Here is a 72,089-nt window from a genome sequence, read left to right on the forward strand (position 1 = left end):
AAACTGACACAGTGTGATATTACACATGTTTAAATCTGTCTTTACTGATGATGTTGAAGCTGCTGAAGGCTCAGTGAAGTTTTGTCTTTCTGCAGGTTAACAAGTGAAATCTGAAAGTGATGCACAACACAAGAGGGCGCCTTCATCCTGCTAACAGGGATGTAGAGGAGGTTAAAGCACCTCAGCTCAATTTGTCCACATGTTTTACATTCTGCCATGTTTTTAGGCTGAATAAAGACTTTATCATAAAGTGCATTGTTTCATAGATCCTGGTAAACTGGATCAAAGCATCATTAGTTAGTCACTTATTTAGTTTGGACTGAAATTACCACTCAAGTATTTCATCAGCAGCTCATCAGCTTTGTATAATGTAGTGTTTATGGGCTACATTTAAACCACAGTACCAAACTCCCTTTTATTTCCAAAATATTGGAAAAGACAACTTCAGGCCTTTTTAGATGCAAATGGTATTAATAAATAGTTTCAGTCTGGTTTTAAACCTCGCCACAGCACAGAGACAGCCTTACTTAGAGTTTTTAATGATCTTCTTTTATCCGTTGACTCTGGCTATTCGGTGGTTTTAGTTTTACTTGATGGAGCTAAGATGGAGCTGAACTGATCAGATTTTTTACTGGTTAGCAAATGTTCACAGATGAACCTGAGTGGCTGCGAGATTTTTAATTGGAGTGAAAAAAATGTTACAGTTTCTGGAAACTTGACTTTGACATCTGAAGTGGCGCTGAGCTACAGCTGCTTTTTGTGAGAGGGAAAAACAAGTTGTTGTTTTTTATTTAAAACAGGTTTTTCCTGATGCTGTGTGATGGCTGTGACCGACTGTGGGGATGGAAATAAACAGAAACACTGAGAGAGTTTCTTGGTCAGTATATAAACAAACATATAGCAGATAAGACTGCTACATACATTTTTAATATGTGTTGTAATTTTTCAGTTGTGTTGTCCATTGTGATGACAATCTCACACAGGTTTAGAGAACAGATGTTGCTGCATTGTGGCAGAGTTTTGCAGATGTGTTCTCCCCCTGCCTGACCGTACAGCTCTCACAGAGCACCATTTTATAACCCGCCCTGGTGTGACGCTGCGTTCACGGCCCTACTGATTACCTGTACATAAAAGACAAATTATTTAGAGAGAATTGGCTGAAATACTGATGCTGGGAGTAATACAACAGCCGCACAGCACGTTGTGTAGCCCCATAGTTCTTGTAAGTGAAGACAGATGGGTCTATTTGTTTCTGTCAACTACCACAAGGTGAATGAGTGTGTCTCAGTTTGATGCTTACCCAATACCCCTGAAGAAACTCCTGGAACGGTTAGGCACTGCTCGCTTTCTCAAGACACTGGATTTAACCGAAGGCTACTGACAGATACCCTTGTCTCCAGAGTCCAAGGAAAAAAGATCTTTCTCCACTCCGTATGGTTTGTATCAATTTATCACACTTTCATTTGGGTTGTTGGGAGCCTAAGCCACTATCCAATGCCTCATGGACTGGGTGCTGCCTCCACACATGGATTATGTCATCAGCCATAGTGACACTTGAGCAGAGCATGTGCAGAGATGTGCACTCCAAATGCCAGTTTGGAGTGCAAGAAATTGTGTTTCTGGGAGACAAGCTCTCAGCAGAAGGTGTTCAGCTGGACCAAGATAAAGTCAAGGCAATACTGGACATGCCAAGGCCCACTGATAGGACAGGAGTGCTACGCGTAATGAGAGTGGTGAACTTCATCTGTAAATTCATTCCCAACCTGGCTGCAAACACATCCTGTATTCGTGAGCTCCTTCATAAAGAGCATGAGTTCAAGTGGACAGCTAAGCATGAAAGTGAGTGGGAACATCTCAAAAGAACAACAACACTGACTATGACTCATCAAAGAGGCTCAAACTGTCAACTGGAAGGGTGCTGCTCTTGTGGTTGTTTCTGCCTGTCAGTGTTTTAACTTACTTTTATTCTTTATTGAGTTATGTTTTTTATTTTATTTTGAGCCTGAGGAAATCCTAAAGCATTGGCTTGTGCTTTGTGGAACTTTCTCTTTTAACAAAGATGGGGTTTTTATTTTGCATGGTTTTATTGGCAATCCTGATGGTTGTTTGGTGTCATTGCCACTCACAAACAATTACATACGGGAGTTTCTTTTGGATCTTCGGTGGAACTGCCCGTCTCTGGATTCTTTTCATCCTTCAGTGTTTTCCAGCCCTGGATTATCCTCTAATCACAGGAACACTTTTGATTTTAATAGAGTCAAAACAAGGAAGTGGGGTAAGAAGGGAGGTCTACGTCAGCGTTTGAGGAAGCAAATATGATACAATCGTATTCCTTTGCCATCAATAATCCCGGCTAATGTGCAGTCTCTGAGGAGTAAATTGGATGAACTGCATTTGAATGTCGCACATTTACGTGACTACAGAGATACATGTCTTATGGCATTCACAGAGACTTGGCTCAGGGATTCTGATCCTAATTCTTCTCTGGAACTAAATGGCTTTGGGTTCCCCATACATTTGGATCGAGACCCCGGAGTTACCCAGAAATCTCACGGAGGAGAAGTGCGTTTGTATATTAATCAGAAATGGTGTACAAACGTTACCGTCTGTAAACAGGTGTGTCTTGAGCTCCTCTCTGTGTCTATGAGGCTGTTTTACCTGCCAAGGGAATTCCCGCAGATCAACGTCACCGTCATTTACATCCATCCTAATGCAAATCCAAAGAATGCGACTGACTCCATCTCCAACGTTATCCACTCACTCCAATCTTTCTCTCCTGAGGCCCCGAATATTGTTCTGGGGGACGTTAATCGCTGTAACTTGAAGAAAACATTGGGCAGTTTTTATAAGTATGTGAACTGTCCCACACGCTTCAACAAGACTCTGAATCTATGTTATGGTTCCATAAAAGCTGCATATACGTCTGTGGCAGGCCCGCCCTCAGATCCTCGGACCACAACACGGTGCATCTCCTGCCAGTTTATAAGACTGTGCTGAGGAGAGAGAAGGTGAGGAAACACCACATAAAGGTTTGGAGTGACGATGCCTCTTTAGCCCTGCAGGGCTGCTTTGACTGTACAGACTGGTCGGTGTTTACAGAATCATCCAGAGACATTAATGAACTGACTGATGTTGTCTGCAGCTTTATCTCCTTTTGCAGAGATATGATTATTCCTTCAAAAGTTGTGCTTTTTTTCCCCTAACAACAAACCTTGGTCTTTAAAAGCTCTTATGAGGCTGATTCATGAAAGGAAAAAACCTTTTATTGAAGGGAATATCTCTAAGGTAAGAGAAATTAGGAAGGAGATCAGATCTGAAATTTAAAAAAAAAAAAAAAGCCAAAATAAAATACAAGGATAAGGTAGAGGCTGAGATGGGTAGCAATAACTTAAGGGTTGCCTGGGCAGGTATGAAACCCATGACTGGTCGCTGTTACAGTGACTGTAATAAGATAAGTCTCCCTGGTTTTAGTTCAGACTCTCAGTTTGCCAATGAGCTGAACAGATTTTATTTGAGATTTAATGATAATTATAATTTTAGCAACACATTAGATTTGTTAAAAGAGTGTACCAGAGCTCCCCCAGCTTTGTTCTTTGATGAAAGAAGGGTGGAAAATCTTTTTAAAACGACTAAGACTAATAAAAGTCCAGGCCCTGATAGTATATGTGGCCAGGTGCTTAAAACATGTGTTGAGCAATTATGCAGTATTATTTTTTTATATCTTTGTTTTATCACTTCAGCAACAGAAGGATCCAGAGGTATGAAAAAAAATCAATTATTTCTCCAGTCACTAAGACCACAAAACCTACATCATTAAATGATTTTAGGCCTGTCGCTTTAACATCTTTAGTAATGAAGTCCTTTGAAAACTTATCAGGAAGGATTTCCTGCAGCAGAAGCTTATCGTTCCACTACAGTTTGCATACAGGCTTTTGTAGATGTGTTGATGATGCAGTGGTCACTCTGTTAACGGGTTTCCTATATTGCCATCTTGATGCCACCAAAGCTCATGCTCGGCTCTTATTTATAGATTTTTCTTCAACTTTTAATACTATCCAGCCACATCTTTTAGCTGATAAACTTCTCAACCAGTTTAAACTTGATTTTTTATCTGATTGGTTGGATTTTACACTTTTTAACTGACAGATCTCAGAGTAAATGGCTATTTTTCCAAACAGCTTAATTCTTCTACTGGTTTACCACAGGGTTGTTGTCTCTTTCCTCTACTACTTTTGTACTCTAACGACTGTCGCAGTACACAGGCCAACAGGCATTTCATTAAATATGCAGGTGACACAGTCATTGTAAGCATCCTTCATGGTGAAGACCTTGAGCTGACCTTGAGTCAGCCCTCAGCCGACTCTGGACCCCTGGAGGCTAAGAAGCCAGCTGAGGACTGCACCCGGCTGTTGCTGCCTGAGCAGGGTCAGTGCTCTGCGCAGCTGCAGTCTGATCCATGTGTGCCAGAGGCCCACGTGCCTGCTGGTTTTGTTTCGTGTGAACCAGAGGTCTCTGTGCCTGCTGGTTCTGTGACTGTTTTCGCTGGGGGGTCCGAGGAGCCTGTCCGCCCATCACCGTTGTCTGCACTTTCCGCTGGGGGGCCCGAGGAGCCTGTCCGCCCATCACCACCACCTGCAGCTTCCACGGTGTCGCCTGCAGCTCCATCACCTACGGTTTCCTCATTCTCGCCTGCAGCATCATGCTCATCTGATCCATCCTCATCCTCGTCTGGTCAAGCCTCAGCATCAGCCTCGCCTGGTACTGCGGGTGTCACACCACCATCTGGTCCACATCTGCCGCCTCAACATCATCGGCCAACTTCCAGGCCGCTTGTGGGGCATCATCGCCATCATGGACGTCCTCTGGAACAGTGTCGCCGCTGCTGACTTCCGGGCGGTCGGTCTCCGGATTTGCTCTGGCCATGTCACCGCCGTCTTCCACGCAGCCGGCCTCCGAGAGGGCTTGGCGACAAACTTTTGTGCTATTAGCCCACGGGCAGGCCCCCTGAACTATGTTTTGGACTCCTGGGGGCTCTTGCTTTGCTCTGTTCCACTCTCATCACAGCCGCTGTCTGCTACTTGGATCCTCCTTCTCATCTCCACACGACTGATGCCCCAGCCGTGACAATATGATAAGAAGGTACACAATAAACAGACAAAAAAAATCTATGGTTGTTGATGAAACACCAACAGCGCCAGTAGGGATGAATTTGTTTCATGTTAAATAAACTAAATTTACAATATTTACAATGAACTTTTGAATTACTCAAAATTTAAAAAAAAGACTATAAATGAACTTCCTGGGAATGACTAAACACCAAGTGCAGCTATCAAACTTTAACTAGGTTGCAGTTTTTACTGGAAGCAGTAAATCAAGGATAACACACCCTGGCAATAAGCATTTTATGACTCGTTAGTGCCTCCCTTCACAGATGTGTCTGTATCAGGATGGGTCTAAACAACATGGTGTAAATGCAGTTGCTGGTGAGCCTCATTTCCTGTAGGAGGTGAACAAGAGCAGAGATCTGTTTCCCTTCAGAGCACAGAGGTTGTTTCTGTTCAGAGAAAGTGAAACTGTCTGACAGTCACTGAGAGACGGTGAAACGGCACAGCACATGAATCAAATGGACCAAACAAAATTCTGCTGTTCAGTCTGTTTGGATCTACTGAAGGATCCGGTGACTATTCCCTGTGGACACAGCTACTGCATGAACTGTATTAAAAGCTTCTGGGATGAAGAGGAAAAGAAGAAAATCTACAGCTGCCCTCAGTGCAGACAGACTTTCACACTGAGGCCTGTCCTGGTGAAAAACACCATGTTAGCAGATTTACTGGAGGAGCTGAAGAAGACTGGACTCCAAGCTGCTCCTGCTGATCACTGCTATGCTGGACCTGAAGATGTGGCCTGTGATGTCTGCAATGGAAGAAAAATGAAAGCCTTCAAGTCCTGTTTATTCTGTCTGGCATCTTACTGTGAGAAACACCTTCAGACTCATTATGATTCACCTACATTCAAGAAACACAAGCTGGTGGAGCCCTCCAAGAAGCTCCAGGAGAACATCTGCTCTCGTCATGATGAGGTGATGAAGATGTTCTGCCGTACTGATCAGCAGAGTATCTGTTATCTCTGCTGTGTGGATGACCATAAAGGCCACGACACAGTCTCAGCTGCAGCAGAAAGGACTGAGAGGCAGAGAGAGCTGGAGGTGAGTCGACAAAACATCCAGCAGAGAATCCAGGACAGAGAGAAAGATGTGAAGCTGCTTCAACAGGAGGTGGAGGCCATCAATCAGTCTGCTGATCAAACAGTGGAGCACAGTGAGAAGATCTTCACTGAGCTGATCCATCTCATGCAGAAAAGAAGCTCTGATGTGAAGCAGCAGATCAGATCCCAGCAGGAAACTGAAGTGAGTCGAGTCAAAGAGCTTGAGGAGAAGCTGGAGCAGGAGATCACTGAGCTGAAGAGGAAAGATGCTGAGCTGAAGCAGCTCTCACACACAGAGGATCACATCCAGTTTCTACACAACTACCCCTCACTGTCAGCACTCAGTGAGTCTACAGACTCATCCAGCATCAATATCCGTCCTCTGAGCTACTTTGAGGATGTGACAGCAGCTGTGTCAGAGGTCAGAGATAAACTACAGGACATTCTGAGAGAGGAATGGACAAACATCTCACTGACAGCCACTGAAGTGGAGCCAGAGCCAAAGACCAGAGCTGAATTCTTAAAATATTCATGTGAAATCACACTGGATCCAAACACAGTGAACACATATCTGTTATTATCAGAAGCTAACAGAAAAGCAACAGTCATGAAACAACAGTCTTATTCTGATCATCCAGACAGATTCACTAACTGGCGTCAGGTCCTGAGTAGAGAGAGTCTGACTGGACGTTGTTACTGGGAGGTGGAGTGGAGAGGGGGAGGAGTTTATGTAGCAGTCGCATACAAGAATATCAGCAGAAAAGGACGGGGTAGTGGTGAAAGTTTATTTGGATGTAATGACAAATCTTGGTCATTAGATTGTAACAACAACAGTTATACATTTCGGTACAACAACATTGAAACTCCTGTCTCAGGTCCTCGTTCCTCCAGAGTAGGAGTGTACCTGGATCACAGAGCAGGTATTTTGTCCTTCTACAGCGTCTCTGAAACCATGACTCTCCTCCACAGAGTCCAGACCACATTCACTCAGCCGCTCTATGCTGGACTGTGGCTTTACTCTGATTATGGAACCACTGCTGCGTTCAAGAAACTGAAATAGACTGAAGTCTTTCATATTGTGAGTTTAAATCTGTATTTTAGTTTCATTTTATTTTCTCTCCATCATTTCTGCACCGAGATCAGCTGTCAGTCAAACATTATGGGTGGTACCTCCACATCTTCTAGTTGTTCTCTTGATGTTTCTGAGTTTTTAAAGGAGATCTTTCCTGTGACTGTTTATGGAGGCTATCACTGCTCATCATCATTTTGATTTACTCAAATATTTCTCCACATGAAAATGTAAACTTCTCTATCCTCTAAATGTTTCTGGAATATTTGTATTGAAAAATGTCGACATTTCTCTTTATGAGTATGGCAGACCATGTGTGTGTGTTTGTGTTTGTTTTTGTCAAAATCATCAAACAAATGAGGAAAAACTGTGATTTTAATGAATGAATTCATATATTGTGTTGATGTTTTATTGTGTGAATAAACTGGAAGGTTTGACTATAAATCAAACTTTGAACAAAGTCTTTTCTTCTGTCTTCATTCCAGGATCTCACTCAAATCTGATGCAGAAAATATGAAACTAATCTGAGAGAATAACTGAAGCAGTTTTCCTCCTGAAGCATCACAAAGTTCAGAGTTCATGTTTAGAGCAGAAGATTCAGCAGTCGCTCTGTGACCTTTCAACTTTCTTCACTAAAACAGCTTCATTACAAAGAAACAAGTCACATTTTCTTCATGTTCTTAAGTCCTTTCAGATGTTTGTAATGGTCCTTGAATGCAACATCAGTGTCGCAGGTTTAAAAGGTCACTTTCTGTTGTGTTCAAAGATTTCCTTCAGATATGGTCTTTAATCAGTAAAGCCAGTGATACAGCAGTGTCATTAGCTGTGTTATTGGCACCAGGCTGTGTTTATGTATGTATTTAATTCTGTCTGAGGATGTCTTCAGCATGAAATGATCATTTGCTCAGCTGCTGTGTCTCATCTCTTATCAGACATTGGTTGGAACAGAGTTTTGTTGCTGATCATCTGACAAGAGGCTGAAGAAAAGCTTCAGGCTTCATTTGGACACTACGTTGGACAGAAGTCTCCACAAAAATGACTCAGAAACACAAATATTATTAATGAAAGTCCAAATTTCCAAAAGGGGTCATACATGATCCTGAGAAATGTCCTTGAACATTTGAACATGAGTCAGAGGGTTGTCAGGTTTCTACACTGCATCGTGGCATCAAGCCTGAGATGTCTGTGTGAACAAGTATGGAGGACACAAATGCACAGACGGAGTCGAGCTGTTTACTGCTGATGAGGAAGGAAAATAGTCTGTTGGATATTAAAGCAGCATTTATTAGAGTAAGAACAGATACTTGTGTCCTTCATTTGATCCCCGTCAATTTACAGAAGACTTAAGGACCCTTTGACTTCTAACATACAGCTGCATGTTTACAATTTTATTATTTATTTATTTCTAGCAAAGCGAGACTTTACTGATTAAAGGCATATAATCAGACATATTACTGTTACTCTCTGAAAAAGACTCACATAAAGCAGATTTATCACAAGCAAACATCAAGACACATCCTTCATGGCTTAAAGTTGCAGTGGGACTCTTTCGCCATCTGGTGGTTGTAACAGTTATGACAACTGTTCCTGCATATATGTCCCTCCTCAGTGTGAAGAAGACTGGACTCCAAGCTGCTCCTGCTGATCACTGCGTGTTCCTCCTGTGTCTAAAATCTATTTCCATTATGAATCAGGAAACTGTTTGCACCAATCATAAAGGCAATAAAATACGTCACACACTAAGAAATAACAAAAAGGAATTGTGGATTTCAAGGAGATTTTTCCCTCGTTTTTTGAAATCATAAGAATACAAACTAATGCAAGACTGTCATGTTTTCATAAGTTTGTAGAGACACTGTTCTGTTGTATTCTAGGACATCAGTCACTTTTTAAATGCATGCTACTCCTCCTCATTATCATCATCATCATCAGCACCCATGACCTCCTTTTAGTCTTTGTTTTGTTATTTTTCAGAGTTCAGGAGACGTTCTTATGGGATTTCCACAGTGTACAAGTACTGTTTAGACCCTTTACATTAAAAAGAAAAGAGTAAAGTACAAAGTAGATTTATTTCCTATGGGAAAGGAAATAAAACCATTGTTCCAGACCTGCAGCTAAGATACTCGAGTATCTTAAAATATGAAGCTGAGTATTACTTCCATACTTTCCTCCACTGCTGATGACCTTGTTACCTGCTGCTCCCTGTTAATGATCAGCCTCAGTTCTGATAGTAAACTGTTGGCTCTCGTTCTGTCAGGTTGTTGCTCAGTGACGTCTTGTTTTCATTTTCCTTCTTCTTCAAATGTGTCTTCCTTTAACTCTTTGCTTTTGTTTCTGCTTCAAACACCAAATGATACACGTGCTGCACCTCTGATGGTTTGTCAGAGAGCAGAACAATTTACATTACAGAGAATATTTTACAGTTGAACAGAAACTTTAAATGCATCATGTGTTTCTCATCACTGGCTGACTTGTCTGTGTTTGACAATAAAACTTAATCTGAAGGTTTTGCCACAGTTTCAGCTACAAGAAGTGCAACACAGCACATGAGCAGAAATAATAATTTTGGAGTAAAGTCCCTGAAAGTTTAAAGGACATTTTTAATTGTACTTGAATACTTTCATCTATTGTGCATGACTGCTTTTCTCTGTTAATGAAACAATTTCTGAGTTTCGGATTGAAACTGTATGTTGTATATTCATCACAAATGTACTTAGAGGGTTTAGAATCTGAACTCTTCAAATATACATAAACAACAAAGTTGTTTAAGCACATGCACACACACACCTTATGAAGAGATATTTGTTGGGAAATGATGGGAATAATGTCAAAGTCCAAGAAAATTCTCAGTTGAAAATGTTTTTAGTCAAATAAATTCTACAAAATATACAGTTTGAAATTATTATCTGACCTAACCAATACTGTTAAGATCTTCATTTCTGTTCAAACACTTTCCCTCTGTCTGCTTTCTGTACTGTTTCCTACAGCTTGGCACAGAGTTAGACGAAACAGGTGCAACAGAGGAGTGAAATGAGGATCAGTCTACTGTGGGAATTGAAGCAGATGTCCTTAGTTCTTCAAACACCACTAGCCCAGTCTCAGTGAGCCAGGAAAAGGAAAACAATCCATCGGCCACACAGTCCACAGGTCGGCCTGTTAAAAGACCTAGAGTGCAAAAACCTACACCAAAATCAGCAGAGCACAGCATTGAGATGGCCAAACTGCTTCAGCAGGTCCAGAACACACTTTCAGGATCTAATGCAGATTCTGAGGAGCTGTTTGGCCAACAAGTAGCCTCAGAGTTGAGAAACATAAAGGACAGAGCTCTACGGTTGCGGCTCAGGAGAAACATAATGAACACGATTTATGACACACAGGAGGCAGAGCAGGGCAGCCATTCTCAGTTTGCAGGTTTGCAGGTTAAGCTACCTTGGTATCCCATCACCCTCATCAGGTCCAGCCACCCCCCAGGACTGCCAGCTCCATCAACCCAGCCAATGTCCTAAAAATGTTTTACTTCTGGGTTCTTCTTACAGCTCCGGGAACAAGAACATAACGTGTTGTGTATGTGCGCACAGTGTGAGCACTCAGGTGGCATCAGAGCATCAGAATAGACAAACACTCCCACATCAGACACCCTACCCTGTGTCCCTGCGCATGCATATAAGAACTTGTAATTGGTGTCAACTACAACCATAAGGATGATGGAAAACCTGGACTTCTAGTTAACATACATGCTGCCACTCTTGGGAGGGGGTTGGATGAAGATGCATTTCCCATTTATAGCCGCCTGGCAGGGTGGAAACTGCCACTTATTTGCAAAGTCTCTGGCAATGGCCTTCCACGCAGACTCAGTTGATGGTGTCTGTGAAACACAAGCAAAAAAATCAAATCACTTTTATTGTCACATCACATGTGCAGGTACACTGGTACAGAACATGTGAGTGAAATTCTTGTGTGCGAGCTTCACAAGCAACAGAGGTGTGCAAAGTACAATAACATAAGAACAAGCAAATATAAGAATGGCTAAATCTGAGAATTATATGAATAAATATATGTACAATATAAGAGTGTATGCATATTACTGAATGTGTATACTAAATATGTATGTCTACGTGTGTGTGTGTGTGTGTGTGTGTGTGTGTGTGTGTGTGTGTGTGTGTGTGTGTGTGTGTGTGTGTGTGTGTATACATGTTTTACAAATTAAATAGAGTCAAAATAAAATAAAGATATAAAATATACAGAGGTTGGTAGTTGGATATTGTGCAAAACAAGTGGCATTTACATACAGATTTTATATAAATGATGCTTCATATGAATCTCTTTCTTAACCATATATTCAAATCACTGTTAGACTCAGAGTTCACTTTGCTTCTTAAATACACATTTAACAAAGACTGAACAAATACAAATTAAAATTGCCCCCACAAGTCCTCATATGTACAGCCTATCAAATTACCAATCCCCATGAATTGTGTCCTATAAATACGCTCACCTTGCCTTGTCTGCCAGTCACTGAATTGTTGTGTTCAGCTAAAAAAATGTTCATGTGTGTTGCACAGGGAGTGTTGCGGGTGCAGCACACTGTGTGGATTCGTCCCTCTGTTGATGGAGAGGTGATCCAAATGACTCACTGTGGTAAATAACTGTGAATAATTCATGGATCCTGAGCACTTGCTGCACATGCAGCTGAACTCTTTCTCTAACATCTGTTTCAGTTCCACTGACACAAGGACAGAAAATCTTTATCTCATCGTCACAATACTTGGGTTTATTTTAGACTTCAGCTCCTTGTTGTATCATATTAGGTTTTGATATTTCAACTCTTCAGTTTTTTGTAGTTTCTGTATGGTGAGTCTATACTGGCATTCAGAACTGTTCCACTGTTCAAAAGATAATTTGGAATTACCTTCATTGTTCATTTGTATTCATAATCATGTCAAAATATAGTTTAAGCTACAGTAATTTAACTGAAAGGATGAGACCACAGATACAATTGGCAGCAATGAGCTTCTTCTTAAGGTTGTCTGAAGCGTCCAACCAGCACATCAGTCTGGCCCATTAATCACTTCATCCTGTGTCTACCCTGCAAAAGATCAGAAACTACAGAAAAAGGTCAAAACAAAAACCAAAAGTGAAACAAACCACCCGCCCCAGGATGACGGATCACTTTGTTCTGTTCTTCAGTGTCACTCTACACCGAGCTCACCGAGGCTGCAGAGCACAACAAGGACTGCCAGCTGTAGCTCACAATGTTGGTGTCCACAGGATGAGAGACAGCTGATTGTTGTTGTCATTTATTGTTGAAAAGTATGTGAAGCATGATGCATTATTGACACCTTTTTGTGTACACGCTCGCATGTACGTGTGGTCCCTGACCCTGCTGTTGCCACTGATACAGTTTAATCCTGTGTGAAATGCGACCATTGTTGTTAGGAAGAAGTTATAAAGAGTCTGTTAATGACTATGTGAATGCAAAACTTATATTTTAAATAACTGTTAACATTTTTAAAGAAATGGATTTGAACAACACAGAAACTTTAAAATGTTTCCTTTACATAATCACTTACTAGATATGATGAATATCAAGTGTTTTTCTTCCAAATATTGCAGTTTCATTAAATAAATTACTGTATAAATACAACGTTATTGTACAAGTTACTGTGAAACTTACAGCATCACTGAGTATGTGCTGTTGAAATTACACTTCTGTAAAAAACTGTTAAAAGTACAGAAAATTAATGAATTATAAAGTTAAGTGTGTAAGCAGAGATCCAAATTTACAGCCAATCAGGTGCCTGTGTTGATTTCAAAGGTTGTATGTAGCATGTAAGGCCGTAATGCAAAAGTACATAAATCAGGTGTATTACTGTATAAAACATGTGTACCTATTATTATTATTAGAACTTGACTGCCTATGCATGAAATCTCAGCTTGGTCAGTTTCACCACTGTAATGAAGAAAGGTGTTGTTCTTCAGTTACTGTAAACATATGTTTGGATCATGACAGGAAAAATGATCTCCACAGTTTCAACCAGTGAATTCATGTCAGTTAAACACACTGTAGGAAAATCAAGGGCGTAGATTTGGTTTTGGCATTGGTGGGGACGGATGATTCAACCACTGAACCCCGCCCTGTTTCTTTTTTTTCCTTTTAGACTTTGCTCCTTGATACAAAAAGGAGAAATATATTTGCCTACATATGCTATTCTACCTGCTTTTAAACCAACATTTTAACGTTATACATATAATTTTAACAGCCTCTGTAAACTAATATCCTGGCTGCTCGAGGCTCCGTTTTCTCTGTCAGTTTCAATCAAAATTAGAAATGTTGCTCTGAGACTGAGATAACTAATAGTGCTGCCTGCTGTGCAGTTAGTTTCCAAAACACGTTATTCATGGTTACATACAATTTTAGACTGATGTGGGCCAAAGCCTAGCATAGCCTGTAACGTTATTATGACGCACACATTTCATGAGTGAACTTGACTTTAAGTGACTTACAGGTTTCTTTGAAATGCTTTCTTCTATCCAGGTTCTTCCTTTTTGCTGCCATCCTCCTCGCCTCCTCGCAGCGCAGGTTTGCCGCTGCTAAAACTAAACAGAGCTCCCTGAAAGGCACAGCCAGACACATTGGCCATATTTGTCACATGAGGTAGGACTCCAGTAGAGAACGTCTTTCTGCACCGCTGGGTGACTGAGACGTTGAAAGATCGTTTTTCTTTTCTTTCTATCAGTTTTGTTCTTCTTTACTCGAAGAGATCAAATTATTTGTGGGGACAATTCAATAATCACTGGATATTGGTGGGGACATTACCCTTCCGTCCATGCCAAATCTACGCCCTTGAGGAAAATTATGATATATAGAACAAATATGAAAAGATTTCAAGAGTCGAGAGTAGTTTTTAATCATCATGATGTTAGGATATAATTTATGAAATTACATTAAGTACCAAAGTCACAACAACAAAGATGTGTTGGGATCTCAGAGTAGTTAGAAACCTTTAAAAAAGAATTTTAAGAAAGGATTTTAGAAGTTGTTTCGGAATTTCATCAAAATCTGTAAAGCGTATACAGGTCTAATTGTGGGAATTTTTTTTTGGACAGATTTTCAGTGAATTTTTTTAGTTTTACTATTTCATGGAGGTTGGAGTTCAGACTGGTTCGTGATGTCGTCAGAAAGCGCAAAAGTGAAAAGAAAGAAAAAAAACTGTGTGTGACGAGAGAGTCGGTTCTTGAGGGTTTGCTGTGCTGCATGTAAACTCCAAAGCTGAACTGAGGAAAATAAAGTTGCCAAAAGGAGAATGGAGTCATGTCTCTCTGAAGGTGCAACACATGCAAAAGCCTCGTGACACAATCAACAGCTAAGTTGAGTTTCAGCTGCTGACAGCTTCTGTCTGTAGGTGACGTCATGGGCAGTGTGACGCAGTCAAAGTACATTAATCGTACATATCAGTAAGAAACACACTCGTCTCTACTGACATCACAGTGAGTGACACCAAATCTTATTACCAACACAACCTCAAATAACTGCAAACTGATGTGAGTGTAAGTTTAAAGAATAACTGAGACGTCTTAAAGGTTGAAAGTCTGGTGAATCTGCATTCCTATCTTCAGTGCAGCTGAATAAACATGCTGATTTTCTCTTTATGACACAGAATCTGTCACCATGTTTGATTCTTATGGGCAGAGGTGGGAAGTAACAAAGTACAAATACTTTGTTAGTGTACTTAAGTACAGTTTTAGGTGTCTGTACTTTACTTGGGTATTTTTTATGAAAACTTTTTACTTTTACTTCCTACAGATGAGATGTGTAACAGTCATTAGAATAAGAATTTAGATTTAATTAATACTTGTATTCTCATATTCTAATATTGTTTATTATTATAACACAATGTTCAGTTCCCTTTGAGTAAAAATAGATGATAGAATTGAATTTTTACTTTTTAACTTCATTGTTAGTTAAATAGTTGACATGTTTTTCCCTGTAAAAAAGTAATAACTCTTCAAGTGATCATGAGTGAACTCAGATGCAGACACGATGCAAAGCACTTTCTTGAAAACGCAGGAAAGTGCAAACTTTGTAGCTGCGTCCTGAGAGAGAGGTGACTGAGAACTTTGGAGTGAGCAGAGCGTTAAACCCTCTACAAAATGCCTCGTTTAGAAGAGTCAGTGAAAAAAAACGACTACCCGTCTTATCCTGTCTTGTGATACAAAATGCATCCTCTTTAATACAAACAGATGTAACTATTGTTATCCTTCCATCTGTGCCTTGTCACCAGGGGCGGATCTAGAGAAATTTTCTTAGGGTGGCATGAGGGTGGCAAAGAAATCAAATGGGGTGGCAAAATCAAAGCCTTTTTTTCCCCCCCAAACACATATGCAGGTGGTTACATATGGTTAAAATGATTCAAATGCAGTAAGTATGCATGTTTTTCATACAGTCTATAACTTAATTATTGTATGTAGCCCACATAATTACACACTTTAGTTACATAAAACATGTGAGTTTTTATCTTATGTACTGTATACCCTGTATGATAAATAAATATGTAGCCCAATAAGTATAAAATCCAGAAAGCTACACAACATGGGGCGGTTCATTTACAAATACAAGTCTAACTTAAGTTTCACACTGTTTTTTGTTAGAACCAAATCAAATTGTTACAGCTTAAACTACACAAAATGTCAGAAATCTGCACTGTCATGAACAAAAATTTAAACCTGATTTTTCATGATTTGTTGGATTAACCCACTCAGGTCTGAAATACAACCGGCCATTTTTGACTCCTTTTGAGTTTACATTTGTATTTCACCCTCAGATTGTTTCATTTTATTTTTTTCCCCTTGCCTTGTTTGGTATCATTCTTTTCAGCTCAACTGAATTTAGTTGTTTTTTTCACTGACATACTGCATTAGTACTACTATTACTATTAATAGTACTATTACTGATCTGAAATCAAACAAAGAACTTAAAATCCTATTAGTATTTTTTACTGTAAAAAAAAAACACAGACATGATGAGTAAATTTTGATAACTTGAAATGCAAATATAAATTGTACATTTTGTAAACATATACAGCTATTTATCTAAAAATGCAGCCAATACACCTCCTGTTTTTTTCATTTTGTACAACCATTTAAAAATATTACTAAAACTAAAACGAGAGAGCAATCAGGTGTCGCAATAAGATGCCCAACAAATGATGTGTGCCAGTAAAAAAAAACAAGTTTGTCCACCAAAAGACAGAGGAGAACAGCACAGGGATAAACCCGCAGGCCTGACAACAGCAGGTGTATCACTCCGCTGGTTTTCTACTTAGTGACAGTGTTTACATTGCAAATGTGCCTTTGTGACATTCATTAGTGCCCTCACTGACACACAAAACAAAACAACTACACAAGACAACACAACACACTAAGTATACACTCCACACTAAACGTCAGAAATCTCCCACATCTAAAAACTCTCTCTCTCTCTCACTCGCTCGCTCTGTCTCGCTGCCGTTACCGACACTCCCAAAACTCTCCCCTCTTCCTAAACAACCAAATCCTACATGTTGACTTTTTATCAATTGGCCGACATGGTGCATTTTTCCACCGATAGGAAAGAGGTGGCTTTTTTTCCCTTTCTTTACTGTTTTCGCAAGGGATCATTTTAGGGTGGCACTTGCCACCCCATGCCACCCTTCTAAATCCGCCCCTGCTTGTCACCTATTTCATTTTGTAAAATCTGGCTAAAGCTTCCAAGTTTGTGTGTTTATTTTTTTTTCCTTCTGACTAGATGAAGCTTTATACACCATCCTTTCAGCATCCTTATACTTATCACCACCTGTGTTTATGTGCTGAAAGAAAAACGATTTCCTTATAGCTAAAACAAATTCTGAAATACAATTTCATTAAATCAAATAAACATTTGTACATTTTGTAGTAGATAAGTTACAAGTTACCAAAGTTAACTAGGTCACAGTTTTTACTACATACTGTAAATCAAACATAACACACCCTGGAGCATTTTATGACTCGTTGGTGCCTCCCTTCACAGATGTGTCTGTATCAGGATGGGTCTAAACAACATGGTGTAAATGCAGTTGCTGGTGAGCCTCATTTCCTGTAGGAGGTGAACAAGAGCAGAGATCTGTTTCCCTTCAGAGCACAGAGGTTGTTTCTGTTCAGAGGAAGTCAAACTGTCTGACAGTCACTGAGAGACGGTGAAACGGCACAGCACATGAATCAAATGGACCAAACAAAATTCTGCTGTTCAGTCTGTTTGGATCTACTGAAGGATCCGGTGACTATTCCCTGTGGACACAGCTACTGCATGAACTGTATTAAAAGCTTCTGGGATGAAGAGGAAAAGAAGAAAATCTACAGCTGCCCTCAATGCCGGAGGACTTTCCCAGCGAGGCCTGTACTGGAGAAAAACACCATGTTAGCAGATTTAGTGGAGGAGCTGAAGAAGACTGGACTCCAAGCTGCTCCTGCTGATCACTGCTATGCTGGACCTGAAGATGTGGCCTGTGATGTCTGCACTGGGAGAAAAATGAAAGCCTTCAAGTCCTGTTTATTCTGTCTGGCATCTTACTGTGAGAAACACCTTCAGCCTCATTATGATGTGGCTCCATTAAAGAAACACAAGCTGGTGGAGCCCTCCAAGAAGCTCCAGGAGAACATCTGCTCTCGTCATGATGAGGTGATGAAGATGTTCTGCCGTACTGATCAGCAGAGTATCTGTTATCTCTGCTCTGTGGATGAACATAAAGGCCACGACACAGTCTCAGCTGCAGCAGAAAGGACTGAGAGGCAGAGAGAGCTGGAGGTGAGTCGACAAAACATCCAGCAGAGAATCCAGGACAGAGAGAAAGATGTGAAGCTGCTTCAACAGGAGGTGGAGGCCATCAATCAGTCTGCTGATCAAACAGTGGAGCACAGTGAGAAGATCTTCACTGAGCTGATCCATCTCATCCAGAAAAGAAGCTCTGATGTGAAGCAGCAGATCAGATCCCAGCAGGAAACTGAAGTGAGTCGAGTCAAAGAGCTTGAGGAGAAGCTGGAGCAGGAGATCACTGAGCTGAAGAGGAAAGATGCTGAGCTGAAGCAGCTCTCACACACAGAGGATCACATCCAGTTTCTACACAACTACCCCTCACTGTCAGCACTCAGTGAGTCTACAGACTCATCCAGCATCAATATCCGTCCTCTGAGCTACTTTGAGGATGTGACAGCAGCTGTGTCAGAGGTCAGAGATAAACTACAGGACATTCTGAGAGAGGAATGGACAAACATCTCACTGACAGTCACTGAAGTGGATGTTTTACTGCCAGATCCACCAGAGCCAAAGACCAGAGCTGGATTCTTAAAATATTCATGTGAAATCACACTGGATCCAAACACAGCAAACTCGTGGTTGTTATTATCAGAGGGGAACAGAAAAATAACTGTAATGAATCAACAACAGTCTTATTCTGATCATCCAGACAGATTCACTGACAAGTTTCAGGTCCTGAGTAGAGAGAGTCTGACTGGACGTTGTTACTGGGAGGTGGAGTGGAGAGGGGGAGGAGTTTGTGTAGCAGTTGCATACAAGAATATCAGCAGAAAAGGATATGAATGTGGATTTGGATATAATGACAAATCTTGGTCATTATATTGTAACAACAACAGTTACACATTTTTGTACAACAAGTTCCAAACTCGTGTCTCAGGTCCTCGTTCCTCCAGAGTAGGAGTGTACCTGGATCACAGAGCAGGTATTTTGTCCTTCTACAGCGTCTCTGAAACCATGACTCTCCTCCACAGAGTCCAGACCACATTCACTCAGCCGCTCTATGCTGGACTTTGGCTTTGGAGAATTGGAAACACTACTGAGTTTATTAAAGTGAAATAGACTGAAGTCTTTCATATTGTGGGTTTAAATCTGTATTTTAGTTCCATTTTATTTTCTCTCCATCATTTCTGCACAGAGATCAGCTGTCAGTCAAACATTATGGGTGGTACCTCCACATCTTCTAGTTGTTCTCTTCATGTTTCTGAGTTTTTAAAGGAGATCTTTCCTGTGACTGTTTATGGAGGCTATCACTGCTCATCATCATTTTGATTTACTCAAATATTTCTCCACATGAAAATGTAAACGTCTCTATCCTCTAAATGTTTCTGGAATATTTGTATTGAAAAATGTCGACATTTCTCTTTATGAGTATGGCAGACCATGTGTGTGTGTTTGTGTTTGTTTTTGTCAAAATCATCAAACAAATGAGGAAAACAGTGATTTTAATGAATGAATTCATATATTGTGTTGATGTTTTATTGTGTGAATAAACTGGAAGGTTTAACTATAAATCAAACTTTGAACAAAGTCTTTTCTTCTGTCTTCATTCCAGGATCTCACTCAAATCTGATGCAGAAAATATGAAACTAATCTGAGAGAATAACTGAAGCAGTTTTCCTCCTGAAGCATCACAAAGTTCAGAGTTCATGTTTAGAGCAGAAGATTCAGCAGTCGCTCTGTGACCTTTCAACTTTCTTCACTAAAACAGCTTCATTACAGAGAAACAAGTCACATTTTCTTCATGTTCTTAAGTCCTTTCAGATGTTTGTAATGGTCCTTGAATGCAGCATCAGTGTCGCAGGTTTAAAAGGTCACTTTCTGTTGTGTTCAAAGATTTCCTTCAGATATGGTCTTTAATCAGTAAAGCCAGTGATACAGCAGTGTCATTAGCTGTGTTATTGGCACCAGGCTGTGTTTATGTATGTATTTAATTCTGTCTGAGGATGTCTTCAGCATGAAATGATCATTTGCTCAGCTGCTGTGTCTCATCTCTTATCAGACATTGGTTGGAACAGAGTTTTGTTGCTGACCATCTGACAAGAGGCTGAAGAAAAGCTTCAGGCTTCATTTGGACACTACGTTGGACAGAAGTCTCCACAAAAATGACTCAGAAACACAAATATTATTAATGAAAGTCCAAATTTCCAACAGGGGTCATACATGATCCTGAGAAATGTCCTTGAACATTTGAACATGAGTCAGAGGGTTGTCAGGTTTCTACACTGCATCGTGGCATCAAGCCTGAGATGTCTGTGTGAACAAGTATGGAGGACACAAATGCACAGACGCAGTCGAGCTGTTTACTGCTGATGAGGAAGGAAAATAGTCTGTTGGATATTAAAGCAGCATTTATTAGAGTAAGAACAGATACTTGTGTCCTTCATTTGATCCCCGTCAATTTACAGAAGACTTAAGGACCCTTTGACTTCTAACATACAGCTGCATGTTTACAATTTGATTATTTATTTATTTCTATCAAAGCGAGACTTTACTGATTAAAGACATATAATCAGACATATTACTGTAACTCTCTGAAAAAGACTCACATAAAGCAGATTTATCACAAGCAAACATCAAGACACATCCTTCATGGCTTAAAGTTGCAGTGGGACTCTTTCGCCATCTGGTGGTTGTAACAGTTATGACAACTGTTCCTGCATATATGTTCCTCCTCAGTGTGAAGAAGACTGGACTCCAAGCTGCTCCTGCTGATCACTGCGTGTTCCTCCTGTGTCTAAAATCTATTTCCATTATGAATCAGGAAACTGTTTGCACCAATCATAAAGGCAATAAAATACGTCACACACTAAGAAATAACAAAAAGGAATTGTGGATTTCAAGGAGATTTTTCCCTCGTTTTTTGCAATCATAAGAATACAAACTAATGCAAGACTGTCATGTTTTCATAAGTTTGTAGAGACACTGTTCTGTTGTATTCTAGGACATCAGTCACTTTTTAAATGCATGCTACTCCTCCTCCTCATCATCATCATCATCAGCACCCATGACCTCTTTTTAGTCTTTGTCTTGTTATTTTTCAGAGTTCAGGAGACGTTCTTATCGGATTTCCACAGTGTACAAGTACTGTTTAGACCCTTTACCTAAAAGAAAAGAGTAAAGTACAAAGTAGATTTACTCACTGCAGGAAAATAATGCCTCAATCTGATATATTGTCTTATATGACAAACTGAAACTGATGCATCAAAGTGTAAGCAGCATTTTCCTGTTACAGCTGGTCTAGATGGAACTGATCTGATCTCCTTTATGTACAGGTAGATATCCAGTGGGTTTGCTAAGGGTCACAGATGAGGGGCTGTGTGAGATGCTTAATGGGAAAGTAAATAAAACCATTGTTCCAGACCTGCAGCTAAGATACTCGAGTATCTTCAAATATGAAGCTGAGTATTACTTCCATACTTTCCTCCACTGCTGATGACCTTGTTACCTGCTGCTCCCTGTTAATGATCAGCCTCAGTTCTGATAGTAAACTGTTGGCTCTCGTTCTGTCAGGTTGTTGCTCAGTGACGTCTTGTTTTCATTTTCCTTCTTCTTCAAATGTGTCTTCCTTTAACTCTTTGCTTTTGTTTCTGCTTCAAACACCAAATGATACACGTGCTGCACCTCTGATGGTTTGTCAGAGAGCAGAACAATTTACATTACAGAGAATATTTTAAAGTTGAACATAAACTTTCACTTTTTTCCTCTAAAGTGTGCTCACTGGTTTTCCAGCTGCTGTGAGATGTTTATGCCTGACTGTAAAGATGGAAATAAACACAGATGGAAACACTGAGTCAGAGTGTTGCTGCTGGTTAGTCAGTATATTAACAGAACATGGTTCATAAAACTGCTCCTACAACTGTTTTTGAATCATTTTTAAATACACTTTATTGTTCTGTTTTTTTGTTTTGGCATTTCTGTGCAAATTTCTTGTTTTAACTCTAATTTAAACCTATTTTTCCTATTTTAATACCTAAATAAATAATCATTTATTTTTTGTTCATTTGTCTAAATTCTGGGAAAAGAAAGAAGTTTGTGTTTGTTTAAGATACAATGAAATCATATTTTTACATATTGGAAGATGACATCGAGCTGAAAAAACACTACAGGTATAAATGGAAACTACAGTTTATTTCTGTTATTTCCTGTGATAGTGTTTGTACACTCGCTCATGATAACTGTTCATTCAGCTGCTGTTTTTGTCTGCTGGACATCTTTAGCTTTCAGTAAGGATGCATTCATAGATCAGCACATCTTTTTGAACCACATTTCTTATGAGACTCAGAGTTTACATTTTGGAAATGTGGTGAGACCTGGGGTAGAAAGAGACTGAAGCCAGCTTCAACCTCGGCAGTTTTGTGTGTGTGTGAAGCAGAAAGATAAGAACTGTGTGGCCAACTCATCACACACATAATCCTGAATCAGAAAAACAGCATCAAGTGTTGTAATTGTTAAACACAGAAGTGTGATTTATATGTGGTTTTACTGATGGTTAACACAGTCGCACAAACACCTGAAACTGATCAAAATATAAAACAACATATTAAACATAAATATGTGCCAGTTACCAGAACTTATATGTGGTTTCACTGAGATTTAATTATGCTCAGTTTATCAATACTCACTCATACAAAAGTTTGTTATGTTTTATTGATTATTTGTCTTTAGGTTTTCCAGTTTTCCAGCTGCTGCTGTTTAACATCTGCCTGGGAAAAGAAATTTCAGTTAGTATGGGCAGTCTGGTTAAGCTGGTGGAAAACAATACTGTTACACTGACCTTTTGGATAAGATTGTCTTACCTGTGGTTTCTCTGATGTGCACGACAAAACAGTCTCCAGACAGCTTGAGTGCCCATTTAAAGGTTCCTGGTGGTACCAAGTGATTGAAGAGAGGATTAAAAAGTCATATTAGTTTATTGTAGATTGTAGTCAGTTGGCCAAGCTTGTAATGAAAAACGGTTCATTATTCGAAGCTTTCATCACAGTCCTCTTTGGTGACATCTGGTGGACAAATATATGAAGAGCAGCTTGAGTCCTCAGCTTATAATGAACTGCTTCATTATGATTGCCCACTCTGCAGAGCTGACAGCTTGTGTTTGAAGTCATGTGACAGTTCTGCGTGATATCGGGCTGATATGTTGCTTTGAACATGAATTTTTGGGGGGTGAAAAAATTATGTTATCATCAATCAATCATGTGGTCAGAAGAATCTGTGCTTACCTCGCAGGAATGTTTTAAATTTACAGATTGGGACGTTTTATTTCAGTCTTGATGCTTTGGTGGATGTTAGCTCATATGCAGTTTTTTGTAAAGACATGATTATACCCCTTAAGCGTGCTAAAGTGTACATAACAATAAGCCATGGGTCACCAAATGCATCAAATCCTGTTTAAGGAAAAAGAGACAGGCTTTTAAAGAGGGGGCTGTTACTGACTTTCAGGCAGTCACCAAAGACTTGAAAATCGAGCTCTTGAAAGCAAAACAGATCTACAAAAACCTTCTTGAAAGCAAATTTGCTGCAAAAATTTTGGGTCTGCCTGGACTTGTATGAAAACCATATCAGGGTTTCAAAATCCCCAAAGCAGCAGTCAGATCATTTTAGACGGTTTTAAGTCAGACAGAGATTTGAATTTGCTTTATGCTCGTTTTAGTTCTTCTGAACTGAAACAGAAACTGAAAGATACTCAACACTTCATCACTGAACTCAGTGATGTCCAAAAGGCCTTTTATACAGTTAATGTGAACAAGAGCCAGGGCCCTGATAACATTAGTGGCTGCCTAATTAAATCTTGTGCTAAAGAGCTCAGTCCTAAATTTCAGGTTATTTTTAATAAATCCTTTCAAATACAAAATGTGCCCTCGCTTTGGAAGGAAGCTGTCGTCGTTCATGTCCCTAAATCTAGTCGTCCAAACGTCCTGAATGACTTCAGGCCTGTTGCCTCACCCGAGTTGTGATGAAAGTCTTTGAAAAAATCATCAGAAATGTGATTATGGAAGAAATTGAATATCAGCTGGATCCAATGCAATTTGCATACAGGCCCAACAGAGGAGTGCAGGACCCGCTTTTGACTCTAATCTGATTCTTAAACATGTAGAGAGTAAAGGGACTTTTGCAAGACTTCTTTTCATTGATTTTTCTTCGGCTTTTAATACAATACAGCCCCATATTTTAATTAAAAGACTTTTAGAACAGTTTGAAATCAGGAAAAACCTGGTTTGCTGGATTTTAGATCTTTTAACTGACAGGTCACACAGAGTGAGAATAAATGGGGTTCTGTCTGACCCAGTGTTCTCCTCCACAGCTTCTCCTCCAGGGTGTCTCTTATCGCCCTTATTATTCATTCTCTTTACAAACATGTGTCAGAGCAGATATGAAAACAGGGCCATCATTAAATTTACAGATGACTTTGTTATTGTCAGCTTACTGAAAGAGGGTGAAACTCACCACGGTCCAATCATTGATGACTTTGTTCAGTGGTGGGAGGAGTCTTATCTCCAATTGAACATATCTAAAACAAAAGATATGATTATTGATTTTAGGAAACAACAAAATGGGCTCAGAGTCACTTTAATTAAAGGTCAGAAAATAGAGCAAGTGCAATCATATAAATATCTTGGGACCATAATCAATGAAAAACTGAACTTTTATTGCAAATCGGTCTGTAAAAAGGGTCACCAGTGCCTTTACTGCCTCAGGAAACTTGCTCATTTCCACATTGACTGAAAGATTTTAACTTTGTTTTATTGTTCTTTGATTGAGTCTGTTTTATCTTTTTGTTTGGTGGCATGGTTCAGTCAGACCTCTGTCACAGAGAAACATTCACTGAATCAGTTAGTGAGATGGTCCAGTCGTCTGATAGATGAGTCACAGGCCTGTTTAGACTCCCTGTACTCTAAACAGGTACCACAGATGGCTTAATCAATCCTTAAAAATGGTTCCCATCCTCTACGGGTGGATTTAGCTTCTTTCTTCAGGACGGAGGTTTCTAGTTCCAAGATGCAGGACAAAGCATTATAAAAACAGCTTTGTCCCTGCTGCTGTCACTGAACTCAATAAGAATTGTTTTTGATTCATTTTGTTTAATTACTAAATATGTGTTTTGTCAGGTTTCATTAGGTGTGTGTGTTTGTGAAGGGAGGTCAAATGCTATCATTTTTCTGTAAAGCAAATTTACCTGTGGGTATAAATAAAGTAACCTTAACTTAAAGCTTATAGGAGGTTGTGAGGTCACTGCCTCCACCTGATTATGTAATTAACCAGCAGACTGGTACGTTTATATATAATATACTTTAAGTTATATTATTATAATTATGTGTATATCATATTTCTTATGTACATTTTAGAACTGGGAGCAGAAATGCTGATAAACTGGTTTTTATTTAGGAACAGGCAGAGCGTCCTCTCTTCCTGGCTCCATGTCTATAATTATGTCGCACACTGATTCTCTCTCACAAAATCACCAAAACACAGCACAAATCCCACCAATGGTTCAATTCCTTATAAATCATTGAATCAGGTACTGAAGCAGTGACGTGCTGAATGAAGCTTCAGACGTCATTGATCACGTGACTCTGTTCAGTCAAACCAAGCCTCAGCACAGTGTTTCTGAAGCAGTGTGTTGATTTTTTTGACACACGTGCCGGAGCTTCAGCTTCAAACGGGCCGTCACCATCAGAGTTGCTGGAACCATGTCCCACTACTGGGCTACTCTGTTTTATTCTGTGTTAAGTTTTTCAGTGTGAATTTTCTGTGTTAAGAATAAGAAAGAAAATGTAATGAAGTGATTTTAAAGTTTAAACTTTGTGGTAAATCTTGTAAGTCAGAGAGAGAGAGAGAGAGAGAGAGAGATGAGGTGTGGGTGGACATCAGATGATTAAATGTCAACAACTTGATTGGCCCAAGTGTGAAGATGTGACGTCCACTGAGGGAAGGGGTGAGAAAGGGTGAGCAGGTATAAAAGTGAGGTGAAGAAGAGATTCGGGGTTCTTCCCTTTTGTCCTCTGTGAGATGAGCAGTTCAGAAGTTTGGATCTAAGAGGTTCACAGTTAAAACTCCAGCAGAGACGCTAAAAGGAGAACCACAGTCCAACCTGTGAATGTTTTTAACCCTTTGTGAAACAACAAAGGCATAAATATGATCATATAAATATTATCTACTGGGTCAGACTCACAGGATCAGGGATTAGAACTCCTTTTATCAGAGAGATGAAATCTACTTCCTGTACAGGGTTTTTTTGTTGGCCTACCGATCGATAGAAACTAGAGTCAATAAAAAAACTGGACATTGGCTCAATGTGTGTGTGGCACAGGGAAACAAGGACTGAGCGCTGTGTAGTCCCACATAAAGTCAGACACCTGGTCACCCGAGGTGGACCATGGCATGGTCTATATGGAGGATACAGACACTGCTGAAAACATGACTCTGTCTGGTTTAGATGATAAAATGTCTTTACTTTAGGAGGCTGTGGCTCAGAGTACATTCACATAATGCCTTTGAATAAATGTAAAAAGCTTGTTTTTCTCCTGCTTTGATTTCTTTGTCCAGGTAGAAATTCTGCTTTTTGCCTCTAAAATCTGAAACAGTTTGAAACAAAGTTTGGCGCTCTAATCCTCTCTGTGTTTGTCCTTTGGTCAGATGGTGATATTGAATGAAATATTCCAGTATTCAGTAGCTCAGCAGCTTTGTAACATGTGCTTTTGCTCACTGTTCAAACCTCAGATGTTTGTGTAAACAAGTGTGGAGGACACAAACTCACGGGGGGAGGAAGGACATTTACTGTTGATGTGTCTGACATTTAGTCTCCATGAGTTCTCATAAGACTGAAGAACTCTGTGATCTCTAACATGCAGCTGTATGTTTTGAAATGATGTGTCTCATTCTCTGGACTTTACTAGACAACGAGTGAAGAACATATAACGAATATCATCTTTAAAGTGATAAATAATAACTCTGCCTCTGTGTCTTCATAAAAAGATCGTACTTCTGAAAGGTCAGAGGGCAGCATCCACTCTGGTTTTACACAGTTTTGCAGGTTTAGCTCTTCTGAAGTTCAGCACCTGCTTTTTCAACCAATCAGAAGCCAGTATTGTAGAGAGTTCATATTTCTTTTCATGCAATTGAATAATTTTGAATGTTTAAGTGAATATTTATATTTAGAGTATTTTCTCGATCAGTGTCTTCAGTCCTGACCCTGAGTGCGTACATTTAAAAATAAAGTGATATAACTTCTTTTACATTACTGTGAACTTCTTGTACAGTTTGACAGCTGATTGTTGTCGTGTTTGTCGTCATATGAAGATCGTTTCCTAAAGAGGACTGAACAGTCATTTAGCCTCTGGCTCCATCCATGAATCTGATATTTGCTGTATAATCTGTGCTGTTAATAGTGTAATGGAACATATAATTTGTACATATAATTTCATATGTAATTATGATGATCTTTACACATTAAGATTTTAAATGAAACGATAAACAAAGGCCAAGAAAACTGAGTTAAACTCCTGAGTCTACTATATATTTGCACCATGAATAAATGAATTGTTTGCACCAGTAATAAACAATCAAATACCGCTCTAGCCGCTCTATGCTGGACTCTGGCTTTACGATAATTTAGTTGGTCCTGGAGACACTGCTGAGATGATTAAACTGAAATAGACTGAAGTCTTTCATATTGTGTGTTTAAATCTGTATTTTAGTTTCATTTTATTTTCTCTCCATCATTTCTGCACAGAGATCAGCTGTCAGTCAAACATTATGGGTGGTACCTCCACATCTTCTAGTTGTTCTCTTGATGTTTCTGAGTTTTTAAAGGAGATCTTTCCTGTGACTATTTATGGAGGCTATCACTGCTCATCATCATTTTGATTTACTAAAATATTTCTCCACATGAAAATGTAAACTTCTCTATCCTCTAAATGTTTCTGGAATATTTGTATTGAAAAATGTCGACATTTCTCTTTATGAGTATGGCAGACCATGTGTGTGTGTTTGTGTTTGTTTTTGTCAAAATCAAACAAATGAGAAAAACTGTGATTTTAATGAATGAATTCATATATTGTGTTGATGTTTTATTGTGTGAATAAACTGGAAGGTTTAACTATAAATCAAACTTTGAACAAAGTCTTTTCTTCTGTCTTCATTCCAGAATCTCACTCAAATCTGATGCAGAAAATATGAAACTAATCTGAGAGAATAACTGAAGCAGTTTTCCTCCTGAAGCATCACAAAGTTCAGAGTTCATGTTTAGAGCAGAAGATTCAGCAGTCGCTCTGTGACCTTTCAACTTTCTTCACTAAAACAGCTTCATTACAGAGAAACAAGTCACATGTTCTTGATGTTCTTAAGTCCTTTCAGATGTTTGTAATGGTCCTTGAATGCAGCATCAGTGTTACAGGTTGTGACTCCTGTGAACAAACTGACACAGTGTGATATTACACATATTTAAATCTTTACTGATGATGTTGAAGCTGCTGAAGGCTCAGTGAAGTTTTGTCTTCCTGCAGGTTAACAAGTGAAATCTGAAAGTGATGCACAACACAAGAGGGCGCCTTCATCCTGCTAACAGGGATGTAGAGGAGGTTAAAGCACCTCAGCTCAGTTTGTCCACATGTTTTACATTCTGCCATGTTTTTAGGCTGAATAAAGCCTTTATCATAAAGTGCATTGTGTCATAGATCATTTTTACATAGAACTGTGTCCTTCATTGAGTTATATAATTTTAGAAACACTTTGCATAATATTGTGTTAAAATTACTTTTTTTGTATTAAACTGTTTCTCTGTTTAGTTTCAGGCCATTCATTCATTAGAAACACAAAAATTCGCATTTAGTTTAGCTGATAATTTACACAACAAACTCAGTTTTGTGTACAAATATGACAAACATGACGTTTGCAGATTTCTTGAATCAGCTGAAGAAGACTGGACTCCAAGCTGCTCCTGCTGTAAAACTGATATCACTGCTATGCTGGACCCTTAGTGCTGTACTGTTTTCAATACAGGCTTTTTACAGATGAGATATTTAACAGTTATTAGAATTGGAATTTAGATTTGAACAACATTTGTATTTTAATGTACTAATATTTGTTATTATAATATTAATATAGCACCAGGTTCAGTTACCTTTACATAAAATTGATAGTAGAATTTTCCTTTAAGGAGCAACTTTTTACTTTTTTACTTTAAGTACATTTCAATAAGGAGAGATCATCAGAAAGAATGAACATGATTTATTGATGAACAGAATATACAAAGGTGTTTGGTGGTCTGTCTCTCTGCAGAACGGAGCTCCAGCTGTGAAACGGATTAGAGCAGGACCCCCCAGAGCCTAGATGCTGGTGATGGAGATCAGAATCAGAATCAGAATCAGCTTTATTTGTCACAAGCAGGTTGCCCTGCAGTGAGATGGGACCCCCCCCCCCCCCCGACCTTACACACATAACACAGACATCACATGGGGTTACAAGTCGGAGATCGGTAGCGTTACAGAAAAGAACACCGAAATGTACACAACAACGGGACGATACAAGAGGAAAAAAAGAGACCTCCTCTCATGCTGTGCTTCCATGGCAGGACAGCACGAGAGCAGGAAACAAAAAAACTCCTCTGCACAAAAAAAAAAAAAGCACATGAATGTCCACAGCACAACATTATGAAAGACATGACAAGCCACAGGGTAGGGTAGGGGGGATATCATAACACAATAAACACAGTGTGCACATCTGATCTAGGACTGCTGCAACCTATCGACTGCGCCGCCAGCTGACCCGATGTCCACATCATGGGGGAGGTAAGCATCGAAGGCGTTGGAAGGGGAGGGGGGACAGTGAATGCTTATCAGTGTAAGTGTATGTGTTTGTGTGTGTCCATAGTTCTCTTTAGGTTTTAGACACAGACTGTGAGAGAGTGTTCCAGGGTAGTAAAAAGCACAAGACAAGACAAGGACATAAGAAGCTAAGCAGGGAAGATAAGGGAGAGGAGAGGAGAGAAGTGCGACCGCCTTCGCTGATGAAGATGAAGGTGACTTGAATGAAGCTTGAGTGATGAGAGGTGGAAATGGGGAGGAGGTGCTTTGCACAAAGGCGTCTATGAAGGAGAATGACAGATGCACAGTGAGATTTAAAGTACGCAGCATGAATGGTGATTGGCCTGGAGAAGGCTGGGAGAATGTGATTGGACCAGACCAGTGATGACACAAACAGTCTGACAGTGGAAGTGATAAAGCTTAGATTCAGCCGGCAGCACCTGGGAGCGGACAGATGTGAGACCATAGATCTTTCTTATTGAACTCACACAGAAGCTTTATTTCAGAGCCTGAACTTTTTTACTCTTAGTTGAGTAACACGAGTATCTGTACTTCTACTTAAATACAGAATGTCTGCACTTTTGCCACCTCTGCTTTTTGGTAGCTCCAGTAATGAGAACAAAAAAACATACATTCACAAAAATTGTAGTGGATTTATGAACTTTACATTTAACAGATCTCACAAAGAAGCTCAACACAACAGTCAGCTGTGACTGTCGGGTATGGAGGATTGAAGACAGCAGGTGACGTTGTAGCAGAAGAGAAGATTCACACTGATGGGCTTCATCCATCAGTGTGAATCTTCTGTTGCCTCTACTGTTGTTAACAGAAAATGTTATTTTCAGTATTAAGTGATGTCATCCTCACTATAATCTGTTACTCACTGTGTCACCATGAAGAATATATTTATACTGTAAAAAAGAAAAGCTAGAAAAACACTTTCATTAATTACACGTGATCTGTTTCTTCTTTTCACGACAGAGTTTTTTCCTGTTTATTTTCTCACTGATGCTTCTTTGTGAATAACTCAAAAACAACTGAAGTAATGCAGGTTCATTATAACCAAAACTCCAGACTGACAGCAAAACATGATGTTAGAAAATGGAAAATCCACAGCAGTGGAAAGTTCAGGAAGGTTTCTTCATGCTTCACAGGCTGCTCAGCAGAGGATGATTTAAAGATGTGTGTGAAATGGAGTGTTACGATTGGTCAGAAAATGTGATGAATGTTAACTTTTTATAAAGAAGGACAACACATTTAGTCTTTTCATTTAAATATATAAATATTAAGTTGATTAAAAATCAAAGCTAACACTATGCCAGCTTCTAGCTTTGCTTGACAGGTGTAGAAAAAACCTGATGACAGACACGAACTCCCAGAAAACTTAAAAGTCAACCAAACACATCCAAACTTTGAGCCCAAAAACAGCTGTAAACCTGTGTGGTTATTATAGTAAACACTGCAGTCTTTTCTCTGTATGTGTTACTTTATAAATAGATTTATTGTGAGCAACACGAATGTTAACAGATGGAGATCTTTGCTGAAGCACACTGATCACTACATTCACAGATTGCTGTCTTTAACAGTCTCATCATTTTTCTTTCCTTCGTTCTGTGAGAATTTCTCCAAAATAATGTGTTGATCACAGTTATTGACTGTCTGATATAATAAGTAGCTTTGTTTTAATTGTGCACGGCTCGTCTGTGTCACTGTTTCACAGCATTATCAAGATGTGGCGATAACCAAATTGGCCAGCAGGTGTCGCTGTGGAGATGGTGTCAGATTGTTTTGAAGCCTCGCTGAAGGAAGTAAGATTACAAAATATTGTGATATTAAGTACAAAGTTTATTCATTATAACTCCATATATTTGGCTGAAGTGTTTGAAATTCCTGGGTGTTGACTGCCAAATATCACAGGCTACGTCCACACGTACATGGGTATTTTTGAAAACACAGATTTTTCTGTGCGTTTGGGCCTTTCCTCCACACTAAACTGCGTTTTGGGTCACTGAAAAAGGAGATTTTTAAAAAGTCCTGCCAGAGTGGAGATTTTCAAAAACTCAGTTTTAGCGTTTAGGTGTGGACGAGAAAAACTGAGAAAATGCAACGTTAAAGGTGTGCGCCTTTTTTGACATCACGCTGTGCGCCACGTTATTGTTTCGGGAAGATGAATTTGTACAATTAGACAAAAGTTACTGATAATTTTACTCTCTGAAGTTTTAACAGGCTTACATATACACACAGTTACTGTCCCTCCATTTCGAAAGACAGTTGTCACAGTGAACTCTGGACGTGGCTTCTAAATTCTACACAGACGCTCTCACAACCTAAATCCCGACGCCAACCACGTCGTCGGTTTTGGACTAGACCGGGTCGGACCACCGCTTGGTGGGACAACTTTGAAAGTGAGACGGTTCTTCCAGAAGAATGGAGAGAGAACATTTTTGCATGTCGAGCACTTCACTTTTGGCTCTCTGTCAGCAACTTCATCCACACATCGAAGGCCAAACAACCGAAATGAGTTTGACCGTTAGTGTTGTAAAAGAAGGTGAATGCACACTTTATTATTTAGCTGATGAGGGGAGGTTACGAAAGACTGCAAACGCTTTCGTCTATCAAGGCAAGGGGTGTCAAAAATAGTAAGACAAGTATGTACAGCAGTTACTGTTCATTGGGCCCTGTGTTTATACAGTTACCACTCACCGAGTCCAAAGTAGAGGAACTTGTAGCGGGGTTTAACCGAGCCTATGGAATTCTTCAGTGTACTGGTGCTGTGGATGGGACCCATGTGGAAATAAAGCAACCATCCACAAATTCTATGGACTATATTAACAGGAAGGGGAGGTTTTCTATGAACATACAAGCCAACGGTGACTACAGGTAGTTAATTTATTAATGTTGTGGTGAAATAGCCAGGCAGTGTACACGACACATGTATTTTTGCAAATTCCATGCTGAACACACATTTGAAAAGTGGCATGATTCCTTCTTCCAAAAAAACAAATTGTGGAACATGAGGAGGCAATTCCAGTTTTTCTTATTGGGGATCCAGCATACCCATTGCTTCCTTACCTAATGAAAGAATACGCAAACGGGGAAGCACTGCTCAGGAACAGTATGTTGGACTATGCTTATGTCGAGCTCGAATGGTCATTGAATGTGCTTTTGGCAGACTGAAAGCACGGTTTGGAGCATTGCAAAGGTCAATGGACATTAATCTAAATGAACTTCTCCTTGTCATTTATGCCTGTTTTGTGCTCCATAACTACTGTGAGGCCAACAAGGACATGATGGATGAGAATATAGTCACTGAAGTAATTCAGCAGGACAAGGACAAGCAGCCAGCCACACAGACTTACCACAGAGCTGACTGCATGACATCAGAAGGGAAGAGGGTCAGGAGAGTCCTTACTCAATTCCTCGATCCATAAAAAAGGATTTCTCTTCTATTGTAGGACACCGTCATATCTACAGAAATTGTAAGTCAGGGAGTGTGACACTTCACAATCTGTGCACTGTGATCCTGAACATGTTCAAAAAGAAAGTGGCTCCTTACCTTAAGTTAAATGTTGTTTACAGAGAATAAGACCTTTTATTAACATGTTGTATGCATTTTGTCACCCATGTAAAAAATTTCAGTTCATTTCTTTACTGAATAAACTCTGGAGAGAGCCAGTGAGACAAAATCCAAAATACTGTCTTTAGTTATTAACATTTTTAAAGAAGAAGCCACTTGAATACAAAAGTAGCTGCCTTTCAATAAAGAAACAAACTTCTCAGAAGTAGGATAAAAGAAGGTTTTGTGAGGGCACAAAGACGGCCTCTTACACTTAAGTGCTGTTTTGAACAGAAAACATTGGAGTTGCACAACAGCTAATGGAAAACATTTAACATGCCAACAGTTGAGCATTCTTAAAATGCAAAACAACAACAACAACAACAACAACAACAACAACATATTTTCACTGTTTTAACATGGAGCATAATGAAAATAAATTCAAATGATAAATAAAACATACAGATGCGGCCCACACAGCCTCCAACATAAGTTATTTATTGCCCAGCATAAGTAATGATGCAGATTGTTTCAAATATCATCCTGCTCGTGCTCATGTGAAGGAAAACTGCCCTGTTCCCTGCAAAGGTAAGGTTGGGCTAGGTGTGCTGCTTGGCTGCTCAGTTATTATAATATGTTGGGTGGAAATGTGCCAGGTACAGTGTGAACACCACATGTGCCCACCATGGTATGGTGGCAGGTTGAAAGGCTGTGGTGGTGGATGACTCGTCTTAGCATTAAAAATCCATCTGCAATTGAACTTGTAAGTCTATCAAGAGTGACTGATAATTTACTGTAATGTTCAGAAACTCGCCTCTCAGATGTCTCCATTATATCCTTCATCTTTTCTTCATCTGTGTGTCCACCTCTGCAACATTCAGCAGCTGTGTCTCAGTTGAAAGTCTTCTTTTAAGGCTGTCCTGTCTGTGGTAGAATAAAATAATGAAAAACAAATTAACCACAATAAATGTTAAAATAGATCAGTGGTGGAAAACCAAGATTATTATTTACTGAAGTGTTGTACTTAAATATTTTAAGTGTTCTCTTTCCCTTTACTTTCAACTCCACAACATTTTTGAGGGAGGGATTCAACACCAACACAGTTATACTGCAGATTCAGATGAATATTAATCTGTCATTATGATGACTTTGCATAGGTTAAGCTACACAGTAGTTAAAGAAATGAAGCTGAGCTGCATCTTTACCAGGTCAAACTTAAAGGTGCTAAAGGCATCTATAATTGGGCTACTGAAATAAAGTAGGACATTCATTTATACATGTATGGTAGGCTAACCTTATTATCATAATCAATTTTAAAAAGCGATATTTACGCCATACTTACATGAAGTAGATGTCTTCGCTCCTTCACCACAGAAGTGGACAAATCTCTGTCCTCAGACTGTGATCAGACACATCTGACACTTCCACAGTCGAGATGTCAGGTGCAGATGAAGTGGATGCAGAATCCAAATGATGAGAAGCTGTGTCAACATCTGCTGTTTCTATAGCTGACTGAATGGCAGTCATCGCTGGCGAGCCACCCCATATCTGTTCACACAGCTCGAAGTACAGTAGGACCACTCTGCCAACTGGCGTTTTCGACCGGAGTCTACCGCTTGCCTACATTTCCCCATTTTTAGCCTTCAGCTTGGTGGTGATGATGGCCCTGGTTATGTCCTCCTTGCGATGAGAAAATTCTTGTGACATTTCAGACGGTATGGCTCTAAAAAAAAGATGGTGAATGTCGGCGTATTTCCCCTGACAAGTCTCCCAGTCCACGTTTTCTTGTGTTTTTGCTGTTTTATATTCGAGTGAGGAATAATTCCACCTCGCTGTCTGTCTACAGGTACGACTCAGTTCTGCTTCTATGCGCCATCATTGTTTACTCTTTCCCACCCTAGCTTCTAGACTTCTGATTGGCCAGCATTTCTACACAGTTAGGATTATATCGCCACCTGTTGCTTTGGCATGTTCCTAAAAGCGTTTGCCTTCGTTTATGATGTTTACATGTGGACGGGATTTTAAAAAAAAAATAAAATAAAATGGAAAAATCTCAGTTTTCAAAAATACCCGTGTACATGTGGACGTGTACAAGAGTCAAAGTAAAGTTAAACTATTAAAGTTTAAGTGGGTCAGACTTGTTACTGAATGCTGTAATCAAACATACAAATGAGCATTAGAGCCACATTAAGACACCAAAAGTATTGATCATTTATCAGGGACAGAGGGCTGGTCAGGGTCTGGGACGCTGGGCCTCCCTGTGGCTGCAGGGCCTCAGGCAGTTTGTTGGGTGCTCAGATATGTACCCGTCTCGATCCTCGCAGCTGCTTGACGGGGCCTGGCGCCCGTGGCCCGGTCATGCCCCTTCCAGGCGGTGGTGTGCCCTCGGAACTCGGGCGTCTGGGCCTGGTTCGCTCTGGCGAGGCTGGCTGAGGGCAGGGCTTTCAGGCTTCTGCACCATGGCTGCTGGGTGACCCCACGTCAAACCACGTCAGATCAATCATTTCGCCACACTTACCGTCAGGGTTGGTTGAAGGAGGACCCAAATGCGAAACGTTCTGAATGGAAAAAGCGTTTATTTACAAGAAGCTATGAAACTGTGCCAACAATCCACAGTGTGTTCCCAATTCCCAGGCCGTGATTCCTCTCCTTGATATGTGGTGAAGTTTTGTCCTCCTTGGTGCCTATGTACACAGTGTGCTGCTCCCTCCACACGTTTCTGCATTTGACCTAGGAGCGAGAGACGCCACAGTTAATACAGTCCTATCCACCGTCCAACAAAAACTTAGACTATTCCACAGGAGACAACAGAAACCGCGATCAAAGCGCTGAAGAACTAACTGTGATCCTAGCATAACAATCCCACATCAACTGCTGCTCCACTGCTCTGTTAAGTAGGGCTCCTTGATTAGGCACATCGGCAACAGGTGAGTGATTAATCCCAGGTGTGGCTGGCTCAAAGACGGGAGACTCTCCAAGCCTGGTGTGGCAGCAAAACCAACATACCACAGCACACACACAAACACACACTCACTCCAACTCGTACACGGGGAAACGAGGGACCAGGAGCAGATCACACAAACAAACAACCATAAGCATTCCAGAAGACAAATGAAACTAATAAATATACATCAAACCCAAAAACAACACATGATCCCTGGGTGGCAGAGCCAGGCCCATGACACTTACAGATGATGACACTTACAGATGATGACACTTATAGATGATGACACTTACAGATGATGACACTTACAGATGATGACACTTATAGATGATGACACTTACAGATGATGCCTTTTCAAGAGCAACAGATGCAGGAACTCTCAGAGACACGGAGAAATGGACCTTCCCTGTCGAGCGCTGGGAGAAAAACTCATCTCATCCCCTCACTTGGCGCTTCCCCATTAACCCACTAGATGGCAGGTTTGCCATTAGAAGATCAGGAATAGACCTCATTGAAACATTGATCCCATTATTTACAGAACAAATAACTCTGACCTGTCATATAACAAACTTATAAAAAACATGCCTCAGAAATACACGTGAGACAGAATACGTACTATCAGACACTTGCATGGAGAAACCTTATGAATACCAGCGCTCACACACTCACGTGTGCACGCAGGTACTTACAGACTCACACTATCTTGGGTGGCTGCTGCCTCAACATATCAAGCATTATCGATTTTGTGTACTGCTTAAAAAGATTCAGCATTTATTCTTTACTGTTACCTATGCATATGTTGGATGTTGCTCTAATTTTGCTACTATGTTGTTTTCTTTTTGTTTGTTGTTTTTGTTTTTCTTTCCTTCAGCAGGTGATGAAGCAGATTTTCATTGTCTTTTCTCTCCATCTCTTTTCTCCTTTTTCTTTCCCTCTCCTTCTGTTAACTTTCTTCCGAACTTTCCTTCTCGTTTTTCTTTCCCGTCCCCGAGTCCAGTCTGGCCTGATTACAATAATTTAGAACAAAAATAACTAATAAAGATCAAACAAACTATGACAATCAAGTGGACCAGTATAGCAAAAGGCCCACTTGGGAAAGTAAATCTGTTGGGCATTTTTCTTGGCCTTCAGACAATAATTCTGATTGCTACAGTGCCAGATAGGACAAAAAAAAAGGTATTGATCATTTTGTGTTAACGTGAACCCAGATGCAGACACAATGCGAAGCACTCTCTTGAATTTCACAAACTTTATTTGCAAACAGGAAATACTTGGTCTGTGGCAAACAGGTAATCAACAATGAGACAGACTTGGGGAACGAGGGAGTTGCAGGGCGAAGGCACTGTGACACTGTAACCCTCTACAAAATGCCATGTTTAGATAAGTTAGTGAAACGAACTGATCAGCCATCTTATCCTGTCTTGTGATACAAAATACATCCTCTTTAATCCACAAGGGTGTAACCATTGTTATCCTTGAATCTGTGCATTGTCAGCCAAGATTGTTTTTTTTGTTTGTTTTTTTGACCAGATGCAACTGGTTTCCTGTGCCAACAACGTGTGGTGCTGTGGTAAAGAATAGAGAAGGCACACAGATTGAGCTGCTGTTATCTTCACAGGAAGGTTTGTTCTTCACAATAGTGTCTTTGAACAGCTTCAGGAATCATTACATTCAATGCAAAGGAAAGACCTTCTGCTTCAGTCCCATTTACAATACATGGCCACAGTTTCCTTTGCTAGAGTCTATATAAATCTCTCAGCACAACTCTGACAAAACATGCTGCTTGAGTCCATTCAAAATATTACAACTACAATATCTAACATTAAACTTTATCATATATAAAAATATAGCATTCTTTATAAAGACAGACACACAAACACACTTGTGCTCCCTGTACTTCCTTTTTAAATACATTTATAAAGCATATTAAATGAATCTGTTTTTAATCATTTTGATACTTGTTACAGCAGTAAATTATTTATGTGACGTGTTTCTAATGTACTGACAATGTAACTTCTTTTTTTAATGGTTTCACTTCTTACACAAATAATGGTTTTGGTATAAAACAAACACAGTCTCTCATGTGGTTTAGGTTAACTGCCACACACAAACACACACACACACACACACACACTATTCCACATTAGCCACTAAGCTAGCATTAGCATCACCTGCAGCTTTAACTCACAATTTTCATAAAATTCTCATAACAACCCACTTCCTTTACCAAGTTGTGCGAATTACCAAATAAACAACATTTTCTATTTGTAAGGGGTGCAGTGAACATTTATTTTAATGCATATTTACTAACCTGTGGTAAAGAATAGAAAAGACATGAACGTTAAGCTAGAGTTAGCTTCACAACAGGAAGGTTTATTCTTCCTCTGTGCCCCAAAACACTGCTCGATACCACCAGTGCGCTGTGTGCCCTCTAGTGTTCGCATGTGTAATAGCATTACCTCAAACTGCCATAATTCAACAGGAATGTTTAAATGACAGGTTAACAAATACAAACATAACAAAAAATTTCTTGAAGGTGACTGTTTTTCTCTGATTATTTTCAATATTATATTTTGAGAGAAGCTATTTTAAACTCTTTACATGTTCATCTGGCGAAAGAAAAATGATTTTCTTATAACTGAAATAGATCAAGAAGTACGCTTTCATTAACTCATCTATACAAAGCATTTTGTTGAGGGTACAGCAGCCGTGGTAGTTTATCTTGAAACAACAACTGTAATCTCCATATATTTCAACTATTTCCTGGAAAAAAAATGTGAACTTTAACCTCAAAATAAGTAGTTTTATCTTAAGGAGGCTCTAATACTTTGTAATAAACAAACCACACCCTCGCTCTTGTCACTGCTAGGATACTTCTTTAGCGCCTCCCTTCACAGATGTGTCTGTATCAGGATGGGTCTAAACAACATGGTGTAAATGCAGTTGCTGGTGAGCCTCATTTCCTGTAGGAGGTGAACAAGAGCAGAGATCTGTTTCCCTTCAGAGCACAGAGGTTGTTTCTGTTCAGAGAAAGTGAAACTGTCTGACAGTCACTGAGAGACGGTGAAACGGCACAGCACATGAATCAAATGGACCAAACAAAATTCTGCTGTTCAGTCTGTTTGGATCTACTGAAGGATCCGGTGACTATTCCCTGTGGACACAGCTACTGCATGAACTGTATTAAAAGCTTCTGGGATGAAGAGGAAAAGAAGAAAATCTACAGCTGCCCTCAGTGCAGACAGACTTTCACAGCGAGGCCTGTCCTGGAGAAAAACACCATGTTAGCAGATTTAGTGGAGGAGCTGAAGAAGACTGGACTCCAAGCTGCTCCTGCTGATCACTGCTATGCTGGACCTGAAGATGTGGCCTGTGATGTCTGCACTGGAAGAAAAATGAAAGCCTTCAAGTCCTGTCTGGTGTGTTTGGTCTCTTACTGTGAGAAACATGTTAAGCTTCATTATGAATGTCCTGCATTTGACAAACACAAGTTGGTGGAGCCCTCCAAGAAGCTCCAGGAGAACATCTGCTCTCGTCATGATGAGGTGATGAAGATGTTCTGCCGTACTGATCAGCAGAGTATCTGTTATCTCTGCTCTGTGGATGAACATAAAGGCCACGACACAGTCTCAGCTGCAGCAGAAAGGACTGAGAGGCAGAGAGAGCTGGAGGTGAGTCGACAAAACATCCAGCAGAGAATCCAGGACAGAGAGAAAGATGTGAAGCTGCTTCAACAGGAGGTGGAGGCCATCAATCAGTCTGCTGATCAAACAGTGGAGCACAGTGAGAAGATCTTCACTGAGCTGATCCATCTCATCCAGAAAAGAAGCTCTGATGTGAAGCAGCAGATCAGATCCCAGCAGGAAACTGAAGTGAGTCGAGTCAAAGAGCTTCAGGAGAAGCTGGAGCAGGAGATCACTGAGCTGAAGAGGAAAGATGCTGAGCTGAAGCAGCTCTCACACACAGAGGATCACATCCAGTTTCTACACAACTACCCCTCACTGTCAGCACTCAGTGAGTCTACAGACTCATCCAGCATCAATATCCGTCCTCTGAGCTACTTTGAGGATGTGACAGCAGCTGTGTCAGAGGTCAGAGATAAACTACAGGACATTCTGAGAGAGGAATGGACAAACATCTCACTGACAGTCACTGAAGTGGATGTTTTACTGTCAGATCCACCACAGCCAAAGACCAGAGCTGAATTATTAAAATATTCATGTGAAATCACACTGGATCCAAACACAGCACACAAACAGCTGTTATTATTAAAGGGGAACAGAAAAGCAACATTAGTGAATCAACAACAGTCTTATTCTGATCATCCAGAAAGATTCACTGATTGGTTTCAGGTCCTGAGTAGAGAGAGTCTGACTGGACGTTGTTACTGGGAGGTGCAGTGGAGAGGGGGAGGAGTTTATGTAGCAGTCGCATACAACAATATCAGCAGCAAAGGATATGGATGTGGATTTGGACTTAATGACAAATCTTGGTCATTATATTGTAACAACAACAGTTATACATTTCGGTACAACAACATCCAAACTCCTGTCTCAGGTCCTCGTTCCTCCAGAGTAGGAGTGTACCTGGATCACAGAGCAGGTATTTTGTCCTTCTACAGCGTCTCTGAAACCATGACTCTCCTCCACAGAGTCCAGACCACATTCACTCAGCCGCTCTATGCTGGACTTTGGCTTTACTATGAATATGGAGACACTGCTGAGTTGATTAAGCTCAAATAGACTGAAGTCTTTCATATTGTGGGTTTAAATCTGTGTTTTAGTTTCATTTTATTTTCTCTCCATCATTTCTGCACAGAGATCAGCTGTCAGTCAAACATTATGGGTGGTACCTCCACATCTTCTAGTTCTTCTCTTGATGTTTCTGAGTTTTTAAAGGAGATCTTTCCTGTGACTGTTTATGGAGGCTATCACTGCTCATCATCATTTTGATTTACTAAAATATTTCTCCACATGAAAATGTAAACTTCTCTATCCTCTAAATGTTTCTGGAATATTTGTATTGAAAAATGTCGACATTTCTCTTTATGAGTATGGCAGACCATGTGTGTGTGTTTGTGTTTGTTTTTGTCAAAATCATCAAACAAATGAGGAAAAACTGTGATTTTAATGAATGAATTCATATATTGTGTTGATGTTTTATTGTGTGAATAAACTGGAAGGTTTAACTATAAATCAAACTTTGAACAAAGTCTTTTCTTCTGTCTTCATTCCAGGATCTCACTCAAATCTGATGCAGAAAATATGAAACTAATCTGAGAGAATAACTGAAGCAGTTTTCCTCCTGAAGCATCACAAAGTTCAGAGTTCATGTTTAGAGCAGAAGATTCAGCAGTCGCTCTGTGACCTTTCAACTTTCTTCACTAAAACAGCTTCATTACAAAGAAACAAGTCACATTTTCTTCATGTTCTTAAGTCCTTTCAGATGTTTGTAATGGTCCTTGAATGCAACATCAGTGTCGCAGGTTTAAAAGGTCACTTTCTGTTGTGTTCAAAGATTTCCTTCAGATATGGTCTTTAATCAGTAAAGCCAGTGATACAGCAGTGTCATTAGCTGTGTTATTGGCACCAGGCTGTGTTTATGTATGTATTTAATTCTGTCTGAGGATGTCTTCAGCATGAAATGATCATTTGCTCAGCTGCTGTGTCTCATCTCTTATCAGACATTGGTTGGAACAGAGTTTTGTTGCTGACCATCTGACAAGAGGCTGAAGAAAAGCTTCAGGCTTCATTTGGACACTACGTTGGACAGAAGTCTCCACAAAATTGACTCAGAAACACAAATATTATTAATGAAAGTCCAAATTTCCAAAAGGGGTCATACATGATCCTGAGAAATGTCCTTGAACATTTGAACATGAGTCAGAGGGTTGTCAGGTTTCTACACTGCATCGTGGCATCAAGTCTGAGATGTCTGTGTGAACAAGTATGGAGGACACAAATGCACAGACGGAGTCGAGCTGTTTACTGCTGATGAGGAAGGAAAATAGTCTGTTGGATATTAAAGCAGCATTTATTAGAGTAAGAACAGATACTTGTGTCCTTCATTTGATCCCCGTCAATTTACAGAAGACTTAAGGACTCTTTGACTTCTAACATACAGCTGCATGTTTACAATTTTATTATTTTTTTATTTCTAGCAAAGCGAGACTTTACTGATTAAAGACATATAATCAGACATATTACTGTTACTCTCTGAAAAAGACTCACATAAAGCAGATTTATCACAAGCAAACATCAAGACACATCCTTCATGGCTTAAAGTTGCAGTGGGACTCTTTCGCCATCTGGTGGTTGTAACAGTTATGACAACTGTTCCTGCATATATGTTCCTCCTCAGTGTGAAGAAGACTGGACTCCAAGCTGCTCCTGCTGATCACTGCGTGTTCCTCTTGTGTCTAAAATCTATTTCCATTATGAATCAGGAAACTGTTTGCACCAATCATAAAGGCAATAAAATACGTCACACACTAAGAAATAACAAAAAGGAATTGTGGATTTCAAGGAGATTTTTCCCTCTTTTTTTGAAATCATAAGAATACAAACTAATGCAAGACTGTCATGTTTTCATAAGTTTGTAGAGACACTGTTCTGTTGTATTCTAGGACATCAGTCACTTTTTAATGCATGCTACTCCTCATCATCATCATCATCATCAGCAGCACCCATGACCTCCTTTTAGTCTTTGTTTTGTTATTTTTCAGAGTTCAGGAGACGTTCTTATGGGATTTCCACAGTGTACAAGTACTGTTTAGACCCTTTACCTAAAAGAAAAGAGTAAAGTACAAAGTAGATTTACTCACTGCAGGGAAATAATGCCTCAATCTGATATATTGTCTTATATGACAAACTGAAACTGATGCATCAAAGTGTAAGCAGCATTTTCCTGTTACAGCTGGTCTAGATGGAACTGATCTGATCTCCTTTATGTACAGGTAGATATCCAGTGGGTTTGCTAAGGGTCACAGATGAGGGGCTGTGTGAGATGTTTAATGGGAAAGGAAATAAAACCATTGTTCCAGACCTGCAGCTAAGATACTCGAGTATCTTCAAATATGAAGCTGAGTATTACTTCCATACTTTCCTCCACTGCTGATGACCTTGTTACCTGCTGCTCCCTGTTAATGATCAGCCTCAGTTCTGATAGTAAACTGTTGGCTCTCGTTCTGTCAGGTTGTTGCTCAGTGACGTCTTGTTTTCATTTTCCTTCTTCTTCAAATGTGTCTTCCTTTAACTCTTTGCTTTTGTTTCTGCTTCAAACACCAAATGATACACGTGCTGCACCTCTGATGGTTTGTCAGAGAGCAGAACAATTTACATTACAGAGAATATTTTACAGTTGAACATAAACTTGCTTGTTTAAACTTTAAATGCATCATGTGTGTTTCATCATTGGCTGTTTATAGTTGTGACTCTTTGATTTGCTTTGTTGCTCTTACGCATTATACACTTGTTCTGCATACAGGGTCAAACGATGTGTCCAAACAACAGTTGGAGGATCTGAAACGGGACTTTACTGGATTATTAAATGCAGTAAACTCTCTGAATGCAGCTGTATTCATCAGTGGACCTGTACCGCCCGTCAGAAGAGGAGAGATTCAGCAGGTTGCTTGCTCTAAATAAATGGCATATACCAGCATGTGCTGACTGCTCTGTGCATTTCATCAGCAATTTTAATGTTTTTTGGGAACGCAGGCATCTGTTTAAAGCAAATGGATTTAATTTTAACAAGTCAGGGATGAAACTGTTCACCTCCAACTTGTTTTATTCCATACCTCATCCATATGTGCTTGGTGCCAAGGCTGAGATAAACGGGGAGTTACCTCATAGGGAGCAACAAACAAAGCCCAGCAAAAACCTTGAGGAGGAGCTTTATCTGCCCCCACCTGGGAAGAGCCTCCAAAAGGAGAGACTTCAGAGGCAAGAAGAGAGGTCCTTATTTGCCTCCAACTCTCTCAACAATACCAACGACCAGGACCAGGGACCACGGCCTTCCCCAGCCCCCAAACCCCTGACAGGTCATCACCCTCCTCCCCCTCCCTTTCTCCCTCCTTCCTACACCTGAAATTCACTGAGGAGATGATGGAGTGGGTCAATGCTGGGCTTAGATCTACTCCCCAGCCCAATCCCTTTTTGTCCCCCATAAACCCCCCACCAGAGCGGCCAAATGTTCGCCATCGAGCCACGCCCCCAACAGAGCAGTCAAAGTTACATTGCCCAGCCCCGCCCCCACCCCCCTTAGTCCCTCCTTGCCACTATCATGAGTTGTCTCCGCAGTCTGATGTGTGATGTGGGGAGGGTCCAGGCTGTGAGGATTATGGCAGTGGTGACTTTTCCCAGGACAAGCTGGGACCCTGTTTATTAGAAGGCTTTAAAATTTCTGTACTTTTAGGTGACAGAAGGAGACGTGTGGCCTGGTCAAAACACAGAGAGCTGCACTCTAAAAGATCTTTAAATATAGTAAACATACCTTGTGTGCCACAGACTGCTCCCAAACACGAGGGGGCAAATAATACCTCTAAAACACTTAAGCTGGCTTTATTAAACATTAGATCTTTAGCTGGGAAAACATTTTTAATTAATGATTTAATTACTGAGCACAGCCTTGATTTTATGTTTTTAACTGAAACTTGGTTGGACCAAAGTAACAGTGGAGCTGTTCTCATCGAGACGACCCCTCCTAACTACAGTTTTATCAGTGAGGCCAGGGTGAGCAGGAGAGGAGGAGGGGTCGCTGTCTTATTTAATGAATCATTTCAATGTAAGCAGCTATCTCCTGGAAGTTTTCAGTCTTTTGAATATGTGGCGTTACAGCTGAAGGCTCCATCCAAAGTTGTGTTTCTTAATGTTTACAGGCCTCCCAAATACTGCACAGACTTTTTTAATGATCTCAGTGAACTGCTGTCTGTGATCTGTGTTGATTTCGACTGTGTAATTATTGTTGGGGATTTTAACATCCATGTGGACAACCCTCAGGACTAAAGACCTGAGTAACACTCTGGGCAACTTTGGGCTGACTCAGCATGTAACAGAGGCCACACATAATAGAGGACACACTCTGGACCTACTGATCTCCAAGGGCCTGAGCATTTCAAAGGTTACTGTGTCTGATGTGGGCCTGTCTGATCATTACTGTGTTTTCTTTGAAAGTAAAATCTCAGTCCACACAAATACGTCAACAGCAATGATCACAAAATGGTGTATAACTGAACACAGTAGTGAGATCTTTAACCAGGTCTTCCCATTAACACCTGACCTGTCCAGAGGTTCAGTCAATGAGCTCGTCAATAGCTTCAATGCTAAAATGTTAAATGTAATGGACACTATTGCTCCCATTAAGGTGAAGATTATCTCTGGAAGGAAGAAGTCTCCATGGAGAAACTCCACACTGGTGAAAAATGAAAAAAGAGAGTGTAGGAAAGCTGAGCGCAGATGGAGAAAAACAGACCTCCAGGTTCATTATGACATCTATAAAGAGAAACTTCACAATTATAATTTACAACTGAGGAGTGCAAGGAGGTCCTACTTCTCTGACATCATCACCAAAAACAGTCATAATGCTCGGGTCTTATTTTCTACAGCTGACAGACTAACAAACCCTCCTGTGTCAGTGGCAGCTGAACTTCGACCAAGGCCTGCAATGACTTTGCCAAATTCTGCACAGAAAAAATCCAAAAGATTAGACAAGCAACTGGTACATCAACAGCAGATCCAGGATATGTACTGTGTCCACCGAAGAACTGTTTAAACACCATCAAACAGTTTCACCCTATTAACAGCAAAGACCCGGAGGACATCTTACATCAACTGAACTCCTCCTCTTGCTGTTTAGATGTCCTGCCAACAGGTTTTCTCAAAAGGGTCTCAAAGACTTTGGAGTCAGACCTGTTACAGATCGTCAACTTTTCTTTAATGTCAGGTGTGTTTCCAGAACCACTAAAAACTGCTGTAATTAAATCTCTACTGAAAAGGACAATCTTGACAAGACACAAATGAACAACTACAGGCCAATTTCAAATCTTCCATTTTTAAGTAAGATCATTGAAAAGCAGTTTCTCAACAGCTCAATTACTTCTTAACAAAGAATAACTGCTTTGATGCTTTCCAGTCAGGTTTTAGACAGAACCACAGCACTGAGACTTTCATGGTCCTGGGACATTTTGACCCAGCGTTCTTTGTTTTCTTGTGTTTTTGTATTTTGTTCTCTATTTATGCTGTGGTTCCTAGGTTGTTCAGTTTAGTTTATTAGAATCCCCCCTCATGTCTTTACCCTGTGCCCTCCTCCACGTAGCCCAGTTGCCATGCCTCGTTCCCCTCATGTTTTATTCCATGTGTTCCCCAGCCCGTTATGTCTGAGCTCTCCCCGTGTTCTCTCCTCCCTTCCTGTCTGCGCCTCTGTGTACTTCCTGTTTTTACTTTGACAGTCTCCCGTCAGTTTACATCAGTGTTGTGTTTTTCCTGCCGTGTCTCGTTATCATTATCAGTGTCACCTGTGTTCCCCGTGTGCCCCCACTTCCCTCGTTAACCCTCTGTGTATTTATGTCCGAGTCTCCCTCTGTTCGGTGTCGCGTTCTCCCTCATTCATGGCCGTGTGTTTCTTCGTGTAATACGTTATAGTTTCCAGTTTAGTTTGTATGGTTTTTCTCTCCAGCAATAAAGCTGTGTTTTGAGTTCATTCCTGCCTCCGTGACCTTGTGTTTGGGTCCAATTCCTGCCTGCCACACAGACGAATCATGACAGAGACTGCTCTGACCAAAGTGTTTAATGACATATGTGTGAATACAGAGTGTGGAAAAATGTCAGTCTTAGTTTTACTGGATCTCAGTGCAGCATTTGATACAGTTGACCACAACATATTACTCAAACAACTGGAGAACTGGGCAGGTCTTTAAAGAACTGTACTAAACTGGTTCAAAACATGCTTGGAAAACAGGAAATACTTTGTATCAATAGGTAACTTCACATCTGAGCAGACAAGTATCACATGTGGAGTTCCCCAACCTTCCATTTTGGGACCCCTTCTGTTTAACATCTACATGCTCCCACTGGCACAGATTATAAAGAACAACAAAATAAACTATCACAGCTATGCAGATGACACACAAATATATATCACAATGTCACCAGGAGACCGAAGCCCTGTACAGGCTCTTGGTAAATGCATTTGTAACCCTGGTTAACATAGGTGTCAATAAATGAAAGGTTGTTAGTAAAAAACATCATAAGAAATATATTACAGGTGATAAATAGTCAATAAATAGATCATAATGGTTAAAAAAACTCATTAAAAAACATCAGCAATGATATAATTCATGGTATAGTATTTCATTTGTGTTTAAAAACATGTTAAAGTTTGGAAGAGTTTGGAAGAGAACAGCTCGGGTGAAGGGTGCAGGGTCGTGAGGAAGAAGACGGTGGGGGAGGAATTTAAGATAATTTTGAAATTCAGGAGGGAGGATGAGGAAATGCAGTTCAGCCCAATAGCGGTATCTAGAGAATTGAAAAAGAACTTTGGAGAGGTTCTTCTAGCTAAGATTCTGAGGGATGGGAATTTATTGGTAGTGGTCAAGTCAGCCGAACAGAAGACCTGGAGGACATTAAATGCAGTAACTGTAGGGGGCAGCATAGGGTGAGTTTTGGAGGCTGTGAGGTAAGGAAGAAGGCCGCGGAGGTTGAGCAGGTCAAGGTTACTCACAACATAAGTTATGCTGAGGCAGTCAGGAGGGTTCAGAGGGGAGGAGATAGGCTGTATCCCAATTCAGGGTCTGCAGCCTTAAAGGTCCACAAGGGCCGTGTACTCAAAGACCGCTAAGGCCGGAAGTGAGAGGCTTGTGAAATGGGACGGTCTAGCCTCCGTCGTTCATTTCTGTTCTGAACAGTCATTTAAGATTAGCTAGTACATAACAATTAGCTAATGTTGTGCATGAGACTAAAGTCATCTCACTTTGGTAATGTAAATATAATATGGCCAATATTAAAGTTATGATTTCAATCATTATTAGTTATTACAGCAGTGAATGAACTCTGTTTCAAATACTGAGCTTCAGTAAAGATTCAAGCTGCATTTATTTATATTATTTATATTTCCTGTCACCTTAAATCTTCACTCAAAGACAGGTTTCTTTGACACTATATATATAACTGTGTTATATATATGAGAGACAAATATTGTTCTTTTAATATGTTGGCATTACTAAATTTGTCTCAGTGCTTACTTTAAATATCCATGAAATCATCACATTCTCTGTAAGATTAACGTCAACTATTGAACGGCGTATATTTTAAAGTAAAGGCTTTAAAACCAAGTTAGTACAAACATCGCTAATGTCACATAACTTTGCTGACATGTGGCCAACATTAATGTTTTAATGTTCTTCGTTATTAAACATTCGCACATAAATAAGTAACATAATATTCAGTACTTACTTTTAAAAGTTTACTCTTCCGCCGTTTTTTTTCCCGGCAAAATTATCCACACCCACCGCCGCGCTATGCATTCTGGGATATGTTGGGCCACGAAGTCTACACCGCCACATCCTTAAAATTCAGTGAAATGAAGGACGCATTTGAGGGCCGCATTTCGAGCAGCCTTGGAATTGGGACAGCCTTCGTCGTGTCGCTGTGACGTAATTGGCCTTAAAATGCGGCCTTTAAGGCTGCAGACCCTGAATTGGGATACAGCCATGGACTGGGAAAAGTTCAGACAGGGTTAATCCCGGAAGTTGTTCAAGTGTATGGAACTTACCCAGGTCTGACAGCAGAGAAGTTGATTTTGTTCATTGCATATGTCATAAATTGTTCAGATCAAGTGAAGCATAAGACAGAGAAAATCACAATAATAGTGAAAGGGGCAGAGATGTTTTTCAGGATTAAAGATATATCTTGGGAGAACATTAATAAAAGACTTGAGGGGGAGGGAGAGCGGAAGGATCAGGGGAGAGGACAATTTGATTATTTTACAGTGGAATGCTAGAAGTTTGATTGCAAACGGTCAAGAGTTTAAAGGATTTATTGAAAAATGCAAAGAGAAACCAGTTATAATCTGTGTACGGGAGTCATGGCTGAAGCCTAATTTGGATTTTGTTATCAAAGGATATAATGGGGTTTGGAGGGATAGGTCGGAGGGTAGTGGAGGAGGTTGTGTGTCATTTGTGAAACGAGAGGTTCAATATAGAGTGGTAGCTATTGGTAAACAGTTAGAGTATATAGTATTGGAAATTTGGGGAGGAATTGGGAGCATTAGAGTGGTAAATTTTATAATCCAGGTGGCAAGCTAATAGAAGTGGAGGAACTGGATACATATTTAAGGGGGAAAGTGATCTGGTGTGGGGACTTTAATGCTCACAGTTCTTTATGGGGCTATAGTAGTCATCGGAATGGGGAAGTGATTGAGGAGTTGTTGGATTTGAAGAATTATGTGTGTTTGAATGATAGGAGTGGTACTAGGGTTCATGTTAGAACAGGGATTGTATCTTACGTTAGTGTCTGATTCATTGGCAGGCTTATGTTCATGGGAAGTAATGAAAATGACAACAATAGGGAGTGATCATTATCCTATAATGATTGAGGTGAAGCTGAGCATTGAGAGACAGGTTATATAATATATAAATTATTATATAATTTATTATATAAGATTATATAATCTTGTTGAATTTAAGCAGTTACAGGTCAAGGTAAGAAGAACGATTAAAAATGCAAAGAGGGACTTAGTGATGAAGGGCGTAGGGGGAAAGAAAGGACAATTATAAAGAATAGAGATTTATTGGATATGGTGGAGGATACAGATGATCTTTTGAATTTACCTTTTAATAAGTCAGAGTTACATCGAGTGCTCCAGAATTATAAGTTATCACAGCCAGGGAAAGATCAGGTGTGCTATATCATGTTAGACCATATGAGCAAGTCAGCAAGAGAGCAGTTAGTGGAGTTGTATAACAGGGTTTGGGAGGGTGGGAAGCTGCCACAAAGTTGGAAACAGGCTGTGGTGGTGCCTATACGTAAGCCAGGGAGGGATGGCACCAAGCCAGGTAATTATAGACCGATAGCTTTAACATCACATATTTGTAAAGATTTGATCTCCTCCATACCTGCTTCATGCCCTGGAGGACGGGGCTGTGGCCCCCCACACCCTCTAGCAGATCATTACATGATCTTTACAGTTCTACCTAAAAAATCAGTCAGACAACTACAACTTATTCAGACCTCTGCTGCTCGAGTCCTCACTAAGACCAAACAAGTGGACCACAACAGTCCAGCTCTGAGGTCTTTACACTGGCTGCCTGTCCGTCAGAGGACAGACTTTAAAGTTCTGATGCTGGTCTATGAAGCTCTGAATGGTTTATGACCAAAATACATCAGTGACCTCCTGACCCAGTATGAACCTTCCAGATCTCTCAGGTCATCTGGATCCTGTTTTTTATCAGTTCCCAGAGTGAGAATCAGACAAAACTCCCAGAAAGCCTCAGATCAGCTGAAACACTCAGTTTATTTAAATCCAGGTTAAAGACTCGCCTGTTCTCACCTGCATTTGAATAAAGTACCAAATCCACACTGTTTTACTTAAAGCTTAAACTTAAGCTTAAATTCCAAAGCTTATATTTTAACTAATGATTTTATCTACTGTTTCTTTCTTTTTTTCATTTTAAGTCATGCTTTTTATTTGTTTTAATTTTTAAATGTGTCTGTAAAGCACTTTGAATCACCTTGTTGTTAAATTGTACTATAGAAATAAACTTGCCTTATTCAAAGCTTTTCCGCACAGTCCTCTTTGGTGACATCTGGTGGACAAAAATATGAAGAGAAGCTTGAATCTGCAGCTTAAAAAAAATGAACTACTTGATTATGATTGCCCAATTGGCAGAGCAGCTCTGTGTGTTATCAGGCTGATATGGTGCTTCGAATATGTATTTTCTTTTTTTTCTTTTTTCTTTTTTTTTTGGGGGGGGGGGGGGGGGGGGGGGATTATCGTATGTCTATTTGAATAATAAATCAGATAGATAGATAAATAAACATGTGCCATGGTGTGTTCTCCTGTTGCTTGTGACTTCTTGATGTTTTTCACTAATACAAATACATAAAAAAAACTCTATATAACAATGTACAACACAATCTTATAATAGGTTGTGAGTTTGCTTGTGCTGTGAGGTCCCTGCTTCCACCTGATTATATAATTAACCAGCAGACAGGTACGTTTATATCCTCCTGAGAGCCTATTCATTTACGTCCTCTGTAATGGACATTTGTTTTGGTCTATGTCTTTTGACTTATTATCCTAATAAGTCCTGATGGACTACATAGAGAACATCCTGTCTTTCCATTGATAGCTCATGTGTTTGGGTGGTGTCTTTTAGCTCCAAAGAGGAAGAAAATCACAAAAATCATTCAATGGGAAGATTCATTTTCCCTCAACTATCAGGAGGATATATAATATACTATAACCTTTATGATTATGTGTATATCATATTGCTTATGTACATTTTAGACCTGGGAGCAGAAATGCTGATGAACTGGTTTTTATTTAGGAACAGGCAGAGCGTCCTCTCTTCCTGGCTCCATGTCTATAATTATGTCACACACTGATTCACTCTCACAAAATCACAACACAGCACAAATCCCACCAGTGGTTCAATTCCTTATAAATCATTGAATCAGGTACTGAAGCAGTGACGTGCTGAATTAAGCTTCAGACGTCATTGATCACATGACTCTGTTCAGACAAACCAAGCCTCAGCACAGCGTTTCTGAAGCAGTGTGTTGATTTTTTGACACATGTGCCGGAGCTTCAGCTTCAAACAGGCCGTCACCATCAGAGTTGCTGGAACCATGTCCCACTACTGGGCTACTCTGTTTTATTCTGTGTTAAGTTTCTGAATGTGAACAAAGAAAATGTAATGAAGTGATTTTAAAGTTTAAAGTTTGTGTAAATCTTGTAAGTCAGAGAGAGAGAGAGAGAGAAAGAGATGAGGTGTGGGTGGACATCAGATGAATAAATGTCAACAACCTGATTGGCCCAAGTGTGATGTGATGTCCACTGAGGGAAGGGGGGAGAAAGGGTGAGCAGGTATAAAAGTGAGGTGAAGAAGAGATTCGGGGTTCTTCCCTTTTGTCCTCTGTGAGATGAGCAGTTCAGAAGTTTGGATCTAAGAGGTTCACAGTTAAAACTCCAGCAGAGACGCTAAAAGGAGAACCACAGTCCAACCTGTGAACCTTTTTAACCCTTTGTGAAACAACAAAGGCATAAATATGATCATATAAATATTATCTACTGGGTCAGACTCACAGGATCAGGGATTAGAACTCCTTTTATCAGAGAGATGAAATCTACTTCCTGTACAGGGTTTTTTTGTGGGCCGACCGATCGACAGAAACTAGAGTCAATAAAAAAACTGGACATTGGCTCAATGTGTGTGTGGCACAGGGAAACAAGGACTGAGCGCTGTGTAGTCCCACATAAAGTCAGACACCTGGTCACCCGAGGTGGACCATGGCATGGTCTATATGGAGGATACAGACACTGCTGAAAACATGACTCTGTCTGGTTTAGATGATAAAATGTCTTTACTTTAGGAGGCTGTGGCTCAGAGTACATTCACATAATGCCTTTGAATAAATGTAAAAAGCTTGTTTTTCTCCTGCTTTGATTTCTTTGTCCAGGTAGAAATTCTGCTTTTTGCCTCTAAAATCTGAAACAGTTTGAAACAAAGTTTGGCGCTCTAATCCTCTCTGTGTTTGTCCTTTGGTCAGATGGTGATATTGAATGAAATATTCCAGTATTCAGCAGCTCAGCAGCTTTGTAACATGTGCTTTTGCACACTGTTCAAACCTCAGATGTTGGTGTAAACAAGTGTGGAGGACACAAACTCACGGGGGGAGGAAGGACATTTACTGTTGATGTGTCTGACATTTAGTCTCCATGAGTTCTCATAAGACTGAAGAACTCTGTGATCTCTAACATGCAGCTGTATGTTTTGAAATGATGTGTCTCATTCTCTGGACTTTACTAGACAACGAGTGAAGAACATATAACGAATATCATCTTTAAAGTGATGAATAATAACTCTGCCTCTGTGTCTTCATAAAAAGATCGTACTTCTGAAAGGTCAGAGGGCAGCATCCACTCTGGTTTTACACAGTTTTGCAGGTTTAGCTCTTCTGAAGTTCAGCACCTGCTTTTCCAACCAATCAGAAGCCAGTATTGTAGAGAGTTCATATTTCTTTTCATGCAATTGAATAATTTTGAATGTTTAGGTGAATATTTATATTTAGAGTATTTTCTCGATCAGTGTCTTCAGTCCTGACCCTGAGTGTGTACATTTAAAAATAAAGTGATATAACTTCTTTTACATTACTGTGAACTTCTTGTACAGTTTGACAGCTGATTGTTGTCGTGTTTGTCGTCATATGAAGATCGTTTCCTAAAGAGGACTGAACAGTCATTTAGCCTCTGGCTCCATCCATGAATCTGATGTTTGCTGTATAATCTGTGCTGTTAATAGTGTAATGGAACATATAATTTGTACATATAATTTCATATGTAATTATGATGATCTTTACCCATTAAGATTTTAAATGAAACGATAAACAAAGGCCAAGAAAACTGAGTTAAACTCCTGAGTCTACTATATATTTGCACCATGAATAAATGAATTGTTTGCACCAGTAATAAATAATCAAATACATCAAATTATCATCAATTATTTAAACAAAAAGAACCATCGCACCAAACAAAACAACAATTCAACAGACAGTTCTATAAAACTGTGGATGATTCAAAGTGCTGCTATAACTGCACAACAAAACTGCAGTGAGAAAAGCTTTGGATGTTCAGTTTAGTTATAATGACAGTTAAACAACTAAAATACTCGATTAAGTAGGTGAGACAAAGTTACATTTACTGGATCAGTTTAAGACCAAAATACATTTGAATGAATTACTGACATGGACACTTTGTGAAAAATTACTAAACAGTTCAGGCAAAATTTTACTAAAACCTTGAATTAAACTTGAAAGTTTGCATTTCAAATCCACTGCGACTGTGTACACAGGAAAAACTACAAAATAATGATTTGTTTGTTTGTTTTTGTAAACACTGTGGACCGATCTGCATTTGTTACTATTAAATGATGATGATGGCAGTAATCTCATTTGAACATAGGTTTGATTTAGTGGAGTCAGTTGTTCCCATGGTTCATTCTGTAAGTGTGAGAATAAACTGTCACAAAATAAATATATTGTTAGTGCTTATTTAGTGCTTATTGTTACTTGTTTTTAATATAGTTTGCTTTTAGTTTAAGAAAGGCCCACTTTGAGTATTAACTAGTTCAGAGGGTGAGAGGTCGCCCTGGCAACAAACTTTAGAAAGGGGAAGTTTAGTTCAGAGCTGCACCGGAAATCAGACACAAAAAGAAAGAGGAACTAACTAAGTGTGTGACGTGCTGCAGAAATATAACTATGCTGGCTGCTACTGCATTCAGACCTGAGCTTTTCTCTTCGTGTGTTAAGGTCTCCATTTCCGGAAATGTAAAATAAAGATTATTTTTTGAGCTTGACCACTATGAGTCCAGTCTTTCTCTTTCGCCAAAAGAATTCAAAAGAACTGAATTTAATAGAACTAAGATTAGAAAATGTCAAAATATAAAGTGTGATTTATTTTTGTTCATTACAGCATCCTAAACTTTGCTGAACTTTTGAAATATTCATTCATTCATTCATCATTCATTTATTTTAAATTTATTTGAAATTTTATTATCAATTACGACTCCCAAAAATTTGTTTTCACTCACATTATCAATGGGTACACCTTCAATGATAATTGCCAATTCTATATTATATTTTAAATTACCAAAAAACATTGCTTTAGTTTTACTTATATTTAATGATAATTTATTTATATCCATCCATTTTTTTATTAATTTTAGCTCCCTGTTTACGGTCATTACAAGATCAGTATAATCATCACTGCTGAAAAATATGTTGGTGTCATCTGCGAACAGTATGAGTTTAAGTACTTGAGAAACATCAAAAATATCATTTATGTATACATTGAAAAGTTTTGGTCCCAACACTGACCCTTGGGGAACACCACATGTAATACCAAGTTTCTCTGAATGGTGATGCCCTATGCTAACATATTGTTCCCGACCCGTTAGGTAACTTTTTAACCAGTTACCAGCTTTCCCTCGAATACCATACCTTTCCAATTTATACAATAAAATTGAGTGATTGATTGTGTCGAAGGCCTTTTTGAGATCAACAAAAATACCAACTGCGTATTTATTTTTATCCAGTGCATTAGTAATTTCTTCTACTGCCTCAATTATCGCCATTGAAGTGGTTCTTTGCGTTCTGAAACCATACTGGCCAACATTTATTATTTGATGTTTTTCAAGGAATTTTTCTAATCTTGAATTAAAAAGTTTTTCTAAAATTTTTGAGAATTGAGGCAGTAGAGAAATAGGCCTATAATTGGTAAAACTGTGTTTGTCATTACTTTTGTATAGTGGTATTACTTTTGCAATTTTCATTTTTTTTGGAAAACAACCGGACTGAAATGATAAATTACAGACATATGTTAAAGGACTAGCAATATTCAGAATAACCTGTTTAACTACAGATATATTTATGTCATGATAATCCATTGAAGACTTACTTTTACATTTTAATGTGATATTTATTACTTCTTGCTCATTTGTAGCAGAGAGAAACAGTGAAAAGGGATTTGATTTTATATTACTGATATTTTAATCTTTTTGACACGGGATGTCCGCTGCTAGTTCAGGGCCAACATTTATAAAAAATTTATTGAACCCATCAACAATGTTACTCATGTTGTGATTTTCACCATTTGCATCAATGAAATATTCAGGATATGATGTTCCAGAGGATCCTTGTTTAATTAAGTTATTTAACACATCCCAAGTTCCTTTTATATTGTTTTTATTTTCATATAATCTTCTTCTATAATAAAGTTGTTTACTCGTTCTTATAATATCAGTCAATTTATTTCTATATGCTTTATATCTTTGTTCCACTTCTTTTGTTTTTACTTTGATGAACTATTTATACAGATTGTTTTTCTTTTTGCAAGCATTGATAATTCCTTTTGTGAGCCAAGGACTTTTTATCTTTTTTTTCTTTATCTTGTGTTCGTTTACAGGACAATGTTTATTGTACAACATAGTAAAAATATCTAGGAAATTGTCATAAGCCTTGTCCACATCTGACTCTTCATACACCGAACTCCAATCTTGTTGTGCTAAATCGAAATTGAAGGCATGAATTGCTTCTTCATTTATTGTTCGCTTTGCTATCGTAATCTTAGTATCTATTTTTTTTTAAATCACAGTCACACAAAGTAAAAACTGGTAAGTGGTCAGTTATGTCACAGACAAGCAGGCCACTATTAATTTGGAAATCCATGACGTTAGTAAAAATGTTGTCAATAATAGTGGCGCTATGTGATGTTGTTCTGCTTGGCTTTGTTATTGTTGGATATAGTGATAAGCTGTGCATCGTGTCAGTGAAGTCATCAATGGCTTTTAACCTTGTTGGGTTTAGCAAATCAATATTAAAATCACCACAGATGAATAGTAATTTTTGGTTCACCGAAGCAAACATTTTTTCTATCCATTCATTAAAAATGTCAATACTTGAACTGGGTGTCCGATATATGCAACTTATTATAACATTTCTCTTTTTTTCATTCATGATCTCAATAGTCAAACATTCCAAAATTCCATCAATAGCCATAGACATAGTTGTTACAACATTATATTTTATAGAGTTATGAACATATATAGCAACCCCTCCGCCCGCCTTATTTAATCTATTCATGTATTTTAAATCATATCCATTCAAACCGAAATCTATTCCTTTATCGACATTGAACCAAGTTTCAGTGATGGCTATAACACTAAAGGGGCGAGAAAATTGTTGCAAGTAGTCCTTAATGAAATCAAAATTAGAGTACATACTTCTGCTGTTAAAGTGAATTAATGAGAGCTTCCCGTCTAGGTTTTTTTTTTTTTTTCATATTGTTCCTGTGTGAAATAATTACAATTTTTAACAAAAGAAGAGAGAAAATTACTTTCAGAGTCTATTTCTGGGTCTATTATATTATGCTCCTTGTATTCACAGTCTAGATCAGACGTTCCCAAAGTGTGGGGCCCGCCCCCTAGGGGGGGCGCAGAGCTATTGCGGGGGGGGGGGGGGGGGGGGGGGGGGGGCGGCATGAAAAGGGGAAAAAAAACAAGGCTTGAACACTATGGGCTCAAAATGTGGTCATAAATATTTTGTACTTGTAAATCAGTTTTGTATGTGTAAAAAGAATTTGTGTGTGCGTAAAAAAGATTTGTATGTGTAAAAAAGATTTGTATGTGTAAAAAAGATTTGTATGTGTAAAAAAGATTTGTGTGTGCGTAAAAAAGATTTGTGTGTGTGTAAAAAAGATTTGTATGTGTAAAAAAGATTTGTGTGTGCGTAAAAAAGATTTGTGTGTGTGTAAAAAAGATTTGTGTGTGGACTTAGCCAAAAACCCCCTGCAAGTTACAAGTACGGATTTTGACCCTATTTTTCTTCCTTTCATCTGATTGGTCAATGTCATGTCAATCACAAATGTAACAATCCAATCAGAGAACAGATGGGTTTGGCTGTCGGAGGGGCACTTTTTTTGAACTGCAGGTCTTTGAAGGGAATAAATGCCCTTTTACATGCCAACTCAGCGTTTTCCTTTATCACCACGAAGGAAAACAGTCTGTGGTCGTCTGAGTTTGGTGATTTTTGTGTCACAGGTCTATGTGCTTAATACAGGGACTTCCACAGCCTTTTCAACAGCGCTGCGGACCGCGGGGGGGGGGGGGGGGTTGCTAGTTCTTCAAATGTTCAATAAAAACATGTATGCTAATTCATAACGAAGAAAGCTTTGTAATGAAGACTGTCATTTCCAAAACACTGCCCCCCCCGAAACTCTTGTAGAGGACATAAAGTCAGAGATAGAAACGACAAGGAGCAGGTGCATCTAGTACAGGTAGAGCTGCTGCAAAAACCCACAGAGCCCAGCAGCCAGCGCAACAAATTCTGGATCCTTAGCTTTTAGTTAGCAGTTAGCATTAGCAGCACATCCTGCGTCCGATGTGAAAGGACTTTTATGCTGCGCACTGTGACTCACAGCAATGGTCCCGGGTCAGCCCTGACTTTGTGTTAAACTAATCCTAAAGTAATAATGGTATTTCTAACCACTGACATACCACAACTTTATCCTTTCAACAGCTGCTGAAAATTAGGGGACCTAGCTGCTATCGGATATTTATATAGAGATCCTCCAGCTTCAAACTGTATTACCCTTCAAGGACCTGCAGTTCAAAAAAGTGCCCCTCCGACAGCCAAACCCATTTGTTCTCTGATTGGATTGTTACATTTGTGATTGACATGACATTGACCAATCAGATGAAAGGAAGAAAAATAGGGTCAAAATCCGTACTTGTAACTTGCAGGGGATTTTTGGCAAAGTCCACACACAAATCTTTTTTACACACACACAAATCTTTTTTACGCACACACAAATCTTTTTTACACATACAAATCTTTTTTACACACACACAAATCTTTTTTACACATACAAATCTTTTTTACGCACACACAAATCTTTTTTACACATACAAATCTTTTTTACACACACACAAATCTTTTTTACGCACACACAAATCTTTTTTACACATACAAATCTTTTTTACACATACAAATCTTTTTTACACATACAAATCTTTTTTACGCACACACAAATTCTTTTTACACATACAAATCCTGATTTACAAGTACAAAACTGATTTACAAGTACAAAATATTTATGACCACATTTTGAGCCCATAGAACACTGCTAGCACGGGGCGCCCACACAAACGCAAAGCAGGAGATGAAGCATCGCTGAATATGTTTCCAAACCAACTTCATTCTAAGCCAAATACTAGAAAATGTGGTGAAGCATATCTTCCCTTTGGCTTCACCTGCACAAGTGCTGAGGTAGGTCTCCCTGCAGAATTAGTTTTCCCTTCGTAGGGAGCAGCGCTGGGCTGTTCAAATCACGGACAAACAGTATCCCACAGTTGTTTATGTTTTTAACCCATTTTGCAGAGGGATTTTTTGAAAAATGTATTGATAGCAATGTTGAACATTATTACACAGGAAAAAAAACAACTACATGTAAAATAATTACACCGTGATGCCTCTGCCTTTCTAAATGCAGGGACAGTAACTGCCTGTATATGTAAGCGTGTAAAACCTGAGTCAGATTAACAGTATTTTGTCTCTATCTGCCATTCTGCAATTCATCTCATGTAAACAATAACGTGCGCACAGTGTGACGTGTAAAAAGGCACATACCTTTGACATTGCGTGACAAACTCTGTATTCCTTGTCCACACGTAAACGCAAAAAAAAAGGAGTTTTAAAAAATCTCCGTTCTCGGTGATTCGATACGCCGTTTACATGTGGCCGAAACAGCTGCGTGTTCAAAAATACCCGTGTAGGTGCGGACGGAGCGTAAAAGAGTTGGTAGTTTATTTTCTTACTACCTGTAATTTATTGCAGATTATTTGTATTTGCTTAATTGTTTAATAAATGTTTGAGGTGTGAAATAAACCGCAATGGAGCAAAATATGGGTGTGTGTGGTTGAAGGATGTGTTTGTGCGTGTGCGTGCGCGCGGGCACGCGCGGGGGTGGGGGGGCGCGAACATTTTTCTTGTAAAACAAGGGGGGCCCAGCAAAAAAAGTTTGGGAACCACTGGTCTAGATCAATTACTTTCTGTTGAAGAATTGATTTCAACGTGTCCATGTCATTTCCTGGTGTAATTAGAGATGTTGGTGTATTTATCATTTTGATTGTCATTAGAGTTATATATTACCTCGATACATTAGTGTCAGTTGTACTTGTCCAGATCCTCCATGTTCCTCACTATCAGTACTTTTGCCTCTTCTGGTGTCCCGTTTAGCTTAATGAAAATCTTGCAGTTTGTTACCCATGTATGTTGTATTTTACCGTTCTTCTTCAGTTGCCTTGCCTTCCTCGCGATGTCTGCGTTTTTTCGTGTCAGATGCTCATTAATGAAAACGTCCGTGCCTTTCAGTTTGCGTCCTTGTTTCAGCAGTGCGACCTTGTTCTTCCGATTGACGAATCTCATAATGACGGCCGGCGGTCTGTCGCTCCCCCTGGGCAGTGGGTGACATGCTTCTACGTGCTCCAGGTCCATCTCTATCCCCTTGCTTTGGAGGAAGGACGCCACCTGTTGCTCCACCGAGCGGGTCTCCTCGTCGCTGGGCTCCCCGACGTTCCCGGCCACGCGCGCGCGGCTTGATTTTAATACCGCTGATGACCACGTCGTTCGTATGGGTGTACTGCTACAGCTCATCCACCCGCCGCTCGAGATCCATGATTCGTCTGTCCTTCTCGGCATTTTGAAGGCGTAGCTGTTTTACCTCCTCCAGAAGCCCCAGAAGCAGCTCCTGCTGCGCCCTGACTGCGGCCACGTCTCCGCACAGCGCTCCGAGGGAGGTTTTTATGTCCTCGACCTCCTCTGGTGTTGGGCCTTTCTTAGGTGGCATACTGTCTTTAGTTTGTGTTATTCGTGAAACTCCGATAAAATATTTGTCTTAACCAGCCTTTCCAATCCAGGGGTCCTTTCTTTTTTTATTTAACTGGCGAGCTAGCAGCTGCTGGTAGCTAATGCTACCGTAAACTTGCTAACTATCTCCCGGTTAGGGAGCGCAGCCTGAAACACTCCGGTCGATAGAACTGGTAGAATGTTGGTTGTCCTCTTCTTAACCAAAGTCCTGTTTGCCATTTTAGAAGTTACAAATACAGTGCCCATTGATAAGCAGCAACTGTAGAAAGCTAGCATTTCAATCCAGTGTCTTTTCCACAACCGGCCTCCGCCATGACGCCTCGCAGATCAAACGATATATCTAGAAATATAGAATAAACTCACTGGGTGTTGACTGTCAAATTTCAAAGCTCCAAGTAAAGTTGATCTGGGTTGACCCAGTTAAACCAGCTTAACTAATTTAATTGGGTCAGACTTGTTAATGCATGTTGTAATCAAACATACCACACCTTGCATCAGCTGAATAGCTCTTGGTCGCGCTGTAAGAATATTTCTTTAGTGCCTCCCTTCACAGATGTGTCTGTATCAGGATGGGTCTAAACAACATGGTGTAAATGCAGTTGCTGGTGAGCCTCATTTCCTGTAGGAGGTGAACAAGAGCAGAGATCTGTTTCCCTTCAGAGCACAGAGGTTGTTTCTGTTCAGAAGAAGTGAAACTGTCTGACAGTCACTGAGAGACGGTGAAACGGCACAGCACATGAATCAAATGGACCAAACAAAATTCTGCTGTTCAGTCTGTTTGGATCTGCTGGACGATCCGGTGGCTATTCCCTGTGGACACAGCTACTGCATGAACTGTATTAAAAGCTTCTGGGATGAAGAGGAAAAGAAGAAAATCTACAGCTGCCCTCAGTGCAGACAGACTTTCACACCGAGGCCTGTCCTGGTGAAAAACACCATGTTAGCAGATTTAGTGGAGGAGCTGAAGAAGACTGGACTCCAAGCTGCTCCTGCTGATCACTGCTATGCTGGACCTGAAGATGTGGCCTGTGATGTCTGCACCGGGAGAAAAATGAAAGCCTTCAAGTCCTGTTTATTCTGTCTGGCATCTTACTGTAAGGAACACCTTCAGTCACATTATGAAGTAGCTTCGTTAAAGAAACACAAGCTGGTGGAGCCCTCCAAGAAGCTCCAGGAGAACATCTGCTCTCGTCATGATGAGGTGATGAAGATGTTCTGCCGTACTGATCAGCAGAGTATCTGTTATCTCTGCTCTGTGGATGAACATAAAGGCCACGACACAGTCTCAGCTGCAGCAGAAAGGACTGAGAGGCAGAGAGAGCTGGAGGTGAGTCGACAAAACATCCAGCAGAGAATCCAGGACAGAGAGAAAGATGTGAAGCTGCTTCAACAGGAGGTGGAGGCCATCAATCAGTCTGCTGATCAAACAGTGGAGCACAGTGAGAAGATCTTCACTGAGCTGATCCATCTCATCCAGAAAAGAAGCTCTGCTGTGAAGCAGCAGATCAGATCCCAGCAGGAAACTGAAGTGAGTCGAGTCAAAGAGCTTCAGGAGAAGCTGGAGCAGGAGATCACTGAGCTGAAGAGGAGAGATGCTGAGCTGAAGCAGCTCTCACACACAGAGGATCACATCCAGTTTCTACACAACTACCCCTCACTGTCAGCACTCAGTGAGTCTACAGACTCATCCAGCATCAATATCCGTCCTCTGAGCTACTTTGAGGATGTGACAGCAGCTGTGTCAGAGGTCAGAGATAAACTACAGGACATTCTGAGAGAGGAATGGACAAACATCTCACTGACAGTCACTGAAGTGGATGTTTTACTACCTAATCAGGAGGGACGCCTCGTGGGTGCATTACACCTCCCCCGTGCAATGCCTTCCTCTGTGCCTTCCTCTGTAGTGCCTCCACGTGTCATGTCTCCCCTTTACGTGGCTCCTCGTGCAATGCCTTCCTTTGTGCCTTACCCTGTAGTGCCTCCACGTGTCATGTCTCCCCTTTACGTGCCTCCTCGTGCAATGCCTTCCTTTGTGCCTTACCCTGTAGTGTCTCCCTTTGTAGTGCCTCCAGCAGCTGTGTTCAGCTCCAGAGCTGAATTTTTAAAATATTCACGTGAAACCACACTGGATCCAAACACAGCGTACAGATATCTGTTATTGTCAGAGGGGAACAGAAAAGTAACATTAGTGAATCAACAACAGACTTATTCTGATCATCCAGACAGATTTACTGGATGGTCTCAGGTCCTGAGTAGAGAGAGTCTGACTGGACGTTGTTACTGGGAGGTGGAGTGGAGAGGGGGAGGAGGTTATGTAGCAGTCGCATACAAGAATATCAGCAGAACTGGTAATGAATGTGGATTTGGACGTAATGACAAATCTTGGTCATTAGATTGTAACAACAACAGTTATACATTTTGGTACAACAACATCCAAACTCCTGTCTCAGGTCCTCGTTCCTCCAGAGTAGGAGTGTACCTGGATCACAGAGCAGGTATTTTGTCCTTCTACAGCGTCTCTAAAACCATGACTCTCCTCCACAGAGTCCAGACCACATTCACTCAGCCGCTCTATGCTGGACTTTGGCTTTATGATTATGGAGCCACTGCTGAGTTGATTAAAGTGAAATAGACTGAAGTCTTTCATATTGTGGGTTTAAATCTGTATTTTAGTTTCATTTTATTTTCTCTCCATCATTTCTGCACAGAGATCAGCTGTCAGTCAAACATTATGGGTGGTACCTCCACATCTTCTAGTTGTTCTCTTCATGTTTCTGAGTTTTTAAAGGAGATCTTTCCTGTGACTGTTTATGGAGGCTATCACTGCTCATCATCATTTTGATTTACTAAAATATTTCTCCACATGAAAATGTAAACTTCTCTATCCTCTAAATGTTTCTGGAATATTTGTATTGAAAAATGTTGACATTTCTCTTTATGAGTATGGCAGACCATGTGTGTGTGTTTGTGTTTGTTTTTGTCAAAATCATCAAACAAATGAGGAAAAACTGTGATTTTAATGAATGAATTCATATATTGTGTTGATGTTTTATTGTGTGAATAAACTGGAAGGTTTGACTATAAATCAAACTTTGAACAAAGTCTTTTCTTCTGTCTTCATTCCAGGATCTCACTCAAATCTGATGCAGAAAATATGAAACTAATCTGAGAGAATAACTGAAGCAGTTTTCCTCCTGAAGCATCACAAAGTTCAGAGTTCATGTTTAGAGCAGAAGATTCAGCAGTTGCTCTGTGACCTTTCAACTTTCTTCACTAAAACAGCTTCATTACAGAGAAACAAGTCACATTTTCTTCATGTTCTTAAGTCCTTTCAGATGTTTGTAATGGTCCTTGAATGCAGCATCAGTGTTACAGGTTTAAAAGGTCACTTTCTGTTGTGTTCAAAGATTTCCTTCAGATATGGTCTTTAATCAGTAAAGCCAGTGATACAGCAGTGTCATTAGCTGTGTTATTGGCACCAGGCTGTGTTTATGTATGTATTTAATTCTGTCTGAGGATGTCTTCAGCATGAAATGATCATTTGGTCAGCTGCTGTGTCTCATCTCTTATCAGACATTGGTTGGAACAGAGTTTTGTTGCTGACCATCTGACAAGAGGGTGAAGAAAAGCTTCAGGCTTCATTTGGACACTACGTTGGACAGAAGTCTCCACAAAAATGACTCAGAAACACAAATATTATTAATGAAAGTCCAAATTTCAAAAAGGGGTCATACATGATCCTGAGAAATGTCCTTGAACATTTGAACATGAGTCAGAGGGTTGTCAGGTTTCTACACTGCATCGTGGCATCAAGCCTGAGATGTCTGTGTGAACAAGTATGGAGGACACAAATGCACAGACGGAGTCGAGCTGTTTACTGCTGATGAGGAAGGAAAATAGTCTGTTGGATATTAAAGCAGCATTTATTAGAGTAAGAACAGATACTTGTGTCCTTCATTTGATCCCCGTCAATTTACAGAAGACTTAAGGACCCTTTGACTTCTAACATACAGCTGCATGTTTACAATTATTTATTTATTTATTTCTAGCATAGCGAGACTTTACTGATTAAAGACATATAATGAACATCACTTCAAAACTGATGAACAATCACCGCACCTCTTCATATATATAATACATCACAGTAGGGCTGCACGATTAAGCATTAGAAAATCGCGATCTCGATTCATACTTATGTGCGATCTCATTTCCAAATGACAACGATTGAAAAAAAAAAAAGACGACGACGATTGTACCGCATTTTGATCCGGGACGTAATCTGCATGAAAACAAGCGCTCACTCTTCCTGCTCAACAAATGACAAGGGCGGAGCCTTATACCACTGATACAGAAGCTGTGCCGTGATGCTCAAATTGGCAGGGAAAAAACAACGGAGAGCACGTCAGGGATGACGAGAAAGTGACAGGAGAAAATTCGTCCCGGTCAACCACCCAAACATCAATAACGGGAACCTTATACAGCGCTTCCCTATACACGTCGAACTCCCGCAGGCACAAAGAAATTACGGAGGCTATTACTTATCACCTGACCAAAGATATATCAACACTGTGCAAAACGAGGGATTTAGGAAAATGATCAACACCCTAGACAAACGCTACACAGTGCCGTCCCGCAACTATTTTTCTATTGTTGCACTACCTGCTCTATACACGCAGTGTCGAGCAACGGTGGAGGAGGAATTTCAAGCAGTACAACATTTTGCGGCAACCACAAAATGTGAGGCATTTATTGTTTTTATGTTTATTTATTGTTTTTATTGTAGTGAAGTAGATTCTGGGGTAGGATTTTACATGATGTCCACAAACACACCACTGACATCCACACCTTCCCAGCCGACAATTACCAGGCTTATAAGAAACAGCTGCGCTTCACTACCAGAAGGAGGCATTTGGCAGTCTTGTCCATCCAAGGTGGCTGCGAGCATTAGGCAGTTAAGCGCTGCAGATCTCTCAAGGAAAGCTACTCAGTATTGCCCTTTAGAGAGTGGTTTCCACTATACTGCTGCTGTCTTGTCATGCTGTTTTGTTTGTTACGCAATACTTTTATAACGAACAGTGATTTGGGGTGTATTTGTTTTATGTAGATCTTTTACTAATTTGTTTAACGTTTTATGTTTTCTTTTATTGCTTTAGTGGAGGGGCGGCCGCTTGTTGAGGGGCTAGGCACGTGAGGTGGAATCCCCTCCCCGATGCATGCGAGTGTACACACCGGGCATAGGTAGATTGCACCATTTAGAGTTTAGTGTGAGTGAGGTCTGCAGTGAAATCACACAGGTGAGTAATTGGTGGCACCCTTGGGCACTCCTCCCTGTAGGTTGCCTCCTCAAGTGGCCGGTCTCCACCATTTTGTTTAGTTGCTCTTTTAACATCTTGTGCTCGTTTTTAGGGTAGCATCGTGGTAGGGAGTCTGGTCGTTTTAATCATCGTTTGTTAATAAAGTGTTTTAATTAACTATTTTACTGTCTCAACCCTGCTACCCTAGGTGCCTTTTTGATTTTATAGTTATATGTTTTAGTAGTTTCTCTTAATAAATTTTGATTTGTAAACTTCATTTGTCTCACCTCTGCTGTCAATAACGAATCTGTGGGCTTTGGTAGCCAGTGCAACACTTACATTGGCTAGAGAAATCTTTCCTGGGGTGTAACGCCCTCCCCCAGGTGGCGTTGTCAATATCTTAGTTACCGTCCCTGGTTATTCCTCTATCGCGACACCACATTATGTTCAGTTTCAACTGTTACGAAGTTGATGTGCAGTTAATAAGTGCAATAAATATTTATATTGGAAAAGAAAATCGTGAGAGAATCGTGATCTCAATTCTAAGCAAAATAATCGTGATTCTCATTTTATGCAAAATCGTGCAACCCTACATCACAGTACAGAGGGCAATTTCTGGGTGCTTGACTTTTGCAGGTTTAACTTTTCTTCTTTTTTTTGTTTTTTAAATATTTATTAATGATTATTTATTCTAATGTCTGTGTTTGTGATGCAGCAGTTGCCTTATCTTATCTTTGATCTTATCTGAAGTTCAATAGCTTTTTTCAAACAAACAGAAGCCAGTATTCTAAAGAGTTTATATTTATTTCATTCAGGTGAATAATTCAGAGCTTTCAGGTGAATATTTAAATTTAAACTACATACTGTCTCAACCAATGGTTTCAAACTGGTCCTCAGTGAGTACATCTAAGAATAAAGAAATAAAAACTGGCTCCTTTTACATTTGTATTACTGTTACTTTCTGAAAAAGACTCACATAAAGCAGATTTATCACAAGCAAACATCAAGACACATCCTTCATGGCTTAAAGTTGCAGTGGGACTCTTTCGCCATCTGGTGGTTGTACAATTTTCTCTCGTCTTTTATTTGTTGTGTGTGATCAGGACAATTCTGGAGAAGATGGGCCTGCAGGGGAAAGTCACCCCCTGCAGGCCAGAAGGAAATGGGATATCTTAAAAATACAAAGTATGTATGTGTGATATTAAGAAGATAATTCTTAAGAACACAAGTTAATAAATGCAATTACTAAGAGTTGTGTTGTATTGATTTGCTTCCTGTCCTAATTCCCTCTCTCCCTGAGGACACTCCAGGGCCATCTATGCACACAAATAAGTTACAGGATCAAATGAACAATAGAAAATAAGCAGAAATAGAAAATGTTCTTCTATAAGTTTCAAAGAGATTTGGTTTACATATTTTATATAATATAGTAAATGTGCACTAATGACCAGCAATCATTCAGTCACTGCGACATTTCTGGGTCCATTTTAAAGTTGTCACGCTTTGGCGCCAGCGACCAGAAAAATACAGAAGTGAGTGCAGACTTTACTGAAGGCTAGAACACTGTCCAATTTCACAGCAGCTCACTTCCGGCCTACCCGGCCTTCGAAGGACCCGCCTTATGTGGACCCGGTAGGTCGGGTCCTTCGAAGCATGATACCCTTGAATTTGGACACAGCCCCAGAGAACATGACTGGGGAAACATGGATAACATGACAGGAAGGGGAACACAGAATGAAACATGAGGAAAGCAAGAACTCACAACAAAGATAATCACAGCCACACAGAGGGAGACACAGAGGGCAAAGACACAAGGGGGGAAATACTAACTAATACAAATCTAAACAGGGATAACCTCGGCACTAGAGAATCAACTTAACCAAAGACGACTTAAACATGAAACATAATACAAAATGACATCAAAACACAAGAAAACTGAAAACGTGGGTCAAATGATCCAGGATTGTGACAGGTTTGAGGCCTCTGTGTTGTCACTGCAGTAGATCAAGCAGTCAATATAATAATGTTTATTATTTGCTACTACATGTGTCATATTAGGTAAACTGACATAAGATTTGTTGCCAAGAAGCATTTTTACAACAAAGAAATAAATGACCACACACAACTTTCCTTACATTTCATGCAAAGTTTTGATGGTTTTCCATGTTTTGTTTGTTTGTTTCAGAAATACTAGAACATGGATTCTCCTTTATCGAGCTATTTCACTGCTAACTTCTAAATCCTCTCATCTCCAGAAACCCTGGATGGATTGATGGATGTTAAGACATTATTACTTTATTGCAACAGCAGAGAGTCCAGCCAAACTGATCATTTCATCAGAGCACATTTTTAACTTTGAGTTGTGCCTCAGTGGTTGTTTGTTTTGGGGAACCGAACAAGCAGTTAACCTGGGAAATAGCTATCAACATCAGATTTAAAGAGATAGCAGCATAACTAAAGGTTGGTTTAGCATCACTGCCCTTTTTATTAAAAAAGAAAGTTTTATACCCTATATCTTAAAAGTGGCGTTTGACCTCAATTATTATCTCTGGACCTGAAGTCCACATAAGACTGAATGATGAATAATTCAACATAACACTGGATGAGAGAAGATAAGGCATGCACCCTGGCAAAATAAAAACACAATTAAAGGGAAATAAGTGAAAATTAAAAGTGTTGGTTGTTTGTAAATGGTGTCGTACTTGCATAGGTCCTGTCTACTCACAGCACTTTCTGCTACATGTCTCATGTACCCAGTCACACACATTCATGCAGCACTTCTATCTGTGCCTGAGGGCTTTAGCCAACATTCAAACACACTGATGGACTTGGGGTTCAGTATCTTGTCCAAGGATACTTTGACATGTGGACTGGAGGAAACTGTGGACCAATCCACTGACCCTGTGATTGGTACCAATTGTACCACCTGAACCACAGCTGGAACAAGATTAAAGCTGCTTAAAAGAAAACAGCAAGAGCAAAAAATAAAGAACACTTGGGGAAGTCTGAATAGAGATAACATGTGTTCACTGCTTGAGTCACAATCTACTAGCTAACCTAAGTGAAGGAAAAGATTTGTCACGATTAACCAGCCTCTAAAGTTGGCAGCTCCTTGTAATGAATCATTTGACATTTCCATTTATTGCCAGTCTTTAGTGACTGAAACCCTGACATGTGAAATTGGCTGTCAGAATTCACAGTTATCTTCTGCAGCAGATTTTAATCAAACTTTATGCAGCTTGGCGGGTGTTCATCGGCCTTCCTGGTGATTTAATTGGCCAGCACCTTAGCGTGCAAGGTGAATACAGCATGAATCACACAGGCTGAGATAAACAAAGTTATGCCCAAGACACATATTTGAAATTAGAATCAGTTGAGGACCTTGGTGATGCTGCATACACACCTCCACACCACATTATACACCTGGACACCACAGGGCTTGTGATGGGAATTCCGGCTCTTTTTAGAGAGCCGGCTCTTTCGGCTCAGCTCACTAAAAAGAGTCGGCTATTTCGGCTCCTAACTGGCTCTTCAGGTTGTTTTGTTCCTTGAATTAATTTATTATCAACAAAAAAATGAAATTATGCACAAAAGTAATTACTAATGTAAAAAAATCGTGGTTTTATTTATATATGTTTATATATAAATATATATGGTGGCCCCTAGAGACAAATCACGTACAAAGCTCAACATTGCCCCTAGCATCCTGGAGCACTTCTGTTGTGTTTTGTACGTGTTTTGGAGTTTGTACGTGCTTTGTCTCTAGGGGCCACCGTAAATATACTTTTATTTATTCACTCCACATAAAATGTAATAAATAAATCATATAATACAAAAACCAACTATTTACATTTCAACTTTTAACTATTTAAATTTTCAGCTTTTTCTTTTAAACAAATTTAAAGTGAAACAACACAAAACACTGCAAACCACAACACAATTAAACAGAAATTAAAATATGAAAACAAAAAGAAGATGCACATTCTCTGTCATATGGGCCTGCATGAATAAACTTTCTGAATCCTTTATCATCCGCAACTGAAAATAGTTGTGGATGATTACTATACCTTTCTAATGTGACGTTGTTGACCCTGGCTCTCTTTCTCTCTCTCCCTCCCGCTCTGTTCCTGTGGTACTGCCAGTGTAACTTCCGCCCCTCCCCCCTCTGCCCAGCACAAAGCACAAGGCTCGCGTGCGGAGTGAAGCGGAAAAAAGTGCGAGAGAGAGGGTGAGAGAAAGAAAAAAAACGCTCCCAATAAGGACTCAGCTCGCGTCGTTCACTTCAAAGATCCGGCTCTAAGAGCCGTTTCGTTTGAGACCGACACATCATTAATTTAAGTGTCTTTTAAATTTTACCATGTAGTGACTGGCTGGGTAACATTTATGAAGAATTTTAAATGAAACTTCCTTCACCTGATTTACAATCAGAGATTTATTTGGGATCATCCAGACTGTCTTCCAGTTGATATCTGGAACATAATGGTTCCAGTAAGATGTTATATATGAGAGAAAGACGATATCTTCTTGGAATAACCCCCCACCCCAGGGTGGAAAAACCTATACAAGGTGTAGGTCTATTAGGTGTTGATACTGGAGTGCAAAATTGCTGATGGACAAAAATGGACAAGAAAAGGTCAAAGCCATCAGGTCCTCGGTTTAGAAAAAAAGAGAAAAGGAGAAACAAGCAAAAGATACAGGTAAGCAGATGTGTCTTTAGATAACGGCAGGTATTATGTATCCTGAAACAAGATAATGTTCATTAGTAGGAATTGGGAACATTTCCAAAAGATTAAAAGATTTTTGAATCTTTTGGACTGTTCAGCATAATATTTATTCGATTTTACAGTCCTGTGGTCTCAGCCTCAGATACTTATCAAATCAAACAAAGCTCATAAAAAAACAAACAGATGGACGCTGAATGAATTATTAGATTAATTGGAAGAGGTGTTTTATTGATTTGTCTGCTACTCTCAATGTATGATGAATTATAATGGCTGTTTGTCATTTACTCTCTTTTTCTCACTATATCAAATATATATCTGGTTAAATTCAGTATGGTCCCGATAGCAGTTTCCACAATAACATATGTTAATGTGCAATCCTTAATTTGGTGTGTGTGTGTGTGTGTGTGTGTGTGTGTGTGTGTGTGTGTGTGTGTGTGTGTGTGTGAGGGTATAATGAAGGTCGTCTTCATTACTTAACCATATAAACACACATGGGTGGTTTTAATATTGATATTTAACTCAAACAAAAGTTTGTTATGTTTTATTGAATGTTTGGCTTTATAATCCTCAGATTTACCCGTTCTTATATTTTGCTTGTTCTTATGTTATTGTATTTTGCTTGCAGACAAGAATTTTGGATACGATTGTCTTACCTGTGACTTCTCTTGATTGTGTGTGAAATGTGCGTGTAGCTTAGTTCAGTATGTAACCCCAGATAGTGGTATGGCTTCAGGGTAAATTAGCAGCAGTCTATAAAAGGCTGCCAGTTAACATCAGACGGCCTCTGATGTCCAAATGAAGCTTTCTGAAGCTTGGATTGAAAAACGGTTCATTACTCGAAGCTTTTCGACACAGTCCTGTTTGGTGACATCTGGTTGACAAAACTATGAAGCGCAGCTTGAATCTACAGCTTATAATGAACTGCTTCGTTATGATTGCCCACTCTGCAGAGATGAACTGACAGCTTCTCTTTAATGTCACGTGACAGTTGTGTGTGATATCGGGCTGATATGGTGCTTTGAACATGTATTTGTTTT

At 39.8% G+C, this 72,089-nt stretch overlaps 4 protein-coding genes across 4 annotated transcripts; all 4 read left to right on the forward strand.

Annotated features, from left to right (window-relative positions):
- Positions 1–5,623: 5,623 nt before the first annotated feature.
- LOC134616179 (tripartite motif-containing protein 16-like) lies at positions 5,624–7,264 on the forward strand. The gene has a single exon (XM_065469526.1). It carries the CDS (start codon positions 5,624–5,626, stop codon positions 7,262–7,264), a length of 1,641 nt encoding a protein of 546 aa, XP_065325598.1.
- A 10,214-nt stretch (positions 7,265–17,478) lies between these two features.
- Positions 17,479–19,402, forward strand: LOC134616858 (tripartite motif-containing protein 16-like). The gene has a single exon (XM_063461905.1). It carries the CDS (start codon positions 17,502–17,504, stop codon positions 19,158–19,160), a length of 1,659 nt encoding a protein of 552 aa, XP_063317975.1. The 5' UTR covers positions 17,479–17,501; the 3' UTR covers positions 19,161–19,402.
- Positions 19,403–39,508: 20,106 nt separating this feature from the next.
- On the forward strand, positions 39,509–41,380 carry LOC134616859 (tripartite motif-containing protein 16-like). The gene has a single exon (XM_063461906.1). The coding sequence runs from the start codon at positions 39,573–39,575 to the stop codon at positions 41,139–41,141; it is 1,569 nt and encodes a 522-aa protein (XP_063317976.1). The 5' UTR covers positions 39,509–39,572; the 3' UTR covers positions 41,142–41,380.
- Positions 41,381–61,779: 20,399 nt separating this feature from the next.
- On the forward strand, positions 61,780–63,935 carry LOC134616502 (tripartite motif-containing protein 16-like). The gene has a single exon (XM_065469551.1). The coding sequence runs from the start codon at positions 61,780–61,782 to the stop codon at positions 63,664–63,666; it is 1,887 nt and encodes a 628-aa protein (XP_065325623.1). The 3' UTR covers positions 63,667–63,935.
- Positions 63,936–72,089: the final 8,154 nt, after the last annotated feature.

Source organism: Pelmatolapia mariae, linkage group LG18, assembly GCF_036321145.2.
Source record: "Pelmatolapia mariae isolate MD_Pm_ZW linkage group LG18, Pm_UMD_F_2, whole genome shotgun sequence".
NCBI classification, from domain to species: Eukaryota; Metazoa; Chordata; class Actinopteri; order Cichliformes; family Cichlidae; genus Pelmatolapia; species Pelmatolapia mariae.

Coding starts and splice junctions, on each gene's coding strand:
- LOC134616859 (XM_063461906.1), top strand. CDS start 39,573: ATGAACTGTATTAAAAGCTTCTGGGATGAAGAGGAAAAGAAGAAAATC.
- LOC134616179 (XM_065469526.1), top strand. CDS start 5,624: ATGGACCAAACAAAATTCTGCTGTTCAGTCTGTTTGGATCTACTGAAG.
- LOC134616858 (XM_063461905.1), top strand. CDS start 17,502: ATGAATCAAATGGACCAAACAAAATTCTGCTGTTCAGTCTGTTTGGAT.
- LOC134616502 (XM_065469551.1), top strand. CDS start 61,780: ATGGACCAAACAAAATTCTGCTGTTCAGTCTGTTTGGATCTGCTGGAC.